The following is a 70,596-nucleotide window of genomic DNA, read 5'->3' on the forward strand; positions in this document are numbered from 1 at the left end:
ACCACACCATTAGGGTGAGCTCTCCAGCACTGCCCACTGGCTAGCTCAGCCAATGCCACAGGCAGTGAGGGACAGGGCCAGCTCTCCTGGAGAAGTATTCTCTTAAGTGGTTCACATTTTAATGCAGAAATCCTCATCTTGTAGCAAAGTCAGAATGGCAGTGTCAGGTAGAGGTGAAGGCCAGACCCACAGAGCCAGAAGCTCCTCTTACATGCTGAGAGGACATGCATCTTGGGATGTGTATCCCTTCCTGCATCACCCCATTCCAGCTCCTTCTTGAACAGCTGGTAGTGGACAGTAGTTACTGTACATATGCTTTCTGCCTGGAGTAGTTTCCTTCCATTAAGAGTTTCAGGCCACCAGAAAGAGCAACCTCAGATCAGAGGGAACAAGAGTTACCATTCTCATAGTTTTCTTAAAACAAAGCAAAGCAAAGCAGAGCAAAGCACAGTTGTAGCTGGAAATGGAGCTCAGTTGATGGTTGTCTAGTTCACCCAAAGCTTTGAGTTCCTGTGGTAGCACACACCTGTAATTCTAGCAAGCAGGGGGTTAAAGACAGGATGGTCAAAGGTTAAAAGTTGCTTTCAGCTGCAGAAAATTTGTAGCCAGCCTGGGATATGTGAAATTCTGTCTTATAATAATATATAATACAAACAAATTTGTATTCTATGTTATAATGTAAAGGAACCCATAAAAATATCCAGAATAGGCTAATTAAATAGAGCCAAAAATTAAGGAACACAGGGCAAATGGAATTGGGATGTGTGGGTTTCTTCTAAACACAGAGAACATAGTCTTAAACCAGGAGTGATGACTGTATAACTTGGTGTACACTAAAAACAAAACGAATAGCATTAGACCAGGGAGGCCTACAGACTCAGCAGTCAAGCATTCTTGCTCCTCCTCCAGAGGACCCAAGTTCCATGACCCTTGTGGAGCAGCTCACAGTTGTCTGTAACCCCAGTTCCAGAGAGGAACTGATGCCCTCTTCTGGCATGTATGGGCACTCTTACCCACCCCAACATATGCATACCCCCCAAATACCCATATGCCCACAAAAAGTAATTCTTCATTAAAAAAAAAAAAAAACCAACAACAATGAATTATGCAGTTAAATGGTAGGGGGAAAATACCATTTTGAAAGTAAATAAAAAATCTGGGCAGCATATGTAATACAGTTTATGAGCTGGGCATTGGTAGTCACACCTTTAAACCCAGCACTCAGGAGGCTGAGGCAGGCAGATCTCTGAATTTGAGGCCAGCCTGAGCTACAGAGTGAGTTCTAGTTTAGTGAGCACTACACAGTGAAAACCTGTTTCACCACATACTATCTTGCTTGGCTAATATCCTAAATCTTAGAGGCAATGGCCAATTCACAGAAATGAGCATTCTAACTTCCTAATACCCAGATTAAGATCCAAGGCTTCTTCTGAAAACAATTGGCCACAAATCTGGCACTGAAGTATTAATAAAAGACAAGCCTGGAACACTTGGTCATGCCAGATGGTAAAGATACTACAAAGACTCCAGGAATAAATTAAGTCACTCTGGATACTCTTGAACAAGTTTCAACTCCTGAAGACAGGACAGTTTTGAGTATTGATAATGATTTCTACTGAGTATGGTGACACATGCTTTTAATCTCAGAATGCAGGCAGGAGGATTTCTTTGAGTTTGAGTCTAGCTAGGGCTGCATAGCAACAAACTGACTAAAAATTTGTTCCCCTAAATTAAAATCCTTCAAGCGTGTTTGAAGCCACGAGCTCATAAACATTTCTAAATTTGTTTTTAGATTTATTTTATGTGTATTGATTGTTTTGCCTGCATGTATATGTGTGCACCATAAGCGTGCTGGTCCTCTCAAGTGGTCAAGAGAGTGTTAGATCCTCTAGAACTGGAGTTATGGACTGCTGTGGAAAAGCAATGCTTTTAACTTCTGAGCCATCTCTCCAGCTTCTCTTTTCTATTCTCTTATTTTCTTTCTCCTCCCTCCCTCGCTCTCTCTCCTTCCTTCCCCCTCCTTCCTCACCCTTTCTCTTTCTTTGTATGCTAGCTCTAAGGAAATACTTCCCATGAGATTTAACCATGCTCAGTGGTGGTGCATGCCTTTAATCCCAACACTTGGGAGGCAGAGGCCAACTGATCTACAGAGCAAGTTCCAGAGCTACATAGTTGAAAAACCAGAAAGGAAAAGAAAAAAGAAAGGTTTCACCTCAACAATGTTTTTCTTTTCTTAAGCACCATTAATTTCTCACCTCCAGTCAAACAGTATTGAGTATCCCAGCAAAGCAAAAGTTTCACTTTTGTAATTCTTGTTAATCACAACCATTTCTTCAGCCCCACCTACCAGAACCACAGAATCTTAATTCAATTAACAAATGGCCCAGATAGTCTTTTAATGTTTCCCTGAAACTTCACAAGCCAGGCAATCTGCACAGCTCTAAACATTCTTATCTTCCAATCTCCTACAGAAGAGCTCCCTGAGCTCTCATGGCTTTTCTAGCCCAAAGTTCCAAAGTCCTTCCTCAACATGAAGCCTGTTAATACCCCCACCCGCTCCTGGTACCAATTTATCTTAGTTTGGATTCCTATTGCTGCGATGAAACACCATGACCAGAAATCAGTTTGGGGAGGAAAGGGTTTATTCAGCTTACACTTCCATATCACTATTCATCATGGAAGGATCTTGGAGTCAGGAGCTGGTACAGAGACCAGTGAGGAGTGACGGCTTCTGGCTTGCTCCTCATGCTTGCTCGGCTTTTTGTTCCTCATTGAACCCAGGACCACCAGCCCAGGGAGGGCCCCACTCACAATACCTAGGCCCTCCCCCATCAGTCACAAATTAAGAGAAATGCTTTACAAGCTTTCTTACAGTTAGATCTTATAGAGGCACTTTCTCAATTTAGGTTCCCTCCTTTCAGATAACTCTAGTTTGTGTCAAGTTGACAAGCTAGCCAGCATATTTTCTTCCCTTCTTTTTCTTTCTCTCCTCTCTCTTTCTTACTCCATTCAGATTTCTCACAGAGAAAACATCTAGCTTAATTTAGTTGCCTTGCCTATCAACCCTTAACAACCCAACCTCTCAAATTTCGCGGGAGCTCCGCCTCTTGGCTCCTCCCCCTGTTAACGGAAGTGACATCACTCCGGGTTGGCCGAGACGCGGGGGCGCTTCCGGCGGAGGTGGTGGCTGTTTCTCTATGTGTGTGTGTGTGTGTGTGTGTGTGTGTGTGTGTGGAGGTGGGCGTGAAGCTCCCTCGGTGGTGTTTTGGCGAGTGAGGTCATCTTGGTGTGCGTTGCAGCGCAGGTGGGGACAAGCGGCTTGGAGGTGAGCTTGAGGGAGGTCGCGTGTTCGGTGCTCGTTGGCTGGCGCTTCCGGGTGGTCAGCTCGGTTTGCTTTTTAGGCTGCGGGCTTCCAGGCCTTGTAGATCTTTATATTGGCGGGCAGGAACTGCGGGTGTGTGTGTGTGTGTGTGTGTGTGTGTGTGTGTGTGTGTGTTCGTGCGCGCGCGCGCTCTCATGAACAGTGTATGTGTGTGTAAGAACTGTGTGTATGTGCACGCACGTACACTCTCAAGAACAGTGTGTGTGTGTGTGTGTGTGTGTGTGTGTGTACGCGCGCGCGCCCGCCCGCCCACAGGAACTAGTGGGGGTGGGCGTGTGCGCTCGTGTGGAGTACTCATTGAGTTAGGTGTAGCCCAAGGATTCGGGTTGGAGGCGATAACGGCTTGGTCTGTCTCAGGCGAGCTTTGGTTGTCACCGTGACTTCTCAAAGAGCCACTGCTCTTTGCCTTCATTTCCTTTGGCCAGTGAGGTTAATAGCCAGTCGTGCGAGTGCCACGTGGTGGATGGTAACTTGTGATGGGACTGAGATGTGGAAATAGGGATACTGATGCTCTGACAGTGCACACACTTAACTTCCCTCGATGCACTTGATCCGTGGTTTAAGTGTTGGGGTGTGTTGGAGGAGTAGTCCTCATCGACGTTAAGTAGTTGATTTTCAGTGTTGCAGAGCTAAGAGGAACCTTAAGCTTTCCACAATATAAATGACTATCTCTGAGCAGTTTATCTCATCTGGAGTATAAATAATAGACAGGAAAATTGATGCCACCCTGACATAAAATAGGCAAAATCTGACAAAGAATCGAAAAAAACCTGCAGTAGGTGTCTTTGTTTTTGTTGGTTTGTTTTTGAGATAAGAGTTTTTGTGTAGCCTTGGTGTCCTGCAAATTACTCTGTAGACCACGCTGGTCCCAAACTCGTGCCTCTGCTTCCTGAGTGGTGGGTGATAGGATTAAAGGTGTGTGACACCCCCTCTTGGCCAATAGGTGTCTTTTATATAATAGTAATTGATTTAATTTTATATATAGTCATTATTTAAAATTTTTATTTGATTTTTATGTACAAGTGTTTACCTGAATGTGTTCCTGTGCATCATGTGTGTGCAGTGCCCGAGGAGGCCAGATGAGGGCATCAGATTCTCTGGAAATGGAGTCACCAGCATGTGTGTGCCGGGAATGGAACCCGGATCCTCTAGAAGAGTAAGCAGTGTTTTTAACTGCTGAGCCATGTCTCCAGCCCTTTTGTTCAGCTTTTTTTTTTTTTTTTTAAGTTTTGATGGTGGTAAAAATTAAACCTTGCTTGTGAGGTAAATATTGTTCCACTGTTCACTCAAATACTTTTTTTCTGGGCTGGAGAGATGGCTCAGCGGTTAAGAGCACTGACTGATCTTCCAGAGGTCCTGAGTTCAATTCCTAGCAACCACATCGTGGCTCACAACCATCTGTAATGGGATCTGATGCCCTCTTCCGGTGTGTCTGAAGACAGCGACAGTGTACTCATATAAATAAAACAAATCTTAAAAAAAAAAAAAAGCAAACACTTTTTCTCTCTTTTGAAAGACCTTGCACTGTTATTTATAATGTGCACTCTAAATAACTACATGGTCTCTGTTTTTTTTTTTTCTCTGTATCCCTATCTGCCCGGGAACTTGGTCTGTAGACCAGGCTGGCCTCAGACTCATAGTGATCCACCTGCCTCTGCCTCCTGAGTGCTGGAATTAAAGGAGTGTGCCAACACCTGGTATCTACATAGTCTTTGCATTTGTATATCAGTATTGCTTATTAATATGCGTGTTCCTACTGAAGGCTTTTGTTTTTTTAGACAGATTTTCACTGTGTAGTATGGGCTACCTAGAACTCTGGGTAGACCAGCCTGGCTTCAACTTAAAGCCACTTGATTGCCTTCCCCCAGCCTCCCAGCACTGGGAATAAAGGTTTTTTAAGCTGGGTTTGGTGGTATGTACCTTTGACCCCAGCACTCAAGAGGCAGAGGTGCATAAATCTCTGTAAGTTTGAGATCTACATAGTAAGTTCTAGTTCCACCAGCTACATTGTAACTGGTCTCCAAAAAAAATAAAGCAGATATAAAACTGGTGTGTGCAGTTACCCCTCACATCTTACCAAAGATTTATTTATGTGTTTGCCTTCATGGTTTTTCACCTTAGTGGCAGCGTAGTGAGCATCACCGAGAACAGAGCCTGACTAACCCTAACCCTGACTTCCTTCTCTTCACAGTGACTTCACATCTGAGAGCCGGCTATGGATTGGCTAGGCAGTATCGTGTCCATCAACTGTGGAGATAGCCTGGGCGTCTACCAGGGAAGAGTGTCAGCAGTGGATCAGGTCAGCCAGACCATTTCTCTCACTCGGCCCTTCCACAATGGGGTGAAGTGTCTTGTACCAGAAGTCACCTTCCGGTAAGTGTCCTGACCGACATTCTTCAAACGTTGTAGGCTGGGTGCTGGCTTCGCCTGGGCTGTAGAGTAGAAACCGTATGATTTATAATGTACAGTAGTCTTAAATTTGAGCTGAGGTGTTTGAGGCAGTGGTTCTGTGTTGGATTGTATGACAGATGGACAGTATCGAGTATGCAGAAACACACTGGAGTCATTATGGTTTTGAACTCACTTTTCATCATTGTGTGGTCAGGAGTCTTGTCTGTGTTTGTGAGTCCATATGGTGCCTAGCCCACAGTTTAAGCTGGGCCCTAAGGAATCTTGTGTCCTTTTTTTAATGTGCTTTAGTAAGAACTCAGGTCTTTGAAACTCAGTTCCTGAGCTATAGATATTTTGTCCCCTGGTCTTTCCCAGTTAGATAGTCTATAATATAACTGAAATTGAAGACCTACAGCTGAACAAGTTTATTTGAAGGTTTCTTTCTCCAGAGGGCTGGTCATATTGTTGACACCTTTCACCAAAGGTTAGACACTTAAGACTTGGACTGGTGACATGGCTCAGCAAGTGAAAGTACTTGCTAACAAGCCTAGCAGCCTGAGGTCAGGCCCCAGAACCAACTCCAGCACATTGTCCTCTGACTTCCATGTGCACACTGTGACACTCTGTTCCCTTCATTTTTACCACCCCCACGCAGTAAATAAATGTAAAGAATATCTTAACAAATTAAGACTTTTTAATGTGAGTATCTGTCTGCATACGTAACTGTGTACCACATGTGTGCCTGGTCCCTAGGTAGTCCAGAAGAGGGTTGGGTTGCATGGAACTGGAATTACAGACATTTATGTGTCCTGTAGAAGAACAGCCAGCCTTCTTAACCTTTGAACCATCTCTTCAACCCAAGGGAAAATTTTTTTAGAACAGGGTCTCAAAAGTATAGCCTTGGCTGTCCTGAAACCCACTCTGTAGACCAGGCTGCCCTTGGACTCATAGAGATGCCCAGGGTTGAAGAAAACAAAATCTTAAAAAGAAAATTTAAAAATCATATTAAACATTTTCCCCAAATATGAGCTCGAGAGGACAGTTTTAGTAGAGTGTGTGTGTGTGGGGGGGGGGGGATCCCCTCAGGAGCTACCCAGCGCAGAAAAGCCAAAAAGAGATGGAAGAGAATCTGTATCATCCTGGCTGCCTTGTAACTCTTCATGTAAACCACGCTGGCTTCAAAATTGCCATGATCCTGCCTCTGCCTCCCAAACGTAGGGTTCTAGGCAAGAGCTGCAATGCCCTGTTGGTTCCTCCCACCTTCCTGTTGCCATGGAAAAGCCCACTGTGCTTATGATCTGGCCCCCAGTTATCACTTTACCTTTACAATCATTTTTCCTTATGTAATACCATAGAGAACATTTGCAGTTCTTCCTGTGGACAACGTCAGATTTTTTTTTTAGTCTCTGACTCTTTGGCTGACATGTTTTTCTCCCTACTGACCTCTGCATTTGTCTTTGCCAGTGCTCAGACTGAGTTTCTTATAAGTGCAGTGTCTCTGTGTATCTTGCTCGTAATCAGGACTTAGCACATAGGAAGGGCATTGTATATGCCCATTGAAGGAGCAAGTGGGTGGAAGAATTTTAAAAAGCCACTAGCATTCTGGACATCTGAGAAGGCTATAGAGCTGTTATTAACAATGGGTTCTTTCAAGTAGTATATGAGTTGAAAGTTGGTGACTGAGCACGGCCTGTAAATGGTCTGCTCCCTTTCTTAGTTTTTACTTCTGTTAACCCTGAGTTAACACAGTTTTGCAGAGTTCAGCTGATTTCTCTTAACCCCAGTTTCATCCTTACCACTTTCCTATTGCTATTATAATTTTGAGACTTGGACTTTTTGTGTTTCAGGGCAGGTGATATTACAGAATTAAAAATCTTGGAGATACCAGGTCCTGGAGACAACCAACACTTTGGAGACCTTCATCAGACAGAATTAGGCCCTTCTGGTGTTGGGTACCAGATGAGTATCAGTCAGAATGGAACAGGCAAGGTGGTCAAGAAGCCAGCCTCTTCCAGTAGTGCCCCTCAGAGCATCCCTAAGAGGACAGATGTGAAGAGCCAGGATGTTGCCGTGTCTCCTCAGCAGCAGCAGTGTTCAAAGAGTTATGTGGACAGGCACATGGAATCTTTGAGTCAGTCCAAAAGCTTCCGTCGTCGGCACAACTCCTGTAAGTACAGTCAAGTTGCTGTCTTTCATAACCTAGTTTTTCAGGTGGTAAACACTTACCTACTGTTGCTCTTTCTGTGAATCCTTTATTACTCATATAAAGAGGGTACTGGCAGAGTCTCATGGAGATACAGTGTGTTTCTGTCATTCTAGGGCCAGTCCCTCAAGATACCAAGGAAAAGAAAATGGGTTATTAGAGGTACATCCAAGCTTCTTGCCCACTTTGTCACTTTTCTCCCTTCAGGAAAGGTCTCGGATCTGCACCATATTGATGTTTTAAATCTGGTAACTGGTGGTGGTTGTGATGTCTGAATTGACTCTACTTGTATGTGTGCAGGTGTGTGTATGTGGAAGTCAGAGCACAAATTGTGGAAGTTGGTTCTCTCCTTCCATCGTGGATTGACCTCAGGTTGTCAGATAGCAAACGCCTTTACTTTCTGAACAATGTCACCAGCTCCCAGACTGATCATTCACATTTTGTTGTGTGTAATGTCCCCACTAGAGACCACTAAGGAAAGCACTTACTGGTATATATTACTCTCTGGTTTTGTTTGCTAAAAACAGATATAGAACCATAGATGGGTCAGTAAACCTATAATGTTTTTAAACGTGTACTAGAGTAATGTAATTTTGGGACATAACAGATTTGCTTACATCTGTAATCTTCCTTAAATACATATGTATGTTCTTTTAAAAATTACCTCTAGGGAGGCTGGATAGTCAGCCTGTTGGTTAAGAGCACTTGTTTTTGTAGAAGACTCCATTTCAGTTCCCAGCATACAAATGGAGTTTACAACTTTCTGTAACTCTAGTCCCAGGGGAATCTGATACTGTGTTCTGATTTCCAAAGGGACCAAGCAAACGTGGTACATATTATGTATATGTAGGCAAAACACTCATACATATAAAGTAATAAAATAGATAAAATTTTAAAAATTACTTGTAGGGCTGGAGAGAAAGTCAAGAGCATTTTGGCTGTTTTTTCAGAAGACCTGAGTTCAATTCTCAGTACCCAAGTCAAGTAGCTCATAACTGCCTGTAACTACAGCTCCAAAGGTCTTCTGTCTTTTGGATACCTGTATATATGCATAGACAAACAGACACATACATGTAAATAAAAATAAGTATTTAAAAAGTACTTCTAAATGATAAAATATCTCAGGGTTACTATTGTTACAATGTAACACAATGACCAAAGCAACTTGGAAGGAAAGGGTTTATTCTGTGTATACTTCTACATTGTAGTTCATCATTAAGAAAGTCAGGACAGGAACTTATTAAGCAGGGAGGCAGAACCTGATGCAGAGGCCACAAAAAAAAAAAAAAAAAAAAAAAAAAGTGCTACTTACTGGTTTACTCCTCATGGCTTGCTCAGCCTGTCTTCCCATAGAATCCTGGACCACCAGTACAGGGATGACACCACCCGCAATAGGCTGATTCCCATCCCCACTCCCCAGTCAATTACTAACTTAAGAAAATGGGCTATAGGCTTGTCCACAGCCAGATTCTGTGAAGGCATTTTTCCAGTTAAGGTTCCTGTCTCTCAAGGTGACTCCAGCCTGAGTCAGGTTGACTATCCAGCACACTATTCTTACTTTTCTTGTATTTTATATCTAGAAGTAGTTGCATATATATTAGGAATTTTAAGGATGTATTCACTAACACATACAAAACTCAAACTAGAGTCATACTAAAGCCAAGGCATTTCCTGTTAAAAGGCAGAATTTAGAATGAACTATTTTCTAGAGCCTATGTGGGAGAGTTGATTATGAAAGGTTCCAGATGCCACTTACTGTCCTTTTGGCTCCTCATTATTGGTCCCAGTGGCCCTGCCATAAGGTTTTGGAATGCTCCTTCAGTTCCAACTTGTTATGTGCCATTGTTTCAAGCCTAACATTTTAAGTTTTAGAAATGCCTACTCTGGACTGAAGTGATGGCTCAGTAGTTAAGAGAACTTGCTGGTCTCCAGAGGACCTGGCTTCAATTCCCAGTACCCACATGGCAACTCAGAACAATCTCCAGGTTCTGATACTCTCACACAGACAGACACACATGCAAACGAACACCAACACACATAAAGTAGAAATAAATAATTTAAAACAAAACAAGCAAAAACAAGAAGAAATGCCCACTTTAAGTGAAAAAAGCAATAAAAAGGGTATCTAAGGCAATTTAAATTCCTGTAAAGCAACTGCATTAATTAGTGGTGGCCTAAAACAGAAGATGGAAATGCACACAGTAGTACTTGTGTAGCCTAAGAAACATTTAGAATGCTTGGATAGCGGATGACTCAGTCAACTTAGAGTTTAGTCTTTTTTGAATGAAGTAGATATTTTATTCAAGTTGCTCTTGTTTTACCCTAATGTCTTGTCTTAGATCTTATTTAGCATCGATTACATTTAGAAATTACTAATCTTTAACTGACTATGTATTTGTCTATTTATTTTGGGATGTGTGTTTGCGCGTGCGTATGTACAGGTATCCAAGGAAGTGAGAGAAGACATTGGGTCCTTTAGAGCTGGAGTTATATATATAGTAGGTTGTGACCTGCCAGTGTCTTCTAGAAGAGCAGTTTACACTCTTAACCTCTGACCCATCACTTGAGCCATAGCTCAAATAGGAATATTTTTGTTGACAGATACTTTTGATACATACTGGTCAGATATTTTGTAGAAAGTCCCTCAGTTGATATTTTTCTTGTGATTAGACTAGTATATTTTGGGTAGAAAAACACAAAAGGTAAAATACCATTTTATTATATTATATCAAGGATCAGCAATGACTGTAGTTTATGACTTTCTCCCATGACTTTGGTCACCTGACTAAAATAGCACATTGAGTTTCTTTGTAAAATAATTCTAGTGTAGCCTGTATCCAAAGACTGAAACATTACTTTTGGTACAATGTCTCCATAAATTATTCCAAAGTATCAGTACCAGAGACCCCCTACCCTGTGTATTTATACCCTTTTTCTTGAGTCAGGAGCTCACTTTGTAGCCGTTGGCTGGCTAGGAACTCATTATGTAGACAAGGCTGACTTAGAACTCTCAGAGATCTGTGAGTCTCTACCTTCTGAGTGGTGGGATTAAAGGTGTGTGTCAATATACTTGGCTTATTGACTCATTGACAGTAGTAGAGTTTTGACTCATAAGTATTTATTTTGTCCTTGGTTCATTGATTATTTGTGTGTGTGTCTGTTGTGTGCCATGTGCATTTGTGTATGCAGATTGTCCATGTGTGTGGGCTTGTAGAGACCAGAGGTTGACAGTGGGTATTTTCTTCTGTCACACTCTCCACCTTACCTTGGTTTTTGAGACAGTTTCTTGCTCAAGCTGAAGCTTACCAGTTGACCAGACTGGCTGGTCACTGAGCTCCTATGGCTTTTCCTGCCTCTGCTTCCTAATGCTGGGATTTCAGGTGTCTGTCTGTCTGTCTGTGTGGGTATATAGGGATCTAAATTATTAAAGTCCTGATGCTTGCACAATGAAACATCTCCCCAGCCCCTGCTCTGTTATTGTTTGTTGATGTTAGAGATTAAACTCGGGGCATTGATGGTTAGGAATGTGCTGTGTCGTGAGCCATGTCCTTAGCTACTGTGTGCCACTTGGTGCCATATTATTTCAGCTTTGGCTATAGGGACACTTTTTTTTTTTTAATCAAGTCCCATATCCCTGTGACATACTACTGACAAAAGGAAATCGTCTTTCATTTTGTAATAATTCCTTTATGATACTAAAGATAACTTGAAGCTAATCTTGTGCGTTTTCTGCCTTAGCCTGAAATGAATCAGACTCTTCTTTTTTGGTATTAAAGGCCAGTAGGTTTACTCATTGCTAATTACTGTCATCCTCATAACTGACAGCAAAGAAACAGATGTGTCTATATTTATAAATGTGTATAAATATTTATGTCGAGAACCATGTTTACTACGCTAAATGTGAGTCTATACCGACATCTCCAACATTATTTATTCCATTATCTCATTGTGTCTGTTAGTTTGTGAGCTTGACAAAAACTGCAGTCACCCTGCAGGATGGAAACTGTTAAGGAATTGCCTCCATTTAGACATTTTTGTTGAACATTTTCTTGATTAATAATTGATGTAGGAGCACCCAGCCCACGATGGGGGATGCCACTCCTTTGCTGGCCATCCTGGGTTGTATTTCAAAGCAAACTGAGCAAATGATGGAGAGAAAGCCAGTAAGTAGCATTCCTCCATGACCCCTGCTTCATCCAGTTCCTGCCTACAGACCTGCTCTGCTTGAATTCCTTCCTTGACTTTCCTCAATGATGAACTGTGGTTGGGAAACGTAAGCCAAATAATCCTTTCTTCTCCGTGTTATTTTTGGTCATGGTGTTTTTTAGAGCAACAGGAAACAAACTAATACATTCATGGATTAGTTTTTTTAAAGACTTATTTACTTTTATTTATGTGTTTGCTGCATGAATTTTTGTGTACCACATGCTACAGAGGTTCAAAGAGGGTATCAGATCCTTTGGAAGTAGAGCTATGGGCAGTTGTGAGCCTCCACGTGGGTGCTGGCTCTTTAGAGCTGAGAGCCATCTCTTTAAATGGTGCATTATGGATCACTTTTACCTTCTTTCACTTGTTTTAATCTCTATGCCAACAATGAGAAACTTGAAACCTACCTATTTGTCACCTGTTCGCCACTTGGTTCCAGTGTATGTGTAGTGATACAGAATGGACATCACTAATCTGAAGATCTAAAATGTAAAGTGCTCTACAATCTGACACTTGAACAGTGACATGATGCCACAATTGGAAAATTCCTTACCTATTCACATGTCACAGGTTGCCATCAAAATCAAGTGTACTAAAATATTACATAAAACACCTTCAGGCTGTGTGGGAAAGGTATTTATGAATTTTGTGCTCAGTTTTTTTTTTTTTAATCTTATGAATACACTGTCGCTGTTTTCAGACACAGCAGAAGAGGGCATCAGATCCCATTACCGATGGTTGTGAGCCACCATGTGGTTGCTGGGATTTGAACACAAGACCTTTGGAAGAGCAGTCAGTGCTCTTTACTGCTGAGCCATTTCTCCAGCCCTCATCCATGTTGTTGGTTTGTTTCTTATATTCATAACACAGGTGGGTTGCCATTTTTCATTCCATCTTGGGATTCCTCAAACCTACCGAATAATTTGAATATTTGCAAATATAAATGCTTATTACTCTTTTTGCAATAATGTTTTATGGGTTTTTGACAAGTACATGGTCGTGTGTCTGTCATTAAGTTTTCATATAGCATAGTTTCAGTGTCCTAGCCAGGCTCCTGTGCTTCACCTGTTCAGCTGCCCTCCCTTTTCTTCACTTTCTCCTGGTAGTCCTCTAGTTTTCACTTTCCAGAATCTCAGGTCCAATCACACAACATGTTAACTGTTTAAATGGTGTCTTAGGGTTTTATGTGATGAAACACCATGACCAAGAAGTAAGCTGGAAAGAAAAGGATTTACTTGGCTTAGATACTTTCATATTGCTATTCATTATTGAAGGAAGGCAGGACAGGAACTCAAACAGGGCAGGATCCTGGAGGTGGGAGTTGATGCAGAGTCCATGGAAGGATCAACCATCTGGTCCAGGTGAGGGAAATCAGGTCCCCCCTTCCTCTATTGAAGATAGAAATTGGAAAGTATAATTAAATGTTTTAAATGGAAAGTTGTTGGATGTTAACTTGTTACAGTGTGGTTGGGCTTTAATGAACTATTAGATTTGGTAGTCATCTGAGGTTGGAACTTATGTTATCACATTTTTACTAGAAGACCTCTTGACTTTGTATCTCTTTGGATGTGTTTCATCTGTTTGCTAGGCTGGAAAGAACAGGGCTGAAATTTGGTAAATGATCACAATATTTTCAATGTTGACAGGCTTTCTGTCATAAATTCTGAGTCTCAAACCAAAATATTACAGTTTGACTGTCAAGCACCCTTTAGAACCTTAAGTGTAGGACAAAGTTCCCTTTTATACTTTATGCATGGCAGAAGCCAGTTAGTGAATGACACTAGCGTTACACAATTGTGGACTTGTTACAAAATGTTCTGGCCAAAGGGCCTGTGTATCAAAGGCTGGCAGGAAAATGGCACAGGAAAGCCAACTTGTAGTCTTAATGCTTGGTCCTTGTTTGAAAGGTAGGCAAGCCTAGGAAGGACTGTTTATCTTTTCAAGGGAACTTCCTTGTTCTCCTAGTGGCCAGAGGCCAGCCTGCTTAATGCATTGCCAGGTCCATGGGCAGGTTGAGCCAAGTACTGAGCAAGCTTATTCTCCAGGGACTTTCGAGTATTTGTACCAAAGTGTGAGGAACTGGGAGACTGTCAACCGCCCGACTGTCTTACCTGCTTTTTATTAAAAACAAGTCTCCTTATTTCCTAATCATTTTTTTTCCTGACTTGGGATTTATCAGTATTTTCTTGTTAAAAATATTGATGATAGTATTGGAGAAATAGGGAAGTCCTAGTTTAGAGTATAGCTCTTGAGTGGATACTCCTGTGGAGGGAGGAGCACAGGCCACAGATACTTGAAATCTAAACTAACAGCTCTGGGTGCATGTTAAATTTGTAGTTTTCTACAGCTAAGCCAAAAACAGTGTTCAGTGCCAAGAACCTTGAGCGCAAATATGATTCTCTCTCGTGAGCCCCGCTGCCTTTTTGTGGGTCATTTTGTTAGCACACTGAGACGCTGCTCTTGCACCGCCACCCAGGGTTATTTTTTTCGGCTTTGTACTGGGTGACTCAGTAGTACCTCATCGCCTAGTGTGATACTAGTTGAGTGCATACTGTAGTAACTTTGTTGTTGATGTTGACTGATACCACCTTATTAAGTTTCTTTTATTCAGATTTGTACACTCCTATGATAGTCCTAATAGCTATTGATTGACACAGTTTGTTATTATTGCCTGTTGACGCAGCAGTCTTTGTGTTGCTGCCTTCCATAATGTCACCTAACAACCAAACGATTCTTAGAATATGTCCTCATCAGTAAACGACTCAGCCATTGTGATTTAAATACTGACATAGCCAAGTGTGTGGCACATGCACTAGCATTTCCAGGAGGATTGTTGCTCGGCTACATGGCCCAGAGTTTCTAAGGCAAGACTTTGTCTTAAAAAGAAAAAGTCTAGACTTTCTAAGTAGAGAACCCGGGGTTTTTCTCCAGACACCTCAGAAATGATAGTGATTTGCTGGTGTCAAACCTCATAGGAATGCCAGTGTACATCATCAGTGTAGTAAATTCATGAAGTGTCACTTCCTACAGTTTTTACTGAGATGGGAGTAATAAAATGTTTTGTGATATCTTCTGCATCCTGGTGGGTTGTCCTGTTTGGACCTGGGGATGAGCACATCGGCTGTTTCCTCATAGGGAGTTGATAAATATTGGATCAGTGCATTGATTATTTGAGAGATGAACTTTTTGTCCTGTGCTTTCTGCCCTTTAACTACAAATATTACTGATGGCATATTAACTTTATATTTCAACCCTGTTCTCCCATTCTTAATCCAGCTCTGTTTTCTCACCAGAGCCCTGCGCACTTTATACATCTGTGGGCTGGGGAAACATCTCAGTGGGTAAAAGCACTTGTTGTGGAACTTTGAGGACCTAAGTTCAAATATCCAGCACCCAAGGGAAATCTGAGCATGGCTGTCTGTGCCTGTGACCTGTGCAGGTCAGAGATAGGAGCCTAACTCCAGGCTCAGTGAGAGGCCTGTCTGGGGAGTAAGCTGCCATCCTCTTATGCGCATCCACACACACAGACCTGAAAAACCTTTTAAGATTGGAATGCACAGCACATGTTCACTGTGTGTGTGTGATTCTCTGTAGTCAGTATTGCTGTGCACAGTCAGTTCCCAGCACTCGGTTATGCCACTCAGCATGCCCTTAGGGAAAGGTCTGACAGACTGTTGAAAGTGCAATTGTCTACTCTGAATTTTTCTCCTTTTGTAGGGGTTTATAATCTGATCTGTTAATGGTGTCTCAGCTTCTCCTTCCCCTTCATTATGTTCATTGTATTTTATTTTTTCCCCCTCAGAGATCAAAGTCACAGATTCCCTACTACCAAAACCAGCAAAAAATTTCCATACCTACTCATTAGGAAACCATGAGTTAAAGTAGCTTTGCTGGTGTGGGTTAACTTGTCAGCTGTTCATTAACTGCCTAGAAGCTGTGCAGTGGGCATTTTGCCTGATGGAGATAGAACACTATATGGTCTTGGTTTTTGTTTTGTTCTTTAAAAACAAGATCTTGTGATCCTGAGTCCTGCCTCCCTCTCAATGTGGGGATTACAGGTGTGCCCACCATTTGTGGGGCCAGGGATTGAAGCCAAGTATTAATGCACACAGGGCAAGCACTCTGCTAGCTGGGCTTCAACCCCATCCCATTCAGCCCCATTCTCTAACTCTGTATGTACATTAAGTATGTACATTATGTTTGTGTGGTTATATGTATGTGTGCATGCCAGTACACATCCACATGTGCACGAACTGCCAGAGGTTAACACTGGGTGCCTGCTTTCATCCCTTTCCTTGGTCTTTGAGACAGAATCTCTCTCACTGAACCTGGGACTTACCAGTCTGCCTACGCTAATTAGCTTACCATAGCTCTAGGGTCCATTAGTTACAGATGTGTTTGCCTTGCATCCAGCTTTTATATCTGTACTAGGGGTCCAAGCTCAGGCTGTCACGGTTGCTCTGCGAATACTTTAATGATTGCTGCTTCCTCAGCCCTTAGATTATGTAACACATTGATGTCAAACTAGTAAAAAGGTCTTGGCCCATTGAAGGATTGTGAAAAGGGAGCATTGCAGTTGAGCTGAAATGATGTGTAGGTGTAATTTATAAAAGATAATTCTTGGTCCTCTGCAAATGGTTGGTTTGGAGAAATTTATGGGACTTTCTCTGAGAGAAGCATTAATTGACATATAGCAGCCAAGTAGAGTGTAAGAGACAAGGTGGTTGGGTGCTGCAGTGTTGATGTTTGCTGTGTGCTTGTCTTGTCTTTGATGTTTAGAAAATGCTTATATAGAGGAGATAAAGGGCTGAGAAAACGAGGATGGAAAGACCTTTCAGACTACGTGGATCTGTTGTCTGGAATCTTGCCTGCAGTGGTCTTGCCTCAGGGTAAATTAAGTCAGAAAGAACCTCGGTGGCTCTGCCGAGAATAGGAGCTGAACAGTGTCTTCCTGTGGACTTCATTCTTGTACCTGGTGGCAGCTGCCCTGACCTGAAGATAGGCTGCTCTTGCCATTCCAGTTCTTATTTGATAAGCTTCTGCTGCTTTGTATTATGGTGCAAGCCTGTGATCCAAGCTGTTTGGGAATTCAGGGCCAGCTTGGAGGATTTATTGATAACCTCAGTAAACAAAACTTCTGTCATCATCTCTTCCCTTATGAAAGGCAGCACTGATTAAAGTTTTCAGGACTACTGTCTTTTTCATGTTCAGTTATTTGGGTGGTTTCTCAGATTGATTATTCCACGTGAGATTTGTGTGCTTGTCTTTTTTACTACTAATGTGATGTAGAAATACCCTGCCTTTCCCTTTGACTCTGCTCTCTCAGATACTAACATCTTCATTGACATTGCACATTGGCACACTGATTTTGTTCTTTATTCTCCTCCACCCCAGGGTCATCTAGTAGCAGACACCCAAACCAGGCAACCCCAAAGAAAAGTGGTTTAAAAAATGGCCAAATGAAGAATAAAGATGATGAGTGCTTTGGAGATGATATTGAGGAGATCCCAGACACAGATTTTGACTTTGAGGGAAACCTGGCCCTTTTTGACAAGGCAGCTGTGTTTGAGGAGATCGACACTTATGAGAGGAGAAGCGGCACCCGTTCTCGGGGTGTCCCAAATGAACGGCCGGCTAGATACCGCCATGATGAAAACATCCTGGAATCGGAGCCGATTGTGTACCGTAGGATCACAGTTCCACACAGCGTGAGCAAGGAGTTCTGCACAGGTGAGTCATGCTGAGTCCTACTGCAGGCTGCTTAAAACAGAAAAACCCAGTTGTGTGGAAGTTGTCATCTTGCATCAGAAATTAGTGATTTAGCTGTTGATACAGTGCTGTTGTTTACTGAGCTATGGCGCGCGCGTGCGGGGGGGGGGGGGTGGTAATTTCAATACTTGTCCCTTTGTGTCCTAGATCTGGCAGATACAGTGTTCATTTGACCTTTCCTTTGGTCTGGTCTCCCTGATAGCTATCTATATATTTCAGAAATATAGCTTTGTTTTTGCTAGTTTTTGGCTGATACAAGAAAGAATTGGAGATGGGTAAAATCCATGTATTAAAATTTCATTAGTTTGACTTGCTACCCTTATCTGGTTTGGTCACTGAGAGTTTAGGTGGCTAAGGTTCTCACCTAACAAAGTAGTCCCTTTGTACTTATAAAAGCCACTATATTATAGTGTAATTCTTTAGCCTCAGGGATTTTCTTTTAGATTGACCTACTTTTTAATTTTATTTGTACGGGCATTTTGCTTGCATGTCTATATGAATGTGCAGTGCCCTGGGAGCCCAGAAGAGGGCACCGGAGTTCCCTGGACTGGAATTTCAGTCAGTTTTGAGCAGCCATGTAAGTGCTGGGAACACAGCATAGTCTTCTAGAAGAGCCCTACCTCAGCTAGTTTGAAGGGTTTGTTTTGTTTTAGACAGGGTTTATTATGTAGTCCTGGCTGGCCTGGAATGTCCCAGAGATCCATCTACCTCTGCCTCCCAAGTACTGGAACTGGAGGAATCTGTATCGCATACAGCTGTTCTGTTTTCTATTTTTATTTTCATTTTTTAAAAAAGATTTATTTTATGTATATGGATGTTTTATCTGTACATCTATCTGCACACCAGAAGAGGCCATCTGATTGCCCAGGACCTCAGTTATAGATGGTTGTGAGCTACCATGTAGGTGCTGGGAATTGAACTCAGGACATCTGAAAGAGCAGCTAGTATTCTTAATATTGAAGCCATCTCTCCAGTTTCTGACTTTTTTTTAAAGTCAGAAACTTTGTCTTAGTCACTGTTCTATTGCTATGAAGAAACAGGACAAAGGCAGTTCTGATGAAGGAAACATTTAATTGGGGGCTTACAGTTTCAGAGGCTTATTATCATAGTGCCCGAGAGCATAGCTGCAGGTGGGTGTGGTGCTGGAGAAGTAGCTGAGAGCTACATCCTGATCCACAAGCAGGAGGATGAGGTGCTGGGAAGGGGCGGGGGGGGGGGGGGGGGGGGGACAGGAGCTCACCTGGTTCTGGTATAGGCCTCTGAAACCTCAAAGCTCACCCCCAGGACCACACTAACAAGGCTACAGCTGCTAATCCTTTTAATTCTTTCAAATAGTGCTACTCCCTGGTGACTAGACTTTCAAATATAGGAACCTGTGGGGACCATTCTCATTCAAATTACCACAACTTGTCTTCAATCTATGACCTTGAAGCCCAGATGAAAGTAGCTGGCTGCCTTATCAGTACCCTTCTCCCCAAACCACATATTAACCAGATTTGTTAGAATACAGCATACAGATCATTGTTGCATGATCCTAAGAACCAAAGGGAAACCATAATTGTTTACTAGATAGGAAAGAAAATGAGTATGTTTCCATTTTGGTTTGAAGAATACAGAGGCCTTAATTGTGAGTACTCACAGGAAGAAATGTGTAGACACCCAGATTGCATTTGGAGGAATTTCTAACAAGGCTATGAGATGACAGCTTGTGCCCCCTGTGACGGATAGGCAGACTGCCAGGCTAGGCTGCAGTTGTTTCAGCTTTCCACTGGTAGACCCTGGTAGGCATGCCTCTTTACAGAGGAAACTTTCTTAAGTCTCAGTGTGACTGCTGAACTCCATCAGGTTTTAAAGCTACTTGTGAAAGGACAGGTAGCCTTGCTCAGGTTTCGCCGCCCCCCCCTTCTCTCCTTCCCTCTTCTCTTTCTTTCTTTCCCTCTTTTCTTTCGTTTTTTTTGTTTGTTTGTTTGTTTGTTTGTTTTGTTTTGTTTTTTTGAGACAGGGTTTCTCTGTGTAGCCCTGGCTGTCCTAGAACTCACTACATAGATAAAGCTGGCCTCCAACTCACAGAGATTCACCTCTGCTTCCCAAATGCTGGGATTAAAGGTATGCACCTCCACTGTCCTGACTAGTTACCTACTAGGCACACTCCCTGACCTATGACTGCTCTTTGTGCTGCAGCTCTCTGTGCTGCCATCCCTGTGGTGCTGCAGAGCAGGGTTGGATTATGAAGTATGTGGTTTCATGGAATTATTTAGACCAAAGGAATGCCTGAGCTTGGGAAGTTATGGTCTGCCTTGTAGTTAAGTGACTACGAAGGTAAGAGTCCACAATAAGAATGAGGAGAACATTTTAAATCCTTAAGGATCCAAGAAGACATTTCCTGAAGAGACCAAACTGGTGCTCATTTTTCCCATCAGACACTGCACCTCTCCAGCTCTGTATTCATACATCTTCTATTCTAATGACAGGAATAGAAAATGCAATCCTCATAAAATTATTTTCCACGAAACTATATGCCACATGTGCTGGTTCTTGACCAGGAACTCAGGGATAGCAGCTTGTGCTGTGTACTGACTGGTAAGTGCATTCTCCTCGTGTGTGACAGTAGGGCACAGGAAGCCCAGCATTCTCTTAGTGTGTGACAGTAGGGCACAGAAAGCCCAGTAGCCTCTTGCCACCTGGTTTTTCCTGGTTTCCCTGACAATAGTTAGTAGAAACTAATTCCCTTTGTCATATTAGAAATAGAGCAACAGTTGTCTCACTGAGCAGCTTCTGCTACAGGTAAAAGCCTTTCTTCAAAGCTCAGTCTTCAACAGGTTTTTACTGAGCAGTATTCAAAGTGGAGAGCTGCACTCCCTTCAGTTCCACCATCTGTCCAGGATATTTGGAGAAATGATCTACTTTATATACCTTTTTCTCTTGTGTATGAGGACAAGTTAAGAAGGGAAGCCTATAGTATAAGTGAAATCTGATTAATGGCAAACAGATTGCAGTCTCTAAAAAGTGCGGTCTCAGAAAAGGACCAGTCTGATCAGTATTCCAGGAATGGCCTGGAGAACCCTCAGGTGTAGCCTTGTAGCATTCATGTTTTGAACACTGGATGCTTTCATTTTTGCTAATACCTAGAGTAGTGGAAAAAGCAACATGCTGATCACCTATTTGGTGCTAGCTTGGGTTTTAGAATTCTTAACAGCTTGCTGCAGCTGTCCTGCATATTCATGCTAAGCAGTGTCAATAGCACATGAGCAAGTATTTGGTAATTGGACATACTCCCCTTGACAATATTCTCTGCCAGCAAAGAAAGAGGGAGGGAGGGACACACACACACACACACACACACACACACACACACACACGGGAGGGGATAGGGGGAGCGAGCGCATGCACACAAGTGTAAATGCAAGTGTGAGCATGCCTGGGTGTGCATGGACACATGCTTATTACAATAGGTCAATAGACTGGGAAAATACATTCAGGATCAACTAAATTTAGGTCCTTGTTTAACCCATATTTCTATGGAAAGTCCCCTTTGGTTCTTTCTCAAGGCTATTGTTTCTACTGGGACAGATTGTAAGACAGTCTAACTTGACCTACCTCATAATATAATAATGTTCAGCAGTTATGCCCAAATGGGTCAGGGTATCTCTGGATCCAGACTTACAAGTTGAAAATCTGTAGAAAACAAATTGTTAGTATATGTGTATGTGAATATACTAGCTATAGTGAAGAAGTTCCCAGAGAATACTGCTTAGGGGTAGTAGGGTTCCAGAGGAGAGTTTTTGCAAAATATATTCTGAAATGCATACTTGGGACAAGTTGGGTCTGACAGAACACTGTTGCTTGGGTTGGGACAATTGCTCAGTCAGTAGAATGCTTTCTTTACAAGCGTGGGAATCTAATCTGAGTTTGGCTGCACAATGCTTACATACAGAACTGTGTGTGGCAGTACATGCCTGTAATCCTAGAGTTCGGTACATGGAGACAGGAGGATGGATTCCGAGAGCTTTCTGGCCAGCCAGTATGTCAGGGTCTATTTTAGATGTGGTTTTAAAAAGTAAGAGTGGGAACTGGAGAGATGGCTCTGTGGTTAAAGGCACTGGCTGCTCTTCCACAGGTCCCGAGTTCAATACCCAGCAACTACATGGTGGTTCTCAACTATCTATAATGGAATCTGATGCCCTCTCCTGGTGTGTCTGAAGACAGCTACAGTGTACTCATATAAATAAAATCAATACATATTAAAAAATAAATGAAAACAATACATTTTTTAAAAAGAGTGACCGGATGGTGGTGCCTCTGGCCTTGATGTGCACCATAAAAGCACACAAACACAGGAGAGACTTGTGCTTATTATTAGTAACTGCTTTATTCCCAGCACTTGGTAGGCAGAGGCAGGCAGGTCCCTGAGTTTGAAGCTAACCTGGTCCACAGAGCAAGTTCCAGGACAGGCAGGGAGGGTACACAGAGAACCCTGTCTCACAAAACCAAAGGAACAACAACAAAAGGATATAGTAGGAAGAGCTGGGGTACAGCTTGGCAGTCAGGAGCTCGATTTGCATGCTCAAGACCCTTGGCTCAGTCCTCAGCGTGGGAATAGGAGTGGGGAGTCACAGGAGATGGAAAGACACCCTGAATGCCCAGAGCACAAGGAGGATGCGGATAGTAAGAGCACTAGGTGTTAAAAGGCAGGCAAGCTTCAGGTGGGTTGTGAACAGAACAGAAGCTCTTGGGCAGGATTTTCTAGGCTGAGAAGAGGATGTTTATTGGTAATGAGGCAGGTACTGGTGACTCTAGTAAGCAAAAGGCTTGAGGGGTTGGGCAGTAGCTGGTTTGGTTGAGGGTAGAATTTGTAGGGTGACTAGAAGGCAATAGAAACATCTTTGGACCAGAACACAGAGGCCCTTGTATAGCTTTGCCAGCTTTGTCCTGCTTCTGGGGAACAACTAAAGGATGTCATTTTAATTAAAAAAAATGTTTTTACACATACATGCTATAGTGCACATGTGGGGTCAGAGGACAACTTGGAGATGACAGTTCTTCTCTTCTAGCATGAGTCCCTGGTGTGTAAGTCTTGGTAGCAAGTGCCTTTCTCCTTTATCTTACCAGACCAGCTGAAGGATTTTAGATCAGAGCATTATATGATCCCAGTCTTACTGGCTTTATGGTAAGATTTAGCACAGAATGAGAGGAACAGAAAGAAGACACTGGAGCAGGAGCAGTTTGACATTCAGGATGAAACTGCTATATCAGAATTTTGGACCATCAAGTGTAAATACAAGATGAGAAAGATATGACAGGAGAATTTAATACAGCGTGATAATTGAACACCATTAGCTGTTGAATAAGCCAGAGGATCGAGAGGACTGGATGTGCAGTGAAGGAGGAGCGGATATAGGAGTGTGGCTGCACTTAGGTTACTTGACTGCAGAGGGCTGTGTATGGTTTTGTCATCTGAGCCCCCACACCTCTTCTGTGATGCTTTGCAGTTGAGCCCAGAGAAAGAAAAAGGTAGAGGTTCCACTCTGAAGGATATAGAGCTGAGAAAGTAGTTTCAGGAATAAGGATCTTGAGTTCTAAGGCCAATAGGAAGCTACTGAGCTTGTGTTCTTTACAGTAGACTGGGGTGGTCATTGTCAAATCAAGTAGACTAAAAAGCAACCTGCACAATTCTGAGTTCCTCTTGGTTACTCAGTAAATATTTGAGTTTTAATGTAGTTGCAAAGGCTGCCTCAGTAAGATTATGTCGGTCTCCTGCTCCACTGCTTTAACTGCTGAGCCATCTCTTCACTCTGACGGGGAGACTTAACCAACCTCCACAGTTTATTTTCTGCTGTATAGCCCTCTTCTAAAAGGACAGATAGGGCTATTGGGCGCCAGTGGTGGAGGCATTGACTCTTGGCAATTATCCTGTCAGCTTTATTGAAGGGTTCTTCTCTAACACTACTCTGTGTCTTCTGAGATGAAGAAAGCAGCCAAAAACACACTAATATGCTTATTTTACAAAGGATCCAGTCTCAAATTTGAGTTAAGCTCTCTGGTTTTAGTTCAGACTAATTTCTCCTGACCTCAGGGCTCTTCTTTGACCTCTGGATAGTTGGTCTGTTTTTGCTGTCTTGTGTTTCTTCTCAACCCTGGCAAGCTGAGTCTTGGTTTGTCTTGATGGGATGTCCTCTTCTCAAGGACAGGTTTGATTCATCATTTCTATCTGGAAGTTGTCTTCCATAGTTGGTATTTCATTCTGCCTCTGAGCTCTGGGAATTTACTCTTGTTACTAAGTGTCTTTTAAGAACCTTCTAGCATTTCTAAGGCTAACAATATTTATCTCAAGAATAGGTATTTAGTCCCAGGACTTGGAAGGCTAAGGCAGGAAACTGCCTTAGGTTCCAGGCCAGCTTAGGCTCCACAGTGGATTCCAGGCCAGCCTGAGCTACAGAGTTAAACCTTATTTCAAACAAACCAATTATCAAGGAAATCTGTTGTACATGAATATATATGCTCAGGAATAATTCTGGAAGACATTTGGGATTTTGAAGATGCTGCTGAAGATGATTACCCTGAGGAATGTGGAGCTTTTTCTCAGCAGCTGTTGGGCTCCTGAGGAAACTACTTCTATCCTAGAATTAAGTGTCCACTTCAGTGGGCACTGTTTTACATCACATGCCTTCTTAGACCACTGGCCCCACACACTTGGTGAATTCCTAGTCTCCCCATGAACCTGAAGACTCAAATTAGAATCTAGCTGCACCAAACCATTATACCTCTACCCCAAATACATATATTCTGTGAGATATTATTACTCTGTACAATCAAACTACAGGATTGCTCTCAGAAATTTCTAAATTGATACAAAAATATTGCCTAAAGTACATTACATTATACAAAGCTTTGCAGCTGTTTCTAAAATGTTCTTTATTTTCAGGTTTCAGGAAGACATTTTTTGTTATTTGGCTTTTTGAGACTGGGTTTCATTGTGTATCCTCCTTTTGCCAAGAATTGCAAAAATCTTGCTTTAGCCTCCTGAAGCCACTGTACAGACATACACCACCGTGCCTGGCCTCTCGTACTTACTTTAAATTACTATTCTTGGGACGGGGCATGGCGGTACACACCTTTAATATGGTAGAGGTTGGGAGGGCCAGTGCTTGCCACAGTGAGCAGAGTGGTCAGAAGACAACCTTTATGTGGGTTCCAGGGATTGAACTCTGATCATCAGGCTTTTGTAGCAAGTGCCTTTTATTCTCTGAGCCATCATGCCACCCCTCCAGTAATGCTTCTTGTTTTTATTTTGGGACAGTTTCTCATTACAGAGTCCAGGCTGGCCTGGAACTACCTCTGCTTCCTGAGTGCTGGGATAGAGTCTTACACCAGCACGCTCAATTCAGGGTTTTTATAGCTGTGTTCCAGTTCACCTTTCCTGTATATAGTCACTTGTCGGGTTCCTTTTGCTTCCTAAAGTCTAGATCAATTTCCATAATGTTGTTATCTTTGTTTGGTTGGTTTCTTATTTGTTTTTGTTTTTGAAACAGGGTCTCACTATGTAGCTCCCCAGCTGGCCTAGAACTTGCTGTGTAGCCCTAGCTTGCCTTGAATTCACAGAGATCTGTGTGTCCTTGCCTCCTGAATGCTAGGACTAAAGGCATGTCCCAACATCCTTGGCTAATGTTTGTCATCTTTTGTGATACTCATACTTGTGAATAGTCTAGGTCAGTGATGAGCAGGGTCTTATCTTTCTCAAGGTGTCACATTAGGAGTTCTCATGTAAATCTATCCTGTAACCAGGCCTTGGTAGGTCATTTGGTAAGGTATTGTCCCTCTGACCTTTTCATTTTAGTGGTTTTTGTCTTTTGATTTAATGATTTAATTTATCCTTTGACAATTTCACATATCCATACATCAATCAAACCACTCCAGTGCTGACTTTCTTTTCCCCCAGTGCTGACTCTTGCATGCTCTCTGGCCTTCTCTTGTGCAAGTAACTACGATTGCAGTGAGTTTTTAAGTACAAAAGCCATGCCATATACAGAAGATGGCATTTCTCAGCATCCTCCCCATCCCCTGGCTCTGACATTCTTTCTGCCTCTTTCCCCAGGATGTGGCCTGAGCCTTGGGGCCTTGATGCACATGTCTGGTTTAGGGGTGAACACTCACTCAGCACGCTGACCAGCTGTGAGCCTCTGCACTAACTACTGCCCACTGTGGAGGGTGTTCTGTGGTCAAGGTATCGAGGTGTACTAACATAGGGGAATAAACATAAATAGATAGAAGGCAACTTGACAGTGTATCCATTTAGTAAATTATCAATAGTGGGGTCCCCCTAGGGCTTAGGGCCTTCAGCTGTAAATCAGGTTTATAATACCAAGCGTGATTTCTCATCTGTGGAGCAGGCCTCAGATCCCTGCTGAGGATCTGAGTTGGTTACCCCATAACCCCTATGCCACTATTAAATTAATCGGCACATCTTGCCTGGCAGGTGGGTATTGTAGCATTCCAGCAGTGGGTTTGACCTCCATGTTTGTTGAACATGACATGGTACCACATTAAGATATACAACTTTTATGTTCAATGTATTAGTTAAAAGTAAAAATGACTGGTCTGAGCAGAGCAGCCATGGTACAAACTTTTAATCCCAGGACTTGGGAAGGCAGATCTTTGTGACTTTGAGGCCAGCCTGGTCTTCAGAATGAGCTTCAAGACAGCCAGGGCTACCCAGAGAAACCCTGTCTCAGGAAAAAAAAATTACTGGCCTGATGTCTGACCACTTGATTTTGATCCTCAGAACTACACAATGGTAAGAAAGGACTGACTCCCACAGGTTTTCTTTACACTTCTACACATATACCGTGGCATACATGCACAAATAAGTAAATAAATAAAATATTTCAAAGTAAAAGTTAGGAAGATTCTAATACTAGGAGAGGGAAGCTAAGAGTCCCGGAGGGGACTGTTGGGATAGAGACTAGAAGTGGGCAAGGTGTCTGGGCCTGATAGAGGTGGTGTCTGAAGTAGAGGTTATAAGACAGGTGCAGCCAGAACGAAGGCTTCCTGTGCCAGGATAGCGCTTGTTATAGTATTAGGCTTCTCTTATCAATCCCTTTTGGTGCCACATAGCATTTGTGGTAGCTTTAATACAGATCTGCAGGGGCTGCCTGTACATTGCTAGTCTGAAGATGCTAATTTGCAGGTGGTTTTGAAACATAAAAGGAAGACATGCTCACCCCCCAGTTTTGGGATTGCCACAGAGTAAACTCAGGTCAGAGATGCAGGGCCCAGAACCTTTCTCACTAAAGGTTTTCTCACTTTATGTAAAGATTGCATTACACTGAGAGGCACTTGGTTGTACGAGTCAGTTAGGCAGAAGAAGGGCTAGACCTGGACGGGTGGAGGGGAAGCTTGGATGGAGCACTGCCAGACTGGAGCGTGGAGATCATCAGGACATGTGTATCTGTAAGGAGACACAACCTGCAGTGGTGTGGACGGGAAGGTGGGGTGCATGAGTGACAGCACGGGAGGGGGCAGGCACACCCAGGAGGCAGTCCAGCTCAGTGGAAGTGAGCAGTGCAGAGGAGCCTGGCCCGTGCAGTGTGTGCTTGAGTTGTTTTTCTTGATACCTAGAGGTTTATTGGGAGCCTTACAAAGCTGTGCTTGTCATGAGCTGGATACAGTTACCTTTCCCTTTCCTCAGTCCAGCTATAAAATACATATAATATTCAGAGAAACCTAGCAACTGATTTGACTGCCTTGATTTGAAAACAATACAGATCCACCTTCCAACCCAAACATAATTGGGCTTGGCCCATGTTCAGATTGCTAGTGTTATTGTTCACAGTAGACACGCTATACTCTTGCTTCCTTTCCTTTGGGGCTTATTTTATTCCTCCTGCCTGTTTCTGATAAGCCTGTCTAGCTTCTTGAACTTTATAAATGTTTAAAAGGAACATTTTGTGATTCTATTATGTTCCTTTTGAAAAAGCAAACAGCAGGCTCCAGTAAGGTCCCCAGCATAGGTCTGCAGGCAGAGAGGATTCCAGCCCACCTTGCTCTAGCTTGTCAAATTATGCCAGCCCATCATCACAGAACAGGAGGAGATGGTAGGAGAGACTCTGTTCCTAGCTGGAGTAGCACCTAGCCAGGGAGGAAGCTGCTTGTTTCCCCTTATCCCCGGAGTTTCATTCATATTCTCTAGTACTGGGAAAGAGCACCACTGCAAATGAATCTGCTTGTGCGCAGAAAGCTTCTGTCTGCACAGCACAGGAGCTGGCTTGGGGCTTGACTCGGCGTAGCAGGCACCCATTTTACAGCAGCAGTGCTTGTTCAGTAACCAGCGAAGGGGTGTAGACAGAGTGAAGGCTCTGCTTTGCATGATTTTGCAGGTGAAGAGGTCTTTGGGGTAGCTCAATGTGTAACTGGTTGGACAGGACAGCTTAGGAGCCTTGAAAGTTCAGCCTTTTCACTGCTGTCAAGGCCTCCTAATTAGTTCTCATAATAGGTGCCTGTCTAGAGCAGACCATAAAAAAATGGCTGTTTTAATCAGCTCTTGACATGTAAGGTCAGGCTGCACGTTCAGCCTTGGCACCTGGGACACCAGTTACTTACCTTTTAGAAGGGTAGGTAGAGAGACACTTGTTTTTAATGGCACTGTTTGTCACCTTTGCGCCTAACAAAAACAGGAGTCAGACAGGCAGAAGCACTCAGCTCACATTTATTTTGACAAATGTTAGGCATTTTCATTATGTCTTCCTTACATAAAGTTGTATTATTCTGCCTTACTTGAGAAGGCACAGGCCTAAAAATGCCTTAGAATTGGGCTTTCCGCTTGGTTCCTTTTGCAAAACCCCACAGCCAATACCCTCCTTGAGTCTGGTTTTGGCATTCTAACATCCAAGACTAGATTCGTAATAGAAGTAAAAGAAATGTCTCTAGAAATGACCAGTAGGCAGGCAGACTTTTCTAAATAAAATGCTGGAGCAATGGGATGGTGATCATAAATAATGTGAGGTTTGTGTCTACACCTTTGTTGGTGAGGCAATGCCTATGTTAAAGACAGAAATGCAACAAGCTAACAAACAAGCTCAGTGAATCATGACTATAGGAGAATCTCTATCCTACTTGAAGGAGCTAAGGATTTGGGATTTAAAATGTCAGACACAGATAATATGTAATCCTCTGATGACTTGCTGGAGCCTGTTTTGTTGTTGTTTGTGGTTCTTAAATGTGTACAGGTGTTTTGCCTGCATGTGTGACTGTTCCATATACATGAGTGCCCACAGAAGCCAGAAGGTGTCAGATTCCCTGGAACTGGAGTTATGGATGGTTGTGAGCTGCTGGGACACCAACCTGGATCTTCTGAAAGAGTTGCCAGTGCTTTTAGCCTCTGAGCCATGTCTCCAGCCCAGAGCCCATACTCGTTTCCTTAGACAGGGAAACTAAAAGGTCTCATTGGCAGTAGATCTGCTCTTCTGGGCCATTGCATTTGTAAGATGACATTGTTATTTTGGCAGAGCAAGACCTTTGTTCTTAAGGGAAGGGCTTCAGATCCTAAGTTTTTACTTTGGTGTTGTTCTTTGCTTGGCTCCCTGACCTCTAAGATGTTACTGGTCTGCAGATGCTGATATATGTGAGGTACACCACATAAACTACCAGGTATACTAGCTGCCAGACAGAACTCTGAAAATTTTGTTTCTGGTGAATGACGGGAAAAAAAAGTTAAATAGCTTGACAGTTGTTTTGCTGTAGTCTTTCTTGATGGCCAGAAGGTGGGGCAGTATGCATAGGGAGAAAGTGACATGCTATTTGAGAACAAAAAGTTACTGGCTGAATTTCTTAAGAGGAAGAACTAACTGGAAGAGAGAAATAAGAGGAAGCAGAGAGCAAATGAGTGGGACTTGCTACCAAGAAATTGATGAGAATAGCAGTGTTTAAAGGGTCAGGACTAATTAGTATCTGTTCCGCTTCTTAGGACCGAGGAGCAGCCTGTTCATGAAGAAAACTCTAAAGTCCAAGGTGACTTTTCCCCCTTTAGGACAGTGTGTTGTTTTGTTGTGGTGGGATGATTGTGGCCTAAGAACAAGTTCCTCCCTGCTTATAGAGCAGTATCTCTTGACCACCCTAGCACTGCCACCCCAATACACCCCAATACACCCCAATACACCCTTGACCTCAGGGAGGAGGCTTGGTCTCTACACAGCCCTGGCTGTCCTGGACTCCTATGCAGACCAGGCTTACTTCAAGCTCACAGACATCGGACTGGCTCTGCCTTCAGAATGCTGAAATTAAAGGCATACTTCAACCTCCTCGGAATGGCTCTTTCTTACAAAGTTGGCATTTGGCCTAGAATAAAGCTCATCGATAGTTTTTGCTGAGCTTATGCAAAGTTCTGGGTTCAGTCTCAACATTGAGTAAACTGGGCATGCATGTGCTTATTTGTAGTTCCAGCACTGAAAAGGTGTCTACAGGAGACTTGTAGTTCAAAGCCATCGATGGCTACATAATAACTTTATGCCTGGGCTACATGAGAAGTCCTGTCTCAAAAAAGAAAAAAAAAGTTGGTCTTTGCAGAATCTGTGTAGAATGTTTTAGATCCGATTTCTTACAGTGATTTCCCCTTGCTCCTTGCCTCTCTTTTACCACAGACTCTGGCCTGGTAGTCCCCAGTGTTTCCTATGAGCTACATAAAAAACTGTTGTCTGTGGCTGAGAAGCATGGGCTGACCTTAGAGCGGAGACTTGAGATGACTGGTGTGTGTGCCAGTCAGATGGCGCTGACTCTCCTTGGAGGACCCAACAGGTGAGTGGTTCTAGACTGGCAGTGCCGAATGTGGGGTGGCATTGCCCTGATGGGTCAGCTCACACACCTCACACACACATAGGAGCTACTGCCAGGCGGTCACTGCTGTCCCCGTGAGCCTCTTATTCTGCCAGTCTTCTTTATTTGCCCTTTCTCTTACCAGTCTCCTGGAAGTCCTTACTGTTGTTTGCTGTCAGCAACTGTCTTGTCTTTGGAGATCCATGCTGATTGTCAGGTCTGATTTTGAGAAGCCTTGCAGAGATCTGGCCTTTGATACTCAGCCATCACCAGAAAGCATCGGTCTTGAATGCCATCGCTGGGGACAGTTAGAGGCACCCTGACACCTAGAGGAGGAGGTAGTTTCTGCCTGCCCAAAGGCCACCATTCAAGGCAGAGCTTGGTCTTATCAGAGTGTATGTCCTAGACCTTGTGTTTGACTTTGGGCACAGAGACACACCATGCTGCTCATGCTTGTGGAAGTCTTTGTGCGGGAAGTACAGTGAATCATCAGGATGAAGGAAGCAGAGAAACGTGTCTAGAAAGCCCCTGACTGTGCTTGGCTTGGACAGTGTCTCCTGGTTCTAAAGCAGTCGAAATGAAAGCAGGTCTGATCCAGGAAGAATAGATTTCACTCTGGCCCCAACTCCTTGCTTTGTAGAGTTATGAGTATTTGTTCCTCTCTGTGCTTTGCTTGGGCCTGTTCTTTCCTATGTCCAGCACTCATGTGTAGAAAGGGAAGGGGACCTCCCAAGGAGGGACAGCTTGCTACACACCCTACTCTCTAGCCTTTCTAGAAACTAGGAGGGCAGAGGTTATGTGTGCCCACACCAGTATATTCTTCTCTACCCAGCTTCTTCTGACTAGTGGACCTTTGCCTACTTTTTTCCTTCCTTTTTTTCTTGTTTTTTTTTTTTTGTTTGTTTGTTTGTTTTGTTTTTTAAGGACAGGTTTACTCTGTAGCCCTGACTGTTCTGGAATTCTCAATCCTCCTGCCTCAGACCCCAAGACTTGCAGACACTTGGCTACAGGTGTTTACCACTGTGCCTAATCCATTTATGATTTTTCTGTGGTTGGTTGGTTTTGAAAAAAAATTTTTTTGGTTGTTATTGGGGTTTTTTTATTTGTTTTTAAGACAGGTTTTCTGTGTAGTCCTGGATGTCCTGGTCTAAGGGTCCATGATTCGCCAAAGAAAGACACCCCAGACTTAAATAGTATGCAAACACAGAGTGTTTTATTCTGCAGAAGTCTAGTATGCTGGAGTCTCCCATTACCAAGATAGACAACTAAGTGAGCTCACAGGCCAGATTTAAAGCACATTAGGGGGTTCCGGGGTAGGTGACCTTCATCTTACTCCATCTCTAGGGACATTTCAATCCTGGAGCATGGAGACTGGCCAGAAACTGCTGACCATTGTCCTGTTTCAGGCCAGGTGGTGGGACAGTTTCTGATGGCAGTGCAGTTTCTAACTAGCTGCCTGAAGCCTGGGTTTTTAGGCCCAGTCTCCTCTTGAACTGCCAGTTTGAAACCTGCCATGGAGTCAGTCAGCTGTCTCATCATTGGAACTTGCCTCACTCTGTAGACCCGACTGACCCTGAGCTTACAGAGATCACCTGACTCTGCCTCCAAATGCTAGGATTAAAGGCGTGTGCCACCACCACCAAGCCTTGCCTGTTTTTTAGTCTGAGTTCTCAGAAGTTGCATCTCTGTCCTTTGTAGCAGTTACTAGTCCTTTGGAAGTCAGACACACTGTTTTCTGTCTGTGTTCAATGTGTGTGTATCAAGTGCCATTTTTCACAGCCGAATTTTATATGCTCCTCAGAGCTTCACATTGAAGGGAATTATTACAGACCCATGATTTAAGAGGAGCACACTGTGGCTTGGAGCTTGAAGGATCCACCAGGTAACACTGCTGGTGTAATGGGCCAGAACTTCACTCTGCAGAGCTGAGATAGGTGCTAAGACTCCAGTCAGCTTTCGTGCTGGTTAGGGCTTATGATGGGGTTAGGAAGGGCCCAGGGGAGCAGACCCTTGAGTCAAATTCCAGGACTCTGCAGTGTGTATGTAAAGGAAGAAGTATTATGCTTCCTCTAGAACAGTGGTTTTCAACCTTCCTAATGCTGCGACCCTTTAATACAGTGCCTCATGTTGTGGCGACTTTCAACCATAAAATTATTTTTGATGCTACTTCATAACTGTAGTTTTGTTATGAATCATAATGTAAATATCTGATAAACGAATCCTGTGGAGGGTTGTTTGACTGAGAACCACTGCTCTAGAAGCAGAGATATGGCGTCTGTGTAGAATGGTGCTAAGTTCTCTCAAGTATTTTTGGGAAGGAAAGTCCTGAAATTCCTTTTTGTCTTGACAATACCTGTAAATCTCTGTGGGTGGTGACGATTGGCGCTGATCCACTCTACACCTTACAGTTCACCCCATCTCTACCTTGTGGGCCCTCTTTAGGGCTGAACCTCCTTAGCATTGGCTCTCATAAAACAGAGGCATGGCAGCTTTGACTAGTACGAAGACTTTTTTCCACCTGATGCCTAAAAATCTCAGTTGAGGATTTCTGTGTGTTGAGAATTGCGTTTGATGCATTAGTTCACACAACTCCGTAGGAAGTAACGAGTTATCCACAGCATTGCACTCATCAAATGAGTGGCAAATGATCAAGGACAGTAGGAGTTGAGAAAAGGAGAAAATTAGCATGACTCACAGTGAGAAGTGAGCTTCATCTGAAGCTCAAAGTAAAGGGAGCTCAGAGTTTGAAAAGTGAAGGGCTTGTATGCTTACTGGGAGCCCTGTCTTCCTGTGGCTTTGCTTGCTTTCCAGGCCCAGATCCAGCACTTGGGGTTGGTCCACCCAGCATCTACCCCATCTGTAGGCTTCTGGGGCATGTGGGGGAGCTGGTCCTACAGAGTCAGACCTTGCTGAGTGGAGCATGTCATGGCTCTGCCAACTGGCTCTCAGCTGGTAGCTACTGCCTGCCCTGCCTGATAGACAGATGGGTGGGACATGGGATGCTGCCTGAGGGTTAAGGTGGAGCCTAGAGCCTCTGGGAAGCCAAGTGGGCAGGGAGGTGTGCAGCAGCCTGAAACTGAGATGCCCTGCCTAGCTTCAAGTTCACTCTCACTCTGGGCAGTAGCAGGATATTCCAGACAAGTTCTGGCGGTAGTCCAGTACTTATGGTTCGTCAGAGACCAGAGGCCCTAACCAGACCAGCAACTTGTTGCAATGAATATTTGCATGTAAAGCTGTTTGGGCAAGAAAATAATACTGTGTGGCACCCTGCAGTTTCCAATGCCACTATGTCTAACAGATAGGAGAGGAGGAAAAGATGGGGGAGCAGAGAGGCATATGCGTGGAAGGCAGCATGTTACCACCAGGGGACATACGATTGTTTGTGACCCGTGCTGCACTTGTGGATGTCCATGAGCTGGGCTGCTGCCAGGGACCATATTGGTGTCCTTGGCCATGGTAATGACCTTGGCCTGTGCTGCAGCAGAGGGTCATATTGATGTCTGTGGTTTGTGCTCCCACTGGAGACCATGCTAAGGTCCATGGTTCATGCTGCTGCCAAAAACCGTGCGAAAGTCATGATCCATGCTCCTGCTGACTGTGCAGGGCGAGGGAGATGGCTATTTTTGCAGTGGCATTGGTGACTGCAGACTCACAGTTGAGAAAGAGGGACACAGAAGGCTTTAGTGACAACTTCCACCCCACCCCCAAAATGTAACCACCTAGACAGGAAACCATTGAAGAGAACTCTTTTAAAAAGTGGTGATAAGGATACTGAAGTGTATAGCTCTCCACCATTGACTGCTTCTGGTGGGGTTACAGGTGGGGAAGACCTGTTTTTCTTTAAGGGCTGGCCACTGAGAGTTTGACTATGCTCCAGTGAGTATATAGGCGACACAAATTGGACTATTGGACTTGTGGGGTTTTTCTTTTCCTTTTTTTTTTTTCCTTTTTGGAGGGGGCTTAAAGGGGTGGCAGACAGACTTTGGAGGACTGGGAAGTGTGATTTTGAGGTACATGATGTGAAATTCCCAAATATTCAATAAAAATATTACAGGAAAAAGAATGTGAAGGGCTGTTTGACCAGAGAATATAGTTTGAGCATGGCAGGTAGAGCCTTGCATCTGTAGAAAAAGATGAGGAGCTTGACCATGCTGGAGCCAACTAACCTTGGGGGCCTGGGATTTAGAGGTGGAGCACATGGAGCTCCACCACATGGACTTTTGGACTAGACTGTTCTTCACATAAAGATGTTTTTGGGTTACAACATAGTTGGGACAAACAGGGTTGCATGTTTCTTGTTCTGGTGAAGTAATGGAAAGAACATTATTTTCATTACATTAAGTAATGAGTGCCACACTACAGGCCTGGCGGGCTTGTAGTAGGCTTGGTTTTTTTCTGGGTCCCAGAACTTGGTCAGCAATGGAGAGTAAGGTACCCACAGAACAAGTACTTTTTTCTGTGATAGGGACTCAAGGGATTGGCCCAGTCTGTCTGGTAACTGCTTCTCCACTTTTGTGTTCTAGGTTGAATCCTAAGAATGTCCACCAGAGGCCTACAGTAGCTCTGTTGTGCGGGCCCCATGTGAAGGGGGCTCAGGGCATCAGTTGTGGGAGGCATCTAGCCAACCATGATGTGCAAGTCATCCTCTTCCTACCCAACTTTGTCAAGATGCTGGAGTCTATTACCAACGAACTGTCTCTCTTCAGCAAGACCCAAGGGCAGCAAGTGTCTAGCCTAAGAGGTGAGCATCAGCACTGGAGTATAGCTCAAGGGTAGAATACTTTGATGTGTAAGGACCTAGGTTCACAAAGAAGTGGCTCTCAGGAAGGGTGAACACTTCCTACTTCGTTGGTAGCATGACAGTGTGGTGGTGCCACCTGGTGGTACCAAGTAGAAAGGCATTACATGGGGAGAGTTTTCTTCATTAGCTCTCTATGGTGGTGACCCACACCTAAAATCTCCGTTCTTAGGAGACTGGCTTATGAGTTTGAAGCCATCTGGGATTACATAGTAGAATCAGGGTTGGGGAGAGAGAGAGAGAGAGAGAGAGAGAGAGAGAGAGAGAGAGAGAGAGAGAGAGAGAGAGAGAGAGAGAGAGAGAGAGAGAGAGAGAGAGAGAGATGCTCCAAGGGAGTCATTAAATTATCTAGAAGGAAAATTCCTGCTAGTGTCTCATTTCATAAATGTTTATGGGACTGGCACTACTTCCAATTCTGGGAATAAACATGGAAGTGATTTTTTTCTTTCAATCCATTTTGCCAGCCCGGTGTGGTGGTGATGACTTTAATCATGGTTTAATCTTGGGATGCAAAGAAAGGCTGATCTCTGTGAGCTCAAGGCCATCTGGTCTACAGAGTTCCAGGGCTATATAGTTGAGACCCTGTCTCAAAGAAATAAAATCATTTCCCCCTGATGTGATTCATGCAGGTTAGAAGAGATGAATATACAAGTGAGTGACATCAGATCAGAGAGTGTCAAATGTTGGGGGTAGAATAAAGCAAGAAGGACAGAGCTCTCTAGAAGTTGAATCATGGAGAGATTGGAGGTCACAGGGCTTGAGCTTTGACTCTAGGTGGAATGGAGAGTCATTGGTGGCAGAACAGGGAGATTTTCCACTAGGATAATTCTCTGTAAAACAGAATATTTCCATAGGCCAGACTAGTCTCAAACCCATAGACTCAAACCTGTTTCTTATCTAGCTCAGTTGCTAGACAAGCACTCTGGGTTTTGAGTGGGTGATCAGGTTACAGAAAGGTTCTGAGATCTCTCATGAGGGTTAACAGGTAGCTGAGACAGTAGTCATACTAGAGGGGGTGATAGAAAGTGCTTAACTTCTGAATCATTTGTGAAGTTAGAGCATCAGCTTACTAGAGAGAAGCAAAAGAAGAAATAGGAATGGCTCCAGTGCGCAGCTCAGGCAGCCTAGGCAGAGAGATTCTCAGCTTGGAGGCCATCCTGGGCAACCCAATAAAATTTAAAAAAAAAAAAAAAAAAAAGATGGAGGGATGGTTCAATGGTTCAAAGCAATTGCTCTATTTGCTGAGGTCCTGGATTAAATTCCCAGCACCTCATGGCAGTTCAAAACCATATGTAGGTCCAGTTCAGGGTATCTGACATTGTCTTTGGCCTTTAATGTGGTACTCATTCATACATACACATAAAATGAAAGTAGATCTGAGAGAGAAAGGATGAGAGAAAGTTTTTATGGCCTCAGTACTTGGCAGAGAAAGAACCTCTCAGGTTAGATGTCTCTTGAGTGTTCAGGGGTTAGAACCAGTGCTGCTCAAGCAGGAAATGTTGTGACTCTGGAGTAAAAGGAAGGTCCAGCCTGGAGTTGTGGGGGTAGAGAAGTTGTTAGGAAAGAAAGGCTGAGGTCTTGGGTTGTTCTGTTTCTGAAGCCAAGGAGTGGTCAAGGAGGGTGGAGGAGGTACAAGTGAAAGCCATGTGGAAGAAAGAGCTCCACGTTCATTTCCAGGAAGACCAAGAGTGAGATTGAGCAGTGTGGAGGCCTGGGATACTTAGAAAGCACAGTTCTGGTATAGGACTGACTTGTGACTGTCATAGGATTTAAGTGAGAATGGGGTCAAAGGGAAAGACCTTGCCAGAGTCCACGTGGCAAATCAGAAGGACTAAACCAGAGCCACAGGCTTCTGCACACAAAGGGTTTCACGTGAGCAACTGGTTCATGACCCATAGGAACTTTATACGCATGTGTTTTAAGTAGGGAAGCTGAGACTTTCTGGTTGAACAATATTGTTAACTGTAGGCTGAGCACTAGAATGAGTGCTGGGAATGGATTACAATCTGATGCAGTGCTGTTGTCTTAGGGTTTCATTCTGTGAAAAGACACCATGATCAAGGTAAGCATTTAATTGGGGATGGCTTACAGTCTCATGGCAGCATCCAGGCAGAGTTGGTGCTGGATGCAAAGGCAGCAGGACACTTGTCTTCTACAGGCAGCCAGGAGGAGCTTCTCTTCCACCCTGGGTGGAGCTTAAACATAATACCTCAAAGCCCACCCCCACTGTGACTCACTTCCTCCAACAAGGCCACACCTCCTAATAGTGCTACTTTTCATGGGCCAAGCCCATTCAAACCACTATTGCCATGTTCCAGCCAGTCCTCCCTCTAGCTATCTAAAAACTTTCCCAAGGTAGCTGCTTCAGAAATCTGGCTTGGGGATAATGACCCTGCAGTTTAGTCTCATTGTTGCTCTTCTCAGGTTAATTTCTTAGGTTGATCCTAGATTTGCATACATATTGAGACTTTTATTCTTACTGTTACAGAGAACTGTAATCTGGTCAGAACAGAGGAGGTTTTTTTTTTTTGTTTTTTTTTTTTTCTAAAAAGAAAACATTGCCACTACATTTTACTTAAGTTTGTGTGGGTGTGCGTATGTTGTGGCATGTGTGTATAGGTCTAAAAGATTCAGTTCTCTCCTATCATGTGTATCTTGGGGCTTGGGGATCAAACTCAGGTCATCTGGCTTGGCAGCAAGTGCTTTTATGAGGCATTGAACCATGTCACTGGCTGATAGGGAAGCCCTTTTGGTTCCGGGAGAACAAAGATTATTTCGTCCTATTCCTAAGTCTGGGCTGAGTGGAGGAAAGGACCCATTTGCATGAGGAATTCCCAGAGAAAGGCAGGCTGACCAGAGTGAGAGGCACAGGCCTGCTTTTAAGTAGAAATGCCTGTTGCTAGCTGGTGTTTCTGCTGGACCCCGAGAGCATGCTGAGGGCTGACTGCCTTTCCAAAACTTGTAAACATCATCAGGGTTAGTCAGATATAAAACCCTATCTGCAAGGCAGAGGAGGTGAGAGCCTTACACCCTTGAGAAGGCTGGCCTTTGGAGAGACATTAGAGACATTAGTGGGAATATCTAGAAAACCAGGTGTTCCTGGGACCACATGGACCCTAGTCTGGTCTGCCGTCTGCTTCAGGAATTTTCAGATGCATTCTTTCTATCTGCAGATCTCCCCACTAGCCCTGTGGACCTGGTTATCAACTGCCTGGATTGTCCTGAAAATGCCTTCCTGCGGGATCAGCCCTGGTACAAGGCAGCTGTGGCCTGGGCCAACCAGAACCGAGCACCAGTGCTCAGCATAGACCCTCCTGTGCATGAAGCTGAACAGGGCATTGATGCCAAATGGTCCCTGGCACTGGGTCTGCCTCTGCCACTCGGGGAGCACGCAGGCCGAGTCTATTTGTGTGACATTGGCATTCCCCAGCAAGTCTTCCAGGAGGTTGGCATCGACTACCACTCACCCTTCGGCTGCAAGTTTGTTATTCCCCTACATTCTGCATAGAGGGGCTCTGGGCAGCTGGACCCTGTATTCCCCGCACTCCTGCCGCCAAACCCAATAAGGGACGCCTTAAGGATGTGAAGCTCTGTGGACCTTGTAGACTATCTTGGGTTTGTTTCTTCTGTGAGAGAACAAAACACACTTAAAACTTTCCTGCCACCTTCCTTTAACCAGGGGAGGCTTTCCCACTGGCATGTATGTCAGGGGTAGACCAGTGGCTCCAGGCATCTTTCTATCCTACCCTGCCTCTATTTAACTGGGGCTTTGTTTACAGACATAGGCAGCTCTAAGACTGTTTCAGGTTTACAGCCACTGGGCATGGGCTGGCACTTTGTGGGGTGGGGTGGGGCCTGTTAGGGCTCTCGACCACTCTTATTTCAGAAGGCTTTGTTTCCTATGCTTCCTCTGGCCCTGCAAACCAGCACACACTCTTCCTGTAATCATGTAGATCAGGCTGCATGGCAGCTATCCAGAAGACAAACCTGTGCTGTCTCTGCTTTCCCCCAAGGCCACCAGAGTTTGTTTGGAAACTTTGGATCCTCCTCAGATGTTCCAGTTTTATGTTGGGAATTTTCCTGAGGAGTGTGTCAGGATGATGACTATGGTGAGATTTTGGACTGGCTGTTCTGCTGTCACCTTTTAGCAGTTTTGTGCTTGTCAAGCTACAATGCCCACCTTCTAGTTGGGAACCAGACCTTCAGGATGCAGCTTTCAGTATTGGGGAGACCTTGGGGGAGCTTGGTGCTGAGCTAGAGGAGGCTCCCTGGTGCTTCAGTCCTACCATCAGTTCCTACCTCCTTGTCCATAAATAATACTGTCTGCCCGTCGCTGGAAATAGCTGTTTACAGCTATCCCTGAACAGGTGACATGTGTCCCCCTCCTGTCATGGCTTCACTCCAGTTCTTAGGTTTAGGCTTTAATCCTCTAGAGTTGCCCTTCCAAGTGTGCAGACTTGGGACTAGTGGCCTGTCTCAAACATGCCAGAAATGAGCCGTCATAGATGACGTAAGTGGTGGGATTCAGCCATGGGAACATAGCACTGCTCAGATCCTAGGGCATTATCCTCAGCATCTTCCTGGGCTTGGGTCCTTCAGGTTAGGATAGGACCATGCCTGGAGCCTTAGCAGAGACCTTTATAAGGGTCTTGTACTTGGAAGCTTTTCCCACAGGCTTTCTGCTCTGTCACTGGTTGAGGGGTATGGGTGGCTGGGCAGATGGTCTCGCTAATATGTGTGGGTATAGGGGAAACCCTGGTACCATAAACTTAAGGCTGCTCTCTTGTAGGAATATGGCCAGGAACAGATGGTGATAGCCTTTCCTTTCTTTCTAGCTTTTCTCTTTAGTCATCTCCAGCTGCAGGAGAGGCCAGAGGACTGGCAGCCTGAGCTACGCAACAGAACTTTGTAGCTTTCAAGCTGGCCTCTTTTCTAAAGGCAGGGTTACAATTGAACAGCAGGCAGCCACTAAAGGATACTAAACACAGGCTACTGGACACACATAAAATGAGGTAGCACTCTGGTCCTGAAGGTGGCTAGCAGTATTGGGCCGTTCTCTCTGCTCCTGAACTGGGCCTCCCTACCTAGAGTTGAACATGTGTTACTTCTTCCTGCAGCTCTTTATGAAGTTCCTGCTCGGTGGCTGGTTTCAGTCAGGTGGTCAACTCTGTCACTAATGCATGCAGCTCTTGGGGAACCCAAAGCCAGCACAATAAAGTGACGGAAATCTGTGCTATCTAAACTTCCTTGTAGAGTGATGGAGTGCTGCTTCTCTAATCCCTGGGATTTTGGGTGTGGGTATGTACAGTGACAAGACAACTGAGGCTGTAACCAGATTCTGTTTGGTTAGCTGTAGTAAGTCGGGTCTCGAAATGAAAACACAAGAGCCTTTCTAGGTCTGCCAAGTCTCTTGGGGACAAAACTAAACCCTAGAGCAGTGATTCTCAACCTTCTAAATGCTGTGAACTTAAAAAATGCTTTCGTTGCTACTTTATAACAATTTACTAATATTATTTCATAATGTAAACATGTTTTCCTATGGCCTTTGGTGACCTCTGTGAAAGGGTTGTTCAGTCCCTAAAGGGGTTGTCACCCACAAGGTGAGAACCCCTGCCCTAGAGGGATGGATGTTCCAGCTTCTAGCTTATGCATTAGCTGCCTTTCTGTGTCTCACCCAACCCACACTTAGCTTTCCACAAGCTGAGCTGCTAAGAAAGACTTTATTAATAAGTCAGCGTAGGGAGAAGGCAAGGAGCCTGGAGATGGACACACTGGTACCAGGGGGTTACAAACAGTAAGAAACACTTTATTATAACTTTACAACATATAAATAGCTTGGGTCCAATCTGTGCTCTCTGGCAGCTGGGCACCACATCCCCCCAATCTCTTGCAGGCTCCTGCCTTCCTTCACATTGCACTGTTCATCGGTGGCTCTGGCTCTGAGGCCAGTGGGAGAGGCTGGAGAAAAGGGGCCAGCAGCCCAGTCCAGCTCTCCAATTCTTCATGTGCTGGCCTGCACCTGTCATCTGCTGGGGTTACGGCTGCTGTGGAAGGACCGCTCCTCGGGGGTCAAGCCAGCAAAGAAGGGGTGCAGCAAGGCTTCTGCCAGTGTGATGCGCTGAGCAGGGTCGAACTCTAACATCCTCCTCATCAGGTCAAACAGCTGCACATGCTCCAGGGAGTCCTGGAGCATGTAACTCTGCTCAAGGACACAAGGTGCCTCAGTTTGATGACAGGGTTGTGGGAAGCCACCGCAGTCCCCTTGCTGGGATGGGTCGAGGAGGCAGTGATGCCTCCCTGGAGGACTACTTCTGCCTTCCAGGACAGAACAGCCGCTCCTTTCCTTTCATGCTCAGAACTTAGGCTACCGGGTGGGATCTTGCTGGGTTGGTGCCTCTACCCCACATGCAAAGTTCTGATGGGTGGGTAGAAATCACCTCTGTAAAATGCACTTGTCCAGGTACCAAATTACAGTTGACAGGCCTCCTTTGGCCACATCTAGGTCTTCCCTCCCCCTTGCCTCAGTCCTGCCTAGTTCTTCCCAAAATTCAGAGAAGAGAGAGGGACAGGAAATAGCAGTCTGACAGCTGGCTCTTCTGGGATTTTTCCCCCATTACATTTTCAGCCACCCTGTGGACAGGGGCAGGGCTAAGGGCCCTGGGGCAGCACGCAGAAAGCCTCACTGCCAGTACCCAGTAGTCTCGGGTGCTGCCTCACAGAGAACTGAGATGATCAGGCAGCTGTTGGCTGCCCATCCTGTCTCTGTTGCTTGTTTGCCCAATGCCTGGGGTCTCCTTGGCATGAGCTGAGCTGGGGGAGCCAGAAACTGACCTTCAGAGGTTTGCAGTTCTCCTTCACATACCGCCCATCAGAGCTGTTCTCATCCCAAACCAGGCCCCCTTTGTAGAAATATTTCTGCTTCCTGGAAAGTTAAAGGGGAGGAGAACAGGGAGTCAAGGGGTAGAAATCCTTAGTGTCAACAGATTGGGTAAGAAGTGGGAAAGGGTGGTTCCTGTCAGTCTTCAACAAGGCAAGAATAGAGGTATGGGCCTGACCTACCAAGTGGGGGCAATAGCTTTTACCAGATTGGTTTAAGAGACATATAGCAAAGGCTACTGTAGCAGCTTGGAGAACCAGAGTACTTGGCAAGGGCTGTTATCTCTGGCACCCTGATGACCCAGAACCATGGAGACGACTTACCTGGTACGGTGGATCATGTGTGACGGGATGGGTCCCAGGATCTTCTCCATCATAACCAAGTGTTCTCTGTTTTCATGGGTCTGCAGAAGACCAGGGACAGAGCAAGTAGGAATTAAGCCCAGCCTCTTCTTACATTGGGAGAACATAGCATGAGGAAAGGCCAAGGGCTCTCCCTACTCTAGGAAAGGAAAACCCAACTTAGTGGCAGCCCATAAGCCTGGAACAGGTATACCTGGCTGGCTACTGGCACACCAGGTTGGTTCTTCATGCAAAAGGATGCCTAAGTTACACTCTTGCCCAGATAGAATTTTTCTGTATCCAGTCTTGTCCTTGATAAAATCCTCCCTACCTGCTTTAGATTCTTCAACTGATTCCTTCCCCTAAGCAACCTAACTAACCCTTAAGAATTTAGACTCACATCATAGGGATGGAAGACATCAATTCCTCAACCACGGAGCTTCCTGCCATGTACCCTGCAATCCACCAATGCAGTACTATACCTGAAAGAGTGTAAAGCCACGGTAGTACTCGAAGAGAATGCAGCCAATACTCCAGACATCACAGGGCTGTGCCCAGCCCAGCTCTGTAAACCAAGATGGTAAGATATGAGACCTAATACCCCAAATTCCTAGGAAGCTATCAGTCTGGCTGGCAGAACTCTTGTCTAAGCCCCATTAACTAAGACCAAGTCTGTCTCATCCCAGATGATATTTAGACCTGGATGGCAAATTGATGGACACTGTTTACCACCACTTTTACCTCATTTTGAAACAGGATCTTGGGTAGCCCAGAGCTGGCCTTAACCAGTTTGTTCTGCCTCTACCTATTAAGGGCTTAGATTACAGGTGTATGCCACCACATCCAGCTACTTTCTTTTTTAAGATGTATTTATTATATATACATTGTTCTGCATCCATGTATACCTACAGGCCAGAAGAGGGCACCAGATCTCATAACATCATGAGCCACCATGTGGTTGCTAGGGATTGAACTCGGGACCTCTGGAAAAGCAGCTAATGCTCTTGACCTCTGAGCCATCTCTGCAGCACTCCAGCTATTCATTTTTGATAACTGCCCAGTGTAAACAATGTTGAAGGTTATGAAGCCCACTCACCAAGGATCACCTCAGGTGGGCGATAGTGACGAGTGGCCACAATGGTGGTGTGATGTTCATGATCAAATGTGGCACTGCCAAAGTCTGCCACTCGGATGCTGGTGTTCTTCACTGACTTCTCCTCGCAGCTCTGAAGGCAAGGCATGCCACCTAGGTCAGTCTGCTCAGGTAGATAACCTACCTAAGAGCAGGGCCACATTCTTGCCCACCCAGTCAGTGCTGTCTACCTTGTGCTCATTGTAGAGAGTTTCAAACTCAGAATTCACAAACAAGATGTTCTCTGGCTTCAAGTCTGTGTGGGTCAGCTGGTTCTCATGTAGAACTAGGAGAGGGAGAAGCACATATTGAGACCGTAGGCTTACTCACCATTCTAGGCCCTAGCCTTTCCCAGCTTTCAAAGAGCTCTGTGAAACCTCATAAGCATTCAGAAGGTAAGGGTGTAAGGAGTGTTTTTCCATTAAAAAAAAGCCACTCTACAGAGGTAAAGCCTCGCCACATCACTGAAGCTGTAGCATGGGGAAATCCTTTTCCTCAGCACTAGCTATCTAACAGGCCTCACAACACAGCAGTGTGACTTGGATCATGTGCCCCCACTCTACATCCTGTTATCATCACTTTTCAACCTCAAGGTTCCCACTTGGCCTCGCAATTCCATGACCTCACCTAAACCAGAGCACTCTCTAGCATGTTCCTTCTCCACTGGAGTGAGTCAACATCCCAGTCCTTTCCTTTACTGGTTGGTTCATTTCCCACACATATTCAGGCCCTGCACACCTTAGTTCTAAGCCTTTCACTTGTCACTTTCTAAGCCTTGCAACGTAAGTTCTACAGTACCATCAAAGCTGCTGTTCAAGGTTGGGGGAAAGATGAGTGATAAAGTCCGAGTAGCAGGGCCTAAGGAAGTCAGGTCCACCTTCTACCCTTTCCTCTTTCCATTGCCAAGGCAGGGTTAGTAGTTAGACCACTTCTAAAGCATTTGCCTGTTCCTAACCTGGGGAAGAGCCTGGCCCATGACGTCCCTCCAGGAAACTCAAGTTTTTCTATCCTTGCACTACAATTCCTATCTGAAGGCAGAAGGACCTTTCAGCCAGAGGCTCTAGACCTATGAGGCCTTGGAGAATGAACAAGTGGGCTGGAGGACAGCAAGACCACCAGGTGACTTTTATTTTTGAGGGTAATGTACTCCATGCACCAACCAACAATGAACACTTACATCTAAGGGCATGACAGAGCTGGTAGGCCATGTGCCGGACATGTGGTAGGGGATAAGGCTGGAAGTTGTTCTCCTTCAGGAACTCAAAGGTGTTCTTGCCCAGGAGCTCAAAGGCGATGCACATATGACCATGGAAGTTGAACCAGTCAGACATCAGGACACAAAGGCTAGAGGAAAAGGACAGGTGGGGTTCAAGCTCTGCCTCACCTAGCCACTGTTCTACACACCAAGATAAAAAGCAAGCCTCAGAGCCAGAACACATGTCTCAATCCTCTATTACACAGATGGGTTCTAAGCAAGAATAGTACTTCTGTTGTATGGAGGGCTACATTTTGCTCCCAACTCACCTGTGGCACCCAGGGTAAACAGTCCTAACAGTTACTGAGGGGCAGACAATTGCACCAGTACAGCACAGGCCTCCATGTACTAATAAGCTTTTTGAGGACCTGGGCAGGCACATCACCTCTGCACAGTTAAGTGCTTATAGAGAAGTTGACTGGTGTCTGTCAGTGTCTCCAACCTGCTAAATCCCTTAACTCATAAATGCAGGGCTTGGGCTACTCCAGAACAAAGCCAGGCAGTGTAGAGCCTGAAGTCCAAGGGCTCTTTACAGAAAGAACACCTGTCAAACTCCCCAAGTACTGTGAGAACAGTACCAAATGTGAGGACACCGAGATGTCCCAGGGAGTCTGGGCAGCTGTAACTAGAGAATGCCACCCACTGAGTGATGCCTGTCCACTCTTTGCAGATACTCACAACTTATTTTCTTTGTCTTTTTCCTTGATTTTCTTGAGAACATTAATTTCTAGACGAGCAGCCTCCCGGTACTTGCCCACATTACGGATGATCTTCAGGGCAACCTGTGACTTCCCTCTATCAAGCAGGAAAAACAAAGACTCCCATAAGCCAAGTGCCCAGCTCTCTCCCCTTTCCTAAAACTCAGCAGCTCATAACAAACCCTACTACATTAACCACAGGTCCTAAGACTGTTCATACTTGAGGTCCAGCCTGTTGAAAGCAACACCAGACCTCTGCTCACATGGCATTTGTATGGGTAGCCTTGACTTTTGCATTTTTTTTAAAAATTTATTTTATTTATATGAGTACATTGTAGCTGTCTTCAGAGATGGTTGTTAGCCACCATGTGGTTGCTGAGATTTGAACTCAGGACCTTCAGAAGAGCAGTCAGTGCTCTTCACCGCTGACCTATCTCTCCAGCCCCTGGCTTTTGCATTGTTACATGCATTTAGAATCTAAAAAATTTCCAGCGCCCCATTGAGAATCCAGGCAATCCTGACCACCCCCAACCCCTGGAAGCTTCTCTGACAACCTCTACTCTATAGGCCAAGCTTTCTCGACCTGGGCAGCAGTGAGACTGAACAAACAGTTAGAGAACCAGTAGTGGAATTTTCTTTGGAAGCTTGGGTCACTCCTTATACTACACCCTAATTTATATCCTTTCCCACAACAATCTAACTGCCACAGAATTTACCACCAGCCTCAGAGGACCAAGACCTCTTGTCTGTCCCAGGAAGTTCCTTCATACTCCACCCCTACTCCAGGAGGCCATTTGCAGGATGTTAGCAGACAAGTAAACATGTCAGGCTACGTTGTCAAGACTTGCCAAAGAGCTAGTACTGAGATAGCAGTGGAGACCTGAAATGAGGTGGTCCTGGCCCACCACGGGCTATCCTGACACCTCAAGGATTGGCCTTGGTGCTGGGAACAAGTTCATCGGCATCCAGGCAAAGACAACTTCTTCGGAATGTCCTGTTTTGCTAACTCCCCCCTCCCCCTTTTTTTCTGGTTCCTGGGCAGTGCAGACCCAAAGAAAGGCCACTACTACAAAGTTCTGGGAAAAGGTCCCTATCCTACAATAGTCTTACCTATAAACATATGTGTAACTTATGACAAAAGAAGCCCCTGCCAGGGCTGCTGGCAGAGCTGAAGTCCACTTCCACTGGTCCTGCACTGACTCCTTTGTATTCCCCTTAAAAGACCCAAGACCTTGTCTGTCCTTTAGTGACTTCAGATTCATTTCCTACCCTCAGCTACTTGACACAATATAGCTGTCTTATTGTCCAGAGTTCTTGGATCTGTCCTGTCTACATCTGGTCACAGGACATTCTAGGTTCATGATGAAGGGGTATTTGAATGGAAAATGGGAGCAAGAGGAAGATTCTCAGTCATATTAGCACTTCATCTCATAGCTGAGGGAATGGCTAACTTTGGGTCCAGTGGTCTTTTCTGAGCAGCTCACTTAATGTGGGAGACCAAGAACAGCACCATCAATGGCTGAGGTATAACTTGGACAACTCCAGAACATCTCTGAAGCGGTGACTGGCATAGCTCAAATGAGGATACCAACCCTCTGTAGCTAATGCACTAAAGCAATTAGAGGGTTTTAAGGCAGGAGCACAGCTGGCTCCCCAGAGAGTTGCCTCTAACACACGGCTGCAGGGAAGGAAGAAAAGACTCTAGTCTGGCAAATGATAAGGGGTGTTATACTGCTAGGATTGGAGAGAATCATCTGGCCCCCGCATCATGACATACACAGGTACCGCCTCCCCAATCAACATGGATTATTCATAACCCTAGCCACACTGGGGTGGGTAGTAGCTGTTTGGTGAGAAAGGCCAAGGTCTCAACCTCTGGCCAAGAGGAAAGGCCACTACTTCAGACTTCTGAAGCAAGGTCCCTTCCCAAAGCTGACTTTAATATAAATGTAACTCATCCCAAAAGAAGCCCCTGGCCCTGCTGGTAGAACTGAAGTTCACCTTCACTGGCCCTGCACTGACTTCCTCTGTATTCCTTAAAAGTTACCAGGACCTTATATGTACCCTTTTCTCTGCCCAAGAAACCAGAAAAATGGACGAGGCCTGGCCAAAAATCTCCAAAAACTTATGGGATACAGCACTAGGCCACATATTTAATGCCACAGCTCAGAAGTGGGTAGCCAGGGAAGAGACACACGCTAACCAAAAAGTTCTTGTAGGAATATCATGTGCATGTCAAATCCCAAGAATGTCTCCCTATTTTGAGATCGGCAAACCCAACACACACCCAGCAATGGTGCTCCCCTCCACAAGGAGCTGCACTAGCTCTGTGCATCATGCTCACCTGGCATGGTCCAAGCACTCCACCACCTTGCCAAAGGTGCCTTCACCCAGGTTCCCCACGATCTCATCTGCGAGAAAGAAGAGGCTGGGCATGAGAGTCCGGAGGGTGGGAGGCTGGCAGCTCCTGCAAGTTCACAGCATTCAATTCCTCAAAAACAACAAAGGTTCTTGCTCACTGCTACACTCTTTAAAACAGAAGTTGCTAGTGTCTGTGTCATTCAGGCAATTACTGGTGGCCCCACTAAGGCGCCACGAGCACTAGAGGCCCCTCCACGCAGGAGAGGTCTCATCTAACAAGGGGGGTAGAAAGTAGAGAGGTAAAGTTTTACGAAAGGTGGCTGTACATCGCTCTTGGAGCCAATCGCCGATCCGGCACACCAGGTGGCCCTCCTTGTCATCTTCCACACTCCGGCTGCTGCGCTTACTGCTCTGTTGGCTTCTCTGCATGCACCGCCCCCCGAAACGCCATCCGACCAATCGCATGGTAGGCGGTTCCGATTGACAGATTGAGGTGTCAGTCAAAGGCAGAGGTGGAGACGGTGAGGAGCCGGTGGGTTGGTTGGTTGGATTTTCCAGATCCCAGCATTTCATAAGGCACACAGCATATATAACGATAGGGATATTGCAAGGGACACGTCAAGACACAAACTGACTTCAAAACAGAAAAGCAAAAACAGCTACAGGTATGTAAGAAAACTCGGACATTATCTCTAAGAAGAGTGCCACAAATGCTCAGAAAGATATCCAGCCTCTGACACAGAGGGGCCAGGCCCCAAGGACAGCCACAGCCCTGACTCCCTCCTCTTCTAAGTCTCCCCCTCCCTGACCCTCCCATGACTCTGGCCAGAGCTGAAGTCGGCGCAAAAAAAAGGCGGCTGGCCCAACCTGAGTCCAACCTTCTGAACGGGTTGTAGGGCTATCTTGGCTTAAGCAGCAACAGTATGCTCAGCCCTTCTTTGCCTGCCTATGCTAGCCCTCACAACCTTACAACATGTTCAACACCTGCCACATAGAACCAAGCTACTACCTGCCCCCACATGACATCCTTGGCCAGACTTAACCAACTACCAGAAACAAACTTCTGCCAGCAGCCCTACTGCCACCAGACTCCAGCAGGAAATGAGCCTGGCTGAGATCCTTTGGGCCAGCCGACCTTCAGGCCTCAAGCCAGCTCCTGACCTGGCCTTAAGACTTGTGCTACTCATAAGCCAAACCCATCCCACAACGACAGAGGGCACCAAAAATGAGCAGAGCACCAGACTTGCACTGCCATCCAGTGGCAGCATCATATGGCACTGTGTGAGGCACAGGCCATGCTTGATTCACCTGCAAGAGTCAACCTTCAACTCCCACCACTCAAGTCACAGCGCTAGGTAGAGAAAACCTCCACCAAACCCACGACTACTAAGAGGCCTCTTGGCCAGCAGAAGGACAACACAGGGAGAACAAACAGGAAGAAAAGAAGACAGCACATAATTTGGAATCACAAGTGACTTTCCTTTTCCATGGAATTGAGTACCATGTGAGCTCTTGGTCTGTTCAACACACCACCCTAGAATGATGGCCAACCTCTATTATTTAAGTGGCCTGCAACAAGGTGAGGCCTGGGACCTCATCACACAGATAGCTACCACTCCTTAAGTAACCCACCTACAAAGGAACAAGGTAGAAGAGAGCCTGGCTGGAGGTCAGATGAGAAGCTCCCAATCCGAGCTGATTGACAGGGCAAAGTGAAGTGCTCTTACAGACCAGCAACTTGGAAAGGTAAACACAGAAATTCAAGACCCATATCAAAAAAAAAAAAAAAAAAGAAAAAGAAAAAGAAAAAAGGAAGAAAGAAAAAGAAAGGGCTAGGAAGCCAGGCAGTGGTCCCTAGCACTCAGGAAGTAGAGAGAAAAGGATCATGAGTTTTAGGCCAGCCTGGAATACATAAGACTTTCAAAACAAAGAGGAGGTGTGGGGAATGGGGTGTGGTACAGGTCAGTGGTAGAGTACATGCCTAGTATGAATGGGTCCTGGGTTGGACTAACAGCATTTAAAAAAGAAAAATAAAACTGACTGGTAAAGTGTTCCTTTTTGATTGGGTAATGCAGACTCTGGTCCTCTGGGAGAAGAGGGCTATGGAGATGAGGCTGCAGTGGTGGTCAAGTCCACACTCATCAAAGCACTTAGCTACGGGGCGGCCCTGATAGGGACAAGACCTGATATTAAAAAGACCAGGCCACATTGCCCCAAACTTCAAACCAACAATCTTAGTACTGGCCCTGAGAAGTATGTCCCAATCATATGTACCATGTGGCCTGTGTCTGGAATAGTAGGTAGACAGGCTGGGAATCAGCCAACGCCGGAGCCAAAGCCCCTATAGTTGCCACTGGCAAGGGGCCAGAAGATGGAAGGCATAACATCCTTGCTCAGTCCTGTACTAGACAGCACACACATGCACACGTGCACACGCATACACACATCCCATGTGTGTACCCACAATGGTGTATGTACACGGGGTTGCCAGTACTCACCCAGACCAGCTAGCCTGAGAGAAGGCGAGAAAGAGGTGGGGCCTTAGGCCCCTATTAGCACACTTTGGCCACCACTCACCGAGGAGGCGCTGCTACAAGACCTGGTACGGCGTTTGTGACAGTGGTGGGCATGCTTGCGGGTACGGTACGGCCCCCTCTCTCGTGACCGTCTCCGATGTCGAGAACGTGAAGACCCATAGCAGTCCTCTCCAAAGGATGGGCTCCGCTCTTCACATCGATATGTATCGCTGTCACGGTGTTCCCGGTACCTCCGCTGGTAGGGTATACGATCATGGCTGCCAAGAGGGGGTAGCGACATGAGCCAAGAAGGGCCCTACGAGCCAGGTTCCTGCCAGCAGGCAAGAGGCCTTTGGTGGGGCCCCTGCAAAGGCTCAAAAGGAAAACCTGTTAGAGCTGAAGTATCCAAGCTGAGGGGAAGTAAACAGGGTAGGAGAGGTACAAAGGTACCAAGCTTACTCTCCAGAGCCTTTGGTAATGACAATGTCCCTCCAGTGCCACAGAGGGAGGAAGGAGAAGAGGAAGGGGAACCAGGAAGGCCTCCAAAAATAGCAGAGTTGTCCAGCCTGGTACAACTGTAACTTAGATCTGGGAACTCAGATAGGTCTTGGGACCATTCTTTCCAAGGCTAAGGTGATGTTCCTACTTCCACCCTCAAGGGTAGGGTACTAGCCTAGAAAATACAGAGGGAGAAAGAACACTCTGTGACAAAGAAAGGGTGACAAGGAAGGTAACTTCTGTTCAGGTCAGGAAAAGGAGTAAGGATAGGCATGGATCCCAAAGAGGTCAGGGCAAAAAGCAGTCATCTAAAGGAACCTGAAGCCTCCAGAGCCTCTGGGTCATTTTGCTCTTTAGCTGAGGAAAGAAGTGTTTCTTCCAATCCAGATCCCACTCACCTTCTGGACCGTGATCTCCGTGGGGGAGGCTCTCTTCGAGATGGGTATCGTAGTCGCCCTTCATGTTCCCGACTGTAAGACCGCCTCCTCTTCCAGCGGTAGCTCAGGTATGGGTCTGGCTCTGGGGAACGGTATCGCTTACAGTGATGCATCTAGGCCACAAGAAAGAGAAAGCCCTGCTCAACACATAGCTAGCTGCTTCCAGCCACAGGGCTGCCTGATGCAGCCAGGTGCTCCTGAAGAAGAGGCCCATTGTTCTGTTTAGGGGCAGCCCCTCCCAGGGGTTTATGAAGTAAAGAAGAACTCTGAGGTCACAGTGACAGAACAGAGAATGGATGAATGACTCCCTCCCTTGCCAGTGAATAAACAAACAGGTGCCTCTCCATCATGGCCTAGGGGCCTAAACACTTGGAGCTAGGTCAGGGCGCAGACGCAGTATAATGGGATGCTGAGCACTGCCAGAGATGCCAAGGACAGGAGGAGAGCTTTTTTGCTCACTATGGGATCCTATAACCTAAATGTTCTAGAAGCCTGAAGCTAATGAACTGATGGCATAGAGCCAAGGTACTAAACTGAAACTTGCCTGGCTAAAGCAATAAACTGGACTCAACTCAAAGAAATTAACTCTTCAGTCAGTGAAGAAACACAGTAGAAATGAGAGCTCTGACCCCTTGAGCAAAGACACAATGTCTCACTAATAATCCCTACCTCTACCAGGTTCCAGCCAAGTAGGCCTAGGCCCAGAAAGCCTGCCCAGCTCTTACTGACCTCAGTCTCAGCCCAGGAAGGTGCCACAATCCTCAGGGAATCTACGCTTCTAGCCTGAGGCAGGTTAGTGGCCCTCAGACCAACTAGAGTCCCACACCAGATGTTTCATCTTTAACACACCACTGCCATCCCTTCTAGCTCCTCCTACTCCAGCACTTGTGTGCCCTATCTCTGGAGGAGCCAAGACTGACTGTTGGTCTACACTGGGAAGTAGGACAAATATTCCTTAGCCACTGAGTGCTTAGATTCAATACAGGAGACTCCCAAGTGGGACCAGCAACCAGTTGACAGACGGATGGCTACATGAGTCTGGCACTGTTTTCACCCATATCCAGCTCCTTCCATTTTCTCCACCAGATGGCCAGGCATGAGAGCACATCTTGTTTGCTTCAACTGTTCACACCCAACCTCTAGTAGTGCATAGTCCTAGGCTTGGACCTTTTAAACAAATCCATCAAGGCCACTCCATCTCACCAGCACAGTCCAAAGATGAAATAGGTGCTTGTGTATGACAGGATGGGGAGACAATTTACCTAAACCTCTGGGAGCCTCTGGGAACCCTGAGAAAGAAAGGCACTGCCATCTATCTTCCCACTTGCAACCCCACCCCACATCTGAAAAGTCTAGGCACCCAGAAATACTTGGTGATAAACACTACATAAAATCTGTAGACTTGTTTTCACAAGCATCTGAATGTGCCCCCGCCCCCATTATCTTATGGCAGGTGCTCAAGCTATGGTCTGAAAGCAGTATCTCATGTCTCACTAATTGACCCAAAAGACATCCTACTGGCACGGGCACACGTCTTCCCGAAAGGCGAGTGGTCCTCCCCATCTTCACCAGGCAGACAGAGCACCCTAAGCATGCTATCTGGAGGATGTGGTAATGTGGTCTAATCTACAGCAGGCCAAAATTTTCCCTCTGGGACCCAGATGGATTTCTATGACCACACACACGTGTACTTGAGTGGAAAGTCACAGCTTGAGTCAAATGCCAACCTGAGCCACAGCACTGCCACTTCACTGTTTGCCTTTGGGCAAGTTATTAAACCACTGTGAGCTTCAGCCTCCTCTTGAAACAAGGGAACAATAATCTCTTACAGGCTCCGTAAGAATTAAATATGTCTGCCCTATAAAGTCAAAAGCCTAGCACAGGTTTGAGCCACAAAAAGTACTAAAGACAGCCTTTCATTAGCACTGAGAAGATTCCAGGTAACACTCAGAGCTATGTTGAATGCTTTAACTTATAATTCCTTCCTTCCAAGGGACAGAGTAGGAAGTTTTGGCAGGATGATCTCAGTGCTGCCACTTACTGGCCCTGTGGCTTTATACAAGCCACTCTAGACCTCAGTTGTCATGCCTGAAAAACAAAGATAACACCTCTCAGACTGGCAAAGATGGCCAAGTATTTTGGCCATGAAGTACCACACATAGGCAGTAATGGAAATCATCTCCCTTGCAACCCATCCCAGGCAGGTGAAAAATGGGAAATACCAGGTGTCCCACGTCATCCTCCCAGCCGGGTCTTTTGGACCCATTTCTCACAAATTCCCTGATTCCCTGAGACCTCAGCAGAGAAGCTTCTTAAAACTTAAAGGCCGCAATTAGGCTTCGGGAGGCTCTGCTCCGCACAAGGAAGAAAAGGCAATGTGACCAGAAACCAAGCTAAGGATGCCAGCTTTTCTCTGAGCACAGGCCTCTCTGGCTTCTCATTTGCTGTTCCTGGCTAGAGAACCGGGTTAACAAGAAGAGCAGCCAGACAGGTCAGCGGCTGCCCTCCCGGATTCCTGCCACCCAAGCGACCCATGGTTATTTTTGGCTGGCAGTGCCCCACCACTGCAACCTCAAACCAGCCACCTCGCAAGCTGCGGCTGCCACCGGGCAAAACGCTCCTCCTTTTCAAGGGCACGGAGGAAGGAAGCTGGAAGGCAGCCAACTCCGCCTCGATGGGGGCTAGACTCAGGCAATTCCCACCCAAGCATCAGGGAACCCGCACCCGGAACTAAAGCATAGAGGCTCCCGACCGGACCGAGGAGCTGCCTGGACATTTGTACTCCTGGCTTGGTCTGGCCCATTCTCCGGGATGGAGCGGTCCCATCATAACAAAACACCGAGGGGGCCGGCGGCCCGCCCTCGAGTCCCTTCCTTCCTCCCGGATCCCAGGGATCTCAGAGCCCCGTTCCCCGTAACCGCCAAGGGAAGACCCGGCGACTAAAGGGATGGCCAGCCTGAGCCAGAATCAAACTCCAGGCGGCGCGCGAAGGAGATCTGCGGGCTAAGCCTCGAGCTCGGGGCAGGGAAAGCCTTTCCAGGATAGACCAGGTCGGACGCGACCCCAGCCTGCGGGCCGGCGCGGGGCCCAAAGCGGATCCTCCCAGCCGGCTCCGAGGCAGCTGGAGCTCCGCCTCCAACACCGCGGGAACCAGAAAAGGGGTCTGCAGTGACCGCCCTCCAGGAGAGAAGCGGCGGGTCAGGGGTGAGAGGTCGGGGCCGCGGCCTGACGTGGGCAGAAGAGGGAAATAGGTACACGCCGAGACCCGACCGGGTGCCAAGGTACCCGTACCAACTTGGCCGTCCCCACTGACTGACCCCAGCTGCCCGGCCGCGGGCCCAGGCCCACACTCACCGTCTCCCAGGCTCCGGCTGCGGCTAGGCCCCACTCCCCACTCCGAGCGCCTCTTCCGCTTCCGGCTCTGGCCTCCGCCCGTGGCAGCACCGCCCCTTCGCGTGACGCAGCCGTCGGCGGCCCGGGCTCGACCCGGCCCAGAGGCCTGGCCGCTCTAGCCCGTAACTCGCTGACTCTGGGGGACTGGCCTGCCCCGCCAGGGTCCGGGCCGTGGCGCTGGAGGTCTCTCCCGGGAGGTCCCGGGAGCAGCCTCGGGCCGCGGCCTGCCCCTCTCCGTGCTGCGGTGCACATAGGCCCCCGAGGCCGCATCGGTGCGCGGCAGCGACCGCGGTCTGAGACTGGATCTGGGCCTAAAGGAGGAACCCACCGAACTGCCAAGCTGGGGCCGCTTCCCCGCCGCGGCCCGGCCGTGCTCGCCAGCCTCTTCCTGCGCGCGGAGAGGACCGGCATTGTTCTCCCGGGGCCCGGGAGGGCGCTAGAGACGAAGGCGGTCGGTGCGCCAGGGCAGAGGAAGGCGGGCTCGACTCCGCTTGCGCGCAAGAAGCAAACGACACATTCTGCTCTCGGCTTGTGCGGGTTTTTTGAAAGTCTTGGCGCCACGCCCCAGCTCTCTCGAGCTTGACGAGCAGTCTGCGGGAAGAACCCCAAGAGCCTCGGCGGTAGGGTCTGACGGAGAAGACGTCCCCTTCCCTTGAACAGAGCGTCCTGCTATCAATCAGCACGGTCGCTGGGCTAGGAAACCCACGCCACACAAAAGCCCCGCGCCGCACCGCGCCGCGCCGCGCTGCGCTCCCGCTCTGCCACTCGAGTCACTCGGCCAGTCCTTTTGCTGCGGCATCGGACGTGAGGCACCCAGTCTAGACCCTCCCACCTACTGTCCAACGCTTTGTCGTGACAGGATCATGAGGTCTTTTTTTTTTTTTTTTCCTAAAGAGAATACAAGTCGCGGTCCTTTGGTAGGACCTCGCTTTGACAGCGGCCCCGCCCCCGCGCGTCGCGCAGCCAAGCGGGCGGGTGCGGCGCCTAATTGCCCCACGCCACGCGAGGCTGCGGCAGGCCAGGGCGGAGCGTCCCTTTAGGATCTTGCTGACTCAGCGGGGACAGCCAGGGTTTCCCAGGTACCCCCCTCCCCGTAAGGATGCGCGCCCACCAGGAGCTGTCGCTCCCGAGCCCCCCTGCAGTGCTGAAATTGTTTTTAGACACCTTTGCCTCTGGTTCTGAGGTAATGGCCCCGCATCTTCATCCCCACCCAAGTAAACCACAGTGGCTGAGTTTAAAAAGCTAGGTGATTATGTTTGCTAACGCAAATTCAAAATGATCCCTTAGTCACCTTCCAACCACGCAGACATTCAACTGCTTCTGCCCCTGAGTCCTGTCCTATTGATTTCCAGCCTAGGAGCCAAAGACTGAAAAATCCAGGCGTCAGAAGAAGCTCTTCCCATCTGAGGTCAGGCCCACACTGACAATCTCATTCACAGGTTTCTGCGGTCTCTTCACCTCCCACCAAAGCTGCCCACCCATGTTTCCATGGCTACAGGAAAACAGTATTCTCCAATTTAATGCTGACATCCCAAAAAGTTCCTGTCTCCTGGCCTACTCCAAGTGTAAGAAATGGGTAATTTAGGCAGTCTTCCTGCCTACCCTCCTAACATGGAAAATCTAGGCGATCTACCCACAGCCCCCATCCCCTCTGCAGAAAGCACCTCTTGCTAGGAGCTGTCTCCTAGCTGCAGCTTGGCCTTCCTCCTTGATGGTCTCCCATTAGACCTTTGTCCTCTTGTCTCTCTTCATAAAACCTAGCAGAAGGAAAGAACTGGTCCTGAAGTAAAGTTAGGTTGACTCTTCCCTGCGTACACATCTCATCTCTCCAGTACTCTGTTGAAAGACCAGCTCCTCCACCCCACGCTCATCCCTGAACTCCTCCAAAAGAGGCTTGCTGATCACACACTGCTCCTAGGCACCACGCTTTTCCCAGTCTGTGCCCTGTGCCATCAAGACTTTTCTGTGTGACTGGTCTGTAGCATGACTCCTGGGCACCATGACCAAGGAGATACCCTGTTCTGCTCTTGCTCAACTCCTACAGTTTCTATTACTCTCTACCTTTCTTTTCCTCCCAGGTTCGTGGGCCCCAGTGCCCTCTCCTCTGTCTGCCCTTGAATTCTCCTCTGCCATATCCAGTTTTGCCTCGCCTGGAATGGATTGATGTATATTTGAGCCTCAGCTCAATGTCACCTCCCTGGAAAGCATCCTGGGAGAGGTCAGGTTCCTGTGATCCCACACTCTTTTGGCTCCTCTCACCCAACACTCTGGCTTGGAAGACCATGAGCCTCTTAAAACAAGTTCAGCACAGCTCTGCTTCTCAAAGAGGGCAAGAAGCAGCCTAACTCTGCAAGCCTTGCTTCCTCTTGGGCCTAGTTAGGGTGGACTTGTGGGTGCTGTGCCAGGGTGTAGGATCAGTCCTCATGGTTTTAGAGTGAACTTGGGTGGTGCTGATGTCGAAAGACAACAAAGAGGGGCTTTGGGAACAGGCCTGGAGTGGAGGGAGTCAACTGGCTTATAGGGGGAGGGGTGCTGCTGGAAGGTGGCACCAACCTGAGAGAGACAAAGTTCCTGGAGTGCCAGCATGACCTGAGACACCCATCGTCCTGTTATCTGCTTCAAGTCCCCTCCCAAACTGGCTCTTGTGAGGACAAACAAGGTCTTGTTGATTGGGGAAGGCTGCCTGCAGTCAGCACCCAAAGCTCAGAGAAGCCTAGAGCTGAGCACAAGATGGTTTGCGGTTGATGTCTGAATGAAATCTGAATCAAATCACTGAGGGACCCTGGGCCGGGGTAAAAAGTGGGATGAGCTCCAATTCTGCATCTCAACCCTATACTTAGGACTATACTGGAACTGTTGCATATCTAAGAACTTCAGGGCTTACAGCACAGTATCTGTAGACACATACCCAGCCCTACCAGCTGTCCCTGGCACTCCTAGCTGTGGCCACTGTTCTATGTCTACCCTCTGAACCCCACTAAACAGCTAAGTGAGGGAAACAGCTGCAGCAGCCTCCTGGAATCCAGGTCACAGCCTGGCTCCTGTCTTCCTGGCAAGTGTTCAGACAGACCCACAGTAGGACAGGAAGAAGTCACAGGAGCTTCTGGCCTGGCTGGTGGAGAACAGGTGGCAGTAAATGAAGCTGGCCAGCCACCTGTGAGCAATGCCAGAGACCCTGTTCTACAGAAGTGTGGGCACAGATGAGATTAAGCCAGGCCTGCTGTGAGCCAATGATCAAAAAGAAGACGATCATTGAACAGGATCTCTCATCCTCTCCCTCAGGTCCTTCTTGCCTACCTGCAGCCCCAAAGAAATCTTCTAAGCTGACAAGTTCCCCTGACCAGGATGAAAGCTCCAAGATGCTTAGAGTTCCTAGCCACATCTGGATTCTTCTTCCTGTTCTAGGAGTCTAAAGGAGGAAGGGGAATGGGACACTCAGCAGGGAGGCGCTGTTGAACAGCGCTCTCTCATGGCTGTTCATGGAGCTGTGCTTATATTTGGGAGGCATATGCTGGGTGAGGTGAGGGACACTCACTGGCTGGAGACAGAGGAAGGGGCAGGATAGCGCTTCTTTATATAACCAGATAAAGTGAGCATCAGCAGAAATAGGGAGGTGACTTTGTAGGCTGAGGCTTTCTGGTAAAGTCACCACTATCTCTGCTCTTTGCAAGGATACAGGGAAAGCCTCTTTGGTTGCCAAGACTCCTAAGTATTTAATGACTCTGTCTCGGCCCAGTGATGACCCTCATGGATCCATCTGCTCTTTACCTAGGCTAGGTAACCCTAGGACCCAGCTGACAACCCATTTCCTTAGCCTTCCTGCTCTCTGGCCTTCCACACCCGAGTCCCTGGTACGGCTGACCTGAGCCCTGGAGCCCTTTGCAGCTACATGGGAGAGGTGGCAAGTCTCGCTCAGATCAGCTAGGGTGGAACCTGCACATCTTGAGCTCTCTCTGTAGTAATAGATAACAGTGGAGCAGGTCATCTTTCTCCACCCCGCCCTTCCCCATGCTATGAGCCACACTCCCTTGTGTACAAGCCATGACTCAAGTCTCCTGACTGGCCATCAGGTGAGCCCCTAGCTAGGAATCTGTTTTACCCAAGGCTACAGACTCAATTCTGCTTGGAGGGCAAGCTAGCACTCCCCAACTACGCTGCAGACCTGCGCCTTCAGGATTATTCCCAGCAGGTGGAATGCTTTCTGCCCCACTTGGAGCAGTTGAGGAACTTGCTGTGGGGACTCCAGGAATGGAAGACGCCAGTCCAGAAAACAAGGGAGGGTGAGGACTGAGAGAAGTGGGAGAGGGCAGGCAAACAGCCCCTTTTGTCTTTCTACTCCAGACAGTGGCAGGAAAGGCTGAGCAGCCTTTGGACCAGATGTGTTGACAGCTCCTAGGCCCACAGCCTAGCCCAGAGAGCCCTGGGGTAGGGAGGACACCAAAGTTCCTCCTCCAAGTTGATGTATGGCCAAGCTCTGCCTCAACCTTTCCCTGTCTGGTCTTCAGTCTTAAAGCAGGATCCAAGGAAGGAGTGCAATAAGCAGGCTTTTACTCAGGTAGGACACCTTTCTCAGCCTTTCAACCTTAGTCCAATTTCCCCCGTTCAGATGGAGAAACTGAGACCAGACGGTAGAGAGAGCTTACATAGGTACACAATTCAGATTGTGGGGAGCCATAATGTGCCCCTTGAATGGTGTCTTAGTCAGGGTTTCTATTCCTGCACAAAACATCATGACCAAGAAGCAAGTTGGGGAGGAAAGGGTTTATTCAGCTTACACTTCCATATTGTTGTTCATCATCAAAGGAAGTAAGGACTGGAACTCAAGCAGGTCAGGAAGCAGGAGCTGATGCAGAGGCCATGGAAGGATGTCACTTACTGGCTTGCTTCCCCTGGCTTGCTCAGCCTGCTTTCTTATAGAACCCAGGTCTACCAGCCCAGAGATGGCACCACCCACAATGGGCTGGGCCCTCCCCCCTTGATCACTAGTTGAGAAAATGCCTTACAGCTGGATCTCATGGAGGCATTTCCTCAGCTGAGACGCCTTTCTCTGTGATGACTCTAGCTCCTGTCAAGTTGACACAAAACCAGGCAGTACAGATGGAAAAAATCCCGAACGATCCTGCACTGTATATTCATATATATTCAGATATTCATAGCAAATGTCAAGGCATGGCCTGCAGAACCAGGAGCAGAACTGTGATAATGGCAGGGCCCCAGATGCCTCAGGGGCCTCTGTGAAGGAGCATCATCTGATGCTTGCTCAGGTGGGTTAAGACCCCTGGAGGAGAAATCTGGGTACAGAGTACAGCACATATATACCTGGCAGCAGAAAGAGAAGAGACTGGCCCTACTCCTGGGGACTTCTGAGCTTGGGCAGGGGCTACTAAGAACAGCTGGGAAAGACAGTGACCAGGAGAGACCAACTGGAATAGGCCTCCACATGGTATAACCTGAGGAGGTTTATCTACACAGCAGTTCCCATAGCTGGCCCACTCTGCTGGTTGGTAGTCCAATTCAGGTCTAAAGTGATAGTTAGTCCATGGAAATATCTCTGCAGCTGGAATGGCAGCAACAGACTACCTGGAAAAGTTGGTGTGATTTGAATAAGAATGGACCCCAAAGGCTCAATATTTGAATGCTTAGTCACCAGATAATGGCATGGTTTGAAAGGATTAGAAGGATTAGGAGGTCTAACCTTGCTGGAGTAGGTGTGGCCTTGTTTGAGAAAGTGAGAAAGTGTGTAGCTGGGAGTGGACTTTTTGAGGTTTCAAAACTCACACTAAGCCTAAGCACTCATGCTGTGTGCTCTCTCTCTCTCTCTCTCTCTCTCTCTCTCTCTCTCTCTCTCTCTCTCTCTCTCTCTCCCTCTCCCTCCCTCCCTCCCTCTTTCTCTCTCTCTCTCCCTCTCTCCCTCTCTCCCTCTCCCCCATCTCCCTCTCTCTCCCTCTTTCCCTCTCCCCCTCTTTCTCCCTCCCTCCCTCTCTCTCTCTCTCTCTCTCTCTCTCTCTCTCTCTCTCTCTCTCATTCTTTCACTCTCTCTGGATCAAGATGTAACTCTCAGATACTTTCTTCAGCACTGTGCCTGTCTGCTTCCATGCTCTGTCATGATAATGGACTAAACCTCTGAAACTGTAAGCCCCCAATTAAATGTTTCTTTCATCAGAGTTGCCTTGGTCACAGTGTCTCTTTCTGAAATAGAACAATGACTAAAATAGTTGGGTTCCCAAGAAAGAATGGCTCAAGGATTCAGGGAGGAGAGGACTGCATAGGTAAAATGTTCAGGGCTAGCCTGGGCCCCACAACCCCAGCAGAGGCTGAGCCACTACTCTGGGTATGTTGGATTCTTCCTCGGTAAACAAGAGACTCAGAAGAGCTAGACCAGAGCCACAGACCAAAATGGGCTTTGTTGGAGCGAGGACCATGCTCAGGCCCTGTACTGAGTACTCCTATAATCCTAGTTCTTAGAAGGTGAAGGCAGAAGGGTCAGGAGTTCAAGGTTATCCTCAACCACACAATGAGTCTGAGGCCAGCTGGACTACAGGAGACCTTGTATTAAAGAACAGAGGAGGGGGAGTTCTACCTCCTCTACTCATGGCTACACCCAGAGGCAGAGGAAGAGGGCTGGGTAATGTGGGGGCCAAGTCCCAGATCTGCGCAGGGTAATATAAAGATAGCTGCTCAACTCAAGATGTGTGGGAAGTACAGCGCCAGAACAGAGGGCTTCTGGAAGTTCATAAAGACACAAAAGAGACCTTACTGCTGAGCTAACAAGTCACTGAATGCGTCTATGTTTGAAAGAATAAAGACCCACACAGGGTCCAGAGTGCCTCATTCATCAGCATGCCTCAGTTTCTGGAAGTTCCCAGTTTCCCTCAGGAGCTAGAGGAGGAGTTACCTCCCAGGTTGCATCATGGAGGGAGCTGACTACTGGGGGACATTCTGGTACCAGGTGGCAGTTGCTCTGATGTGGATGGATGGATAGATGGGTGGATGGATGGATGGATAGATTGATTGATTGGCTGATTGACTGATTGATAGAGTGGGGTCTGGCCTTCTCAGGTAGGTGCCCTCCCCACCTCCTTCTGCTCTCCCTTCTTAACTGCAAGCCAACGAAGTTCTTCCGCCTAGCTGAATCCTGTGCCTTCTTCTGTCTCGTTGTCTGCCCTTGATGAAGCACCCATCCATTCAGTATGCATTTGGAAAGCGTCTACTACACACCTGGGCTTCTCCTATTGTACAGGACCTATGTCAGAGCAGCCTGCTCCTTGTCCCCAAAAGCACATGACTTGAGGTCAAGAAACAAGTGGTGACAATTTAGAGAGGGGGCTGGAGGACAGATAGAGCTTCTCCAAAGAACCGGCTTCTGCACCTCTCACCTGTAGTGACCTTTTGATAATTCTGGAATGTCAACTTATTTTAAAAAAACACAGACATATTATAAGAACGTGCTTCTGCTTTAATCCCAGGCATGGGGATGTGAGGCTGCTTTGGACTGTCTGCAGCAGCTGACTGATTTGTCTCATACTGTAACAGAGGCATGGTTTTCCCAGCTGAAGATTGTTTCTGCGATTGTGTGACATTTGGAATTCTGGGAACTTTTCAGAGGGTATATAAATGTTAGAGCCCTGATAGACAGGGTTGGTGGTTGTTGATTGTTGGGGTGGGAGGGTTGTGATTTGTTAGCAGCCATGTTCAAAGAAAAAGCAAAAGAAATTAGATTCAGGGATCTCTATTCTTCTTTCTCTCCTCTCTAGTGATGGGGGATAAACCTGGAGGACAAAAGGTGGTTAAAAGAGGAACCTACAAAGTAGCAAATACCAGCTACACTGACCCCTCCCTAAAAGCTGAATGGGTATTTTCCAGGAGGAAAGCTTTTCAGAAAGAGCAAGCAACAAGTCCAAAGCCAGACAAGAGGGAGCTGCGTGGGAACTTGTAAGTGACCCCTGACCCCTGACCCAGGCTGAGGCATGAACAAACAGCTGCTTGCCAAAGATAAGGAAGTGAGGACAAAGTAAGGATATCACCCAAGTCCAATTTGTTGAAAACATTGAGTTTGCTGGGGTTCCTTATAGGTATATGAATGAGGGCAAGTCTCAAGAGCAGGAAAGACACAAAGGCAGCTGTGTCACTGAAAGCCCACCCCAGCCCTGAAGACAGCTCTTGAAAGCTGGAAACCTGGAGCTCATTGCACAACTCACAGGCAGTTCAACTAAGTCTCTTTCAAGCAGTACTGCTAGTCTGAGGGTGGTGCTCAACAGTCCTTACTGTTTATATAAGCTGGGGTTGGGGGGGGGGGGGAGGCCCTAGCACATCTGTTTCAGGAACTTCCTGAGGCTTTTTGAGTTGTTTACTTCCTAAGTCTTAACCTCTGTAGAGAGTATATTTTATGTCTGTATGGATTTGGCACCTGTCAATAATAAATCTAATGACCTTTGGCATAAGAGATGGGACATCCAAGAGGAGAAATTCTGGGAGAGAGCACAGGTGAGAGATCTGCCCAGGAAGATGTAAGAAGATGGATGAATGGTACCTGAGCACACATAACCAGACACGTGGCAGGATGTAGGTTAAAATAGACAGGTATTTTTAGTTATATCTAGTCAGAGAAGAGCCTAGCTGTATGGCCAAGGAATATAAATATATTTTGGGTCTGAGTCTTATTTCTGGGAGCACAAGGCTGGTAGGAAGAACCAGGCCCTAACTTTTACAATCCCCCTTTAGAACTTTCTGAGTCTTAATGAGATTCCACCAAGAATCTCCAGGGGAATTGTTACACAACAGCTGGAAGATGGCTCAAGAGGGAACCACACCTCAGTTCCATCCCTGCAACCACCTTAGAGGTGGGAGGAGAGAATGGACCTCATAAAGTTGTCCTCTAGCCTCCGCGCGTGCACACACACACACACACACACACACACACACACAAATAAAAGCTAGTACCTGCCCTAAATGACAAGCAGAGCTGGTGAGGGGGTTACTGTGGGGGGTAGACGGGAACCAGATCAAGGGCTTAGGTGCCTTTAGGCCCGGACATCCCCGGACTCCAGTTCCAGCTCAGTAGCTGCCTCCTCCCGGCAGCCTTTCTTCTTTGTCTCATGGGGGCAGATGAAGGTGTGCACAGACTGAAGTGTGCATGCATCTCCCACAGACACATCACATATGAACATTCTCCCAGAAGTGTGTACACGGAGCAAGACACAGATACCAACTAGGGATATCACAAGGGAACCCTGGTGATCTAACACTATGAGGGTAGAGATTGGAGTCCACTTGGAGCCACAGGCCTCTGCTTAGAAAGACCTGTTGATGTGGCTGGAAGGGATGAGAACGGAGACTGGCCAAGGGCTCACCAGTGAACAGGGCATGGCCCAGCTCTGTGCCCATCAAAAGTGGCATATAGAGTGTGCACTTCAGTTCCTAGAGCCCTGAGGCCAAGCTTACCACAGTATTCCTCCACCAGGCAGGGGCTCTGCCAGGCAGAACAGCAGTTGGCCAGGGTCTGGCTGCACCGCATGCTATGCCATCTGATTGGCAAAGGTCCAGGTTCCCAAATCCTCCAAGTTCTGTCTTCTAATTCCTTTCCTGCCTTCAAGCTCCTTCTATCCAACCCCTCTCTGGGTCTTTATCTCAGACTGTCCTTAATCCCCAGGAGTAAGGAGTATCTCACTGTGTTTAAGGCAGAGATGAGGAATGTGAATACTGATTTGAAATCCTGGCTCCATATTACCTGTGTGGCCATAGGCAAGTCACTTGTACCTACTTCTCTGGGCCTCAGCTGTAAAAATGAGGACAATTGTCCTCCCCCTCATCACATGGCTACACATACAGCTAATTATTGCATGCATCCTGGGCTGTAAGTGTGGCTGCACAAGAAGAGAAAGTTGCCTTTGAAGTCAGGATTATTGGGGCTGGAGAGATGGCTCAGTGGTTAAGAGCACAGACTGCTCTTCCAGAGGTCCTGAGTTCAATTCCCAACAACCACATGGTGGCTCACAACCATCTGTGATGGGATCTCATGCCCTCCTCTGGTGTGTCTGGAGACAGCGATAATGTACTCACATACATAAAATAAATAAATAAAACTAAAAAAAAGAGAGCTGCCCATACGGGGGCCCAATTCTTACCCCCCAGCCCCCGCCCTCCACTGCTTTAGTTTGCTAGCTAGCCTCAGCCTCAGGCTAAAACAGCTCTGAAGGCTGGAATATCAGTGACAGACCCTGCTGCAGGGTCCCTACTGTGGACCCCTAGCTAGAGGCCCTGCTGGCTCCTGCAGCCTCTGTCATTGCTGTCACCTGGGTCCCTACCCAAACATCCATGGGTCCCCAGGCCATACCTGCATCTGAATTTACCTTTCCCCTTCTGTAAAGATCCCAGTCACATGGGATTAGAGCCTAGTTCAGGAGCCTCTTTTTAATCTGGTTATAATCTCCAAATATGGTCATATCTTGAGGTGCAGGAGACTGCAAAAATCCTTTTTTTGGGGGACACAGCTCACGCAACACCCCCACCTTGCTTCCTGCTACTTTCTTGTTGGGTGGGCGGGTGTGACTTAGCATCTCAGGAACCAGCTACTCTGTTTCATTCGTCTCCTTACATGACCCGGGGAGGATGGCAGCTGCCAAGAGGCACCAGCTTTCAGAGGATGGTGGAGGGCACTGCTTAGGATAACTGTCTCCTCCACAGACCTAGCCATGAAGGCAGGCAAGGCTAGGCTGCAGAGTAAGGCTGTTTGCAGTGGGGCCCTGTTCAACCTCAAGGCAGAAATGTGGGCTTGGGATGAGGCTGCAGTTTGCCCCTTCCAGGCTTTCCCAGGAGGCCAACAGGAGCAGGACACAGGATCTGGAGATGGGGGACAATCAGCTGGATGTTGAGACTTAGAGGAGCTAGGAGCAGCAGGAGGATAGCCCACACATGAGAATAGGATGCTCAATGGACCCTTCCTGAGGACCCCCCAGACCTCTTGCAAAACAGCAAGTACAGGCACTGCCAATCACTAGCAACCCCTTTCCTCATGGAGCATCTTCTTTCTGTATAATGGGTCCCAGACTCCCTGTCCAGGCACCTGTAGTTCTGGGCATTCAGACTCAAGAGTATATAGGGCTTCCAGGGCTGCAGTAGCTCTTCTATTCCCCGAGTAGACCCCAGACATGGGCTATGGTGACTACATGTGAGGGCAGGGCCAGGGTTTGGCTGTTGCTGGTACTAGAACCTAGTGTCAGCTGCTAAGATTGTGAATTGGTCCCTTGGTCTGTGTAGCCTGAGCTCACACCCAAGGACAGGGACATGAGAACCTAAACAATCAGTCAGTTAGAAGGGAAGGCAGCATTTCCTGCAGGAGCCCAGGTGTTTCCATGTTCTTAGCACCTACCCCTTCCCAGAGGTAGACCTCTGCAGGAGTTCCAGGCCAATTCCTGGAGTCCTGAAGAAAGGTGGGCCCCAGTTTGGCTTCTCTTTAGAGATCACACAGGTGTTTCTCTCACGAGGGCTCTAGCTGTGTCCCACTCCCTCAGCCGGTGGCAACCACCTTGGACTCTTCCTTGTGTCCACTAGACGGGAGGGATTCTATAAACTCCTGGTTTCAGTCGGAGGGAAAGAAAAGATTCAAAGGGTATTCCCAGCTGGGGCCTCAGCTGGTTCTCAGTAGGTTCTGCCTTACATCTAGGTAACTGTGTGTCTCTTGGTGTCAGCCTCTGCTCATCTGCTCCTAGGTTCCAACCCCAGCCCCGGAGACCAGGAGAGCACGTGTGAAGCCAACTGAGAGCCAGGGGACAAGCCCAGGCTCTGTAAAGCTGGCTCTGAGCACTGGGGACTGTCACAACTGTGCTCCTGAAGCTCCAGAGGCCCAGGTTAGCCCTGCCCACTTTAAGGAGATAGATGGACCTTGCATAGGGACCTGGGCGCACAGAGGAACAAGGGCTCCTTGAAGGAATGGGAGGAACATATTCTTTGGCTGTAGTGTGGTAGGCAGCTACAGAGACCTGTTAAAACCCTACCCTTGTCTCTGTCCTAACTGCTGACTCTTGGTGGATGAGGCCATGTGCATGTCCCTCTCCAGGTGGATTTTGTGGCCAGGAGAACTAGGAACAGACTCATCTGCTAGGGGTGCCAAGATCCTCATAAGGCTTCATGTACCTGCAGCCATAGGAAGGCCAGCAGTGACCCCATGTCCCGCTAGGAAAGCCCTTGAGTATTGGCTTTAGAGACTCAGGACTGTTTACCGGTGCCTCATGCCACTGCATAATCCCCCCTTCTAGGCAGGAAGGTGGCAGGAATAATAGCTCACCCCAGATAACACAGCTCAAGAACCATTAAGCCCTTGGTCTGTGTCAGAAAGGTGTTTGCACTCAGCTGCTCGGCATGAGCATCCTCAACAGCCACAGGCAAGGTCAGTTTGGGATTTGCTTCTCCCTCAGCTTATCTGGCTGTGCTGGCTAGTTTTGTGTCAGCATGAAGCGGCGAAAAGAAGGAACCTCGATTGAGAAAATGTCTTCATAAGACTGAGCTGCAGGCAAGCATGTGGGACATTTTCTTAGGTAGTGATTGATGGGAGGCTGGGCAGCCCATTGTGAGTGGTGCCAGCTCTGGGCTGGTGGTCCTGAGTTCTGTAAGAAAGCAGGACATGAGCTAGCCGTGAGAAACAAGCCACTGAGCAAGACTCATCCTTCTGTGGCTTCTGCATTGGCTCCGGCCTCCAGTGGCTTGTTCCTGGTTTCTTCAAGCAATGAACAGTGATGTGGAAGTGTAAATTAGATTAACCCTTTCCTTCCCAAGTTGCTTTTGGGTATGGTGTTTTATCAGTAATAGTAACCTTAACTAAGACTGGTACCAGGATAAAACTAGCACCAGAGTAAACTGGTACCAGGATAATGGGCAAGACTGTAACAGATCTGATCATGTTTGGGGGAGGATTATGAAAGGACTAGAAAAGCCCAGTGAGTGTTGAGAGCTTAGTGGGATCTTCTTTAGGAGCTTGGAAGATAGGATCATTCAGATGTTGGAGGCCTGGTTTGTGAGGTTTCGGGGGAAGCAGTGACGCTACTGGGCCATTTCTGTGAAGTCTGTGGTATCTGGTCAACTGGGGCTGAAGAGTGATGAACAAGAGGCCAGCACCATGGATGTAAAACCTCCAGTAGAGAGCTAGAGTTACAGACAGTTGTGAGCTGCCATGTGGTGCTGGGAATTGAACCCAGGTCCTCTGGAAGAGCAGCCAGTGCTTGTACCTTCTGACGCATCTCTCCAGCCCTAAGAGAGACTGAATTTAAAGAGCTATTTTATATTTTTAAAAGTGACTTTTGGATTTTTAAATAGAACTTTAAAGTGTTTGAATTTGTGAAGACTGTCAGACTTTTAAGACGTGAAATATTTTATATGGTGATGTTCAGATTAATGTGTGCTTTTGGGGGTGAGCAAAAAAGGAAAGGTTATGGCTTAACAATGATGTGTTTGTGTGTCAAGCTGACAAGGGGTCTGTTGGGCTGGCTAGTTTTATGTCAACTTGCCACAAGCTGGAGTCATCGGAAAGGAGGGAGCCTCAGCTGAAAAAAAATGCCTCTATAAGAACAGGCTGTAGGCAAGCCTGTAGGACATTTTCATAATTAGTGATTGATCAGGGGGCATCCAGCCCTTGGGTGGTGCTATCCCTGGGCTGGTGGTCCTGAGTTCTATAAGAAAGTAGGCTGAGCAAGCCGTGAGGAATAAGCCAGTGAGCAACCTGGCTTTTTTGGCCTCTGCATCAGCTCCTGCCTGCAGGTTCCTGCCCAGTTTGAGTTCTTTCCCTGACATCCTTTGGTGGCCAAGTGGACGTGGAAGCTGAATAAACCCTTTCCTCTCCAATTTGCTTTTGGTCACAGTGCTTCACCACAGTAACAGAAACCCTAAGACTGTTAGGGTCCAAGAATCCAAAAAGAATGATATCCCAGACTCAAAGAATATGCAAAAGCAAAGACAATTCAGCTGAATTTCCTGCATGCATAGGTATAAGATGATGTTTTTATGCAGGAAGGCGGGTACAAGATAAAACTTTCAATTAATGAGAAGGAAGGATGGGCGAGAACAAAGCTTTAGAGAGAGAGAGAGAGAGAGACAGAGACAGAGAGGAGCCAGAGCAAGGAGGAGCTGGGAGCAACGTGGAGGCAGATGTAAAGATTCTTTTCTGTGCATAGACACAGGTTGTTATGAATATTTTATAAGGGATGGGTGTGTACAGGATTTTGTGATGTCTAGATGGGAAAATTATATCATACCAATTGGCTCAGAGGTACTGTGTGGTGTTTTCCTTCATGTGACGACTTACTTGAGTTCAAGAAAAGGTGCAGTGGCGGGATGCACCAAGCCACAGAATTGGGATTTGTGGGCCTGGTGTGGTAACAACCCGCCTAGGGAATTTTGGGTGGGTGCAGTGTGGTGAGGTCGCACACTAGAACAGTTTGTGGACCACCCAGGTCAGAGAGTAGTACCCTGGGAGCCAGCATGAAGCCACTGAGATAAATTAGTGCAAGTTCCATATAGCCCAACGGTGCGGAAACTATCATAAGAGTGACTGCCCCGGTCAGAGAGAGCCAGGGACAGCACAGAGCAGTAACTCAAGGAAACCAGTCGCGCAGCAGCATTTTTACTATTACCTCAACACATGGGTATCCCATTTGGGATTGGCGACCTCTGGTAGACTCACAGGCCCAGCTTTTATTGTTTGTTAGGGGAATTCCAGGGAAGGTTATGTGCCCTTTTACCTTGATTGGCTAACTCTATCTCTAGGGATCTGACCGATTTTACAATTGGTTGGGCTCTGGTGACTTCCCAGGCGTTTGCTTACTCATTCTAGCTACCTATTCTTACTTTCGGCCACATGACAAGGTGTCTTCAGAATAGCTACCCACTGTTGTGGTTTGCTGATCATAGTTTCCTGGATCCGGGTTCTCAATTCTGGGAAACAGAAACTTAGGCCTAGTCTCCCAAACTGCCTGTTTGCAGCCCGTCATGAAATCAGCCTGGCTCTGGCTGACTTAGTTCTCTCAAGCCCTTGGCCATTGTTCTCCTGGACATCCTTTCCTACCATGCCATTGATTTCCTCTCATCTATATCAGCAAGGGTGTACAGAGCCAGCCATGACACCTGCTTGCTTCTCTGCTGAGTTTCCTGAGACTCTAACTCAGCTTTTTAGAACTGCCTCAGTAGCTCCTCTGTGTAGTCTACTTGATAATGGACCCTGAATTTCTGGATGTGCAATGAGAGTTAAAAAAAGGGGGGGGGGTGGGGACCTGCCAAATGCCCTGTTTCCCTACATGGAGAGAGCTGGATTTTGATGAGAGCAGATTATTTCTCAGGAAGTAGATTTGATGGAGAGATTATAGACAGGTCAAGGGGGTCTCACACACTGAGAAGACATCAAGTTGACCTCTGGGGGTGATCTATAGCAGGAGGGGCCTATCATCCATAGACAAAGCATCCCAAGCCTCCCCTGCTCCTTGCCCCCGTCTCTTGTTTTCTTACAATCCCAGCTCCTATTTGTCTCACTGGCTCCAGTGTAGGGAAGGCC

The 70,596-nt window shown here is 46.7% G+C and overlaps 2 protein-coding genes across 3 annotated transcripts; one reads left to right on the forward strand and one right to left on the reverse strand.

Moving 5' to 3' along the window:
* Window positions 1-3,238: 3,238 nt before the first annotated feature.
* EDC3 (enhancer of mRNA decapping 3) lies at window positions 3,239-40,710 on the forward strand. The gene is made up of 7 exons (XM_080929972.1): window positions 3,239-3,325; window positions 5,574-5,755; window positions 7,621-7,940; window positions 17,577-17,912; window positions 30,584-30,737; window positions 35,279-35,496; window positions 38,727-40,710. Exons 2-7 carry the CDS (start codon window positions 5,598-5,600, stop codon window positions 39,059-39,061), a joined length of 1,521 nt encoding a protein of 506 aa, XP_080786098.1. The 5' UTR covers window positions 3,239-3,325; window positions 5,574-5,597; the 3' UTR covers window positions 39,062-40,710.
* Window positions 40,711-41,306: 596 nt separating this feature from the next.
* Window positions 41,307-56,227, reverse strand: CLK3 (CDC like kinase 3). 2 transcript variants are annotated; one of them, XM_080930103.1, is made up of 13 exons: window positions 55,023-56,227; window positions 51,630-51,781; window positions 50,795-51,011; window positions 48,544-48,640; window positions 48,201-48,267; window positions 45,837-45,953; window positions 45,081-45,247; window positions 44,095-44,189; window positions 43,868-43,997; window positions 43,254-43,336; window positions 42,754-42,833; window positions 42,385-42,475; window positions 41,307-41,752 (listed from the first exon to the last, which is right to left on the reverse strand). In XM_080930103.1, the coding sequence occupies exons 1-13, from the start codon at window positions 55,470-55,472 to the stop codon at window positions 41,576-41,578; spliced, it is 1,923 nt and encodes a 640-aa protein (XP_080786229.1). In that variant the 5' UTR covers window positions 55,473-56,227; the 3' UTR covers window positions 41,307-41,575. The 2 variants fall into 2 exon arrangements, with proteins under 2 accessions (XP_080786229.1, XP_080786230.1); XM_080930104.1 differs by lacking the exon at window positions 55,023-56,227 and adding an exon at window positions 53,396-54,811.
* Window positions 56,228-70,596: the final 14,369 nt, after the last annotated feature.

Source organism: Micromys minutus (genome assembly GCF_963924665.1).
Source record: "Micromys minutus genome assembly, chromosome: 16".
Classification (NCBI taxonomy): domain Eukaryota; kingdom Metazoa; phylum Chordata; class Mammalia; order Rodentia; family Muridae; genus Micromys; species Micromys minutus.

Excerpts from the sequence above, each read along its gene's own strand:
- EDC3 (XM_080929972.1), top strand. The coding sequence starts at position 5,598 with ATGGATTGGCTAGGCAGTATCGTGTCCATCAACTGTGGAGATAGCCTG. Across the intron at positions 17,913-30,583 it reads GAGCAAGGAGTTCTGCACAG|ACTCTGGCCTGGTAGTCCCC; the intron begins GTGAGTCATGCT and ends CTTTTACCACAG. Across the intron at positions 30,738-35,278 it reads CTCCTTGGAGGACCCAACAG|GTTGAATCCTAAGAATGTCC; the intron begins GTGAGTGGTTCT and ends TTTGTGTTCTAG.
- CLK3 (XM_080930103.1), bottom strand. The coding sequence starts at position 55,472 with ATGCCGGTCCTCTCCGCGCGCAGGAAGAGGCTGGCGAGCACGGCCGGG. Across the intron at positions 48,268-48,543 it reads CGATTGGCTCCAAGAGCGAT|ATGAGATCGTGGGGAACCTG; the intron begins GTACAGCCACCT and ends TCTTTCTCGCAG. Across the intron at positions 42,834-43,253 it reads GTGGCTTTACACTCTTTCAG|ACCCATGAAAACAGAGAACA; the intron begins GTATAGTACTGC and ends GGTCTTCTGCAG.